Raw genomic sequence first — 72,089 nt, forward strand, 5'->3', positions numbered from 1 at the left:
TTGCGTATTCATTATCTTCTAGGCAGAGCACGTTATACAAAATGCCAGGGTGGATGAATCAAATGCTGGAATTAAGGCTGCCAGGAGAAACATCAACAATCTCAAATAGTCAGATGATATCACTTTGATAACAGAAAGTGAACAATTAAGAAATTTCATGATGAAAGTGATTGAGGAGCATATAAAAGTTAGATTAAAAAAACCAAAAATGAAAGAAAAACTAAGATTGTGGCAACTGGTTCTATAACTTCTCAGCAAATAGAAGGAGAAGAACTGGAAGCAAGGCATGACATTAAAAAAAACTTTCTTCTTGGAAAGAAAGTTTTGGAAAATCTGGACAACATACTAAAAAGTAAAGACATCATGTTACCTACAAAGATCCGTATTTTCAAAGTTTTATTTTTTTTCAGCAGAAATTTAAGATTATGAGAGTCAGGCTAAGGAAAATTGAATGCTACAGAATTAACCTTTTCAAATATTGGTTCTGGAGAAGACTTTTTAGAGTCTTTTGGACAAAACAGAAATAAAATAAGTCAATATTTAATACATTAATTCAGACTATTCACTGGAAGGTCAAATTCTGAAGCTGAAGCTTAAATACTTTGACCACTTAATGAGAAAATGGAATTCATTGGAAAAGCCCCTGATTTTTAAAAGATTGAAGGCAAAAGGAAAAGGAGGTGGTAGAATATGAGATTGATAGATAGTGTCATGGAGGCAATGAATATAAATTTGGACAGACTTCAAGAGACAGTGTAGGATAGAAGGTGCTGGCATGCTATGGTCTATAGGATCACAAAGGGTCAGAGGTGAATGAATGACTGAGCAAAAATTTCTTTTAAGATGTAGGTAATATACTTTACTTGTCTTTCAGAATCATGTTTGACCATTGTGTTAATAAGTTCTTAAGTATTTCAAAATTATTCATTTTTATCTGGTGTTGTTATAATACAAATTGTTCTACTTCTTTTCATTTCATTACATATCAGATCATTTAAATCTTCTAAGGTTTCTCTGAACTTAATAATTTCTTTAAGCAGAACAGTATTCTGTTATATTAATATACCAGTCCTTTCCCATTTGATTGTGATCTCTGATTTTCCAGTTCTCTGCCACTGTAAAAAATATCTACTATAAATATGATTATTATATGTGACATATTTTTATCACTTTCAGGTGTAGGATTATAATTACATCATGATGTTTATGTATCTGTCTTATATTCAGCTAAATCCCTTAACACACATGAGTTTCTATCATTGTCTCCACTTTTTTTTTAACCTGAGTGCAGGACTTTACATCTGTCCCTTTTAATCTTGATTTTATTAGATTAGCTCTGGACTGTGCAGATTCTGTTAAACAGCATACAAACAATTCCTATTACCTTCCTGTCAAATTTCTCCAAGCTAATTTTTATGAAATTATTAAAACTACCTGTATGCCAGGGTCAAAATGAGAAATACAGGTAGTTAAATTCATATTATGTGTGAAAATATGCATACATATATGTATGTCTGTAAGTATAATATTCACACACAGAAATAGACACACATTGTCTGAAGAGGTTTAGATTCAGACTTATCAGGCTCATAGAGTGTTTTACTTACATTGTCAGTAATACTGGACTATTCTAATTGGATTTAGGCTATTTTCTACCTGCAGGACTTTCAGAGGCAATATGGAAGTCAAGGGTTTTATGAGCATTTTTTGATTAAGGTCTCTCACTTTGGCTTTATAAGCACACATATCAAAGGTTCAAGAATTATCAGTAAACAAAAGGTGCTAAATAGACATTTGTTAAAGGAATAGAAGAGAGAACAACTTATATATGAGTGGACATTAATAGAAACAAAATAATATGGAAATAAAGTCTGCCATCTCCAGGGTAGAAGGGAAATATGATAATATGTCCCTAGGTATGGGATAAAGCAAGGCAAAGTTCAATTTTAAAATAGCTAAAAACACCTGAGAAATCTGAATACACAGAATAATTTTTTTGATTACTTCTCATTGTTGCTTGTTCTTCAGTTTACTAGAGACTATTCCTAAAATTTCGTATATCAGCATGTCTTTTATTTTCCCGGATTGGCCATTAAGGAGTTGAGCTTGCATGTTATAGTAATGGATTGAGTCCTTTTATGATCTTGCCTACCAAGCTTTTGTAAATGTGCAATTTGTTTTTATAATGTCTTTCTTTAGTAAACAGTTCCTCTGTAAATCGATCCACCCAGCATTTTCTTTCTCTTATTTGAGGATCTGTAGGAGGGAAAGCTCCTAATCAGGAAGTTATGTTAATTTTGCAATTAAAACATCCTCCCTTTATAAGCAGAGAAGAAAAACAAGTATGGGTAGGAGCCAGTACACAAGTATGAAGAATTGGTAATCATGAGGAAGTGGCAATAGCAATGGATGAACTCATTACATACTAAAATATCATTTCAGACCATTCTAAAGAATCATTTACTTTGTTTTTGGGGTTTGAAACTGATCTATATTTATTGCTTCCTTCAGTTTTCTGTATTATTTTCTTCCCTTTAAGGTTCTGTGGATCAAAACCAAATCCAGTGAGTAAACTAGGAAAAAGTGTTACCCACTCTGTTAAAATCACTTTGAGAAAGGAATGATTCCCAAGTTCATCATTAACCAACCACTTAGGAGGTACAAGAATATACCTTCAATTCAAAATAAGTCTCTAAAAATTACTAGATTTCATTTTCCAGGACCAGAATACTAGGAGCAAGACCCTCAGAAATGAGTATACTAATTTTTGTTCTTACTATTTTTATGGTAAAATGGAGAGCTTTTGCAGTGACTCTATGTAATTTTGTTCAGGGCTTTATGTTAGTGTATTTTTCTTATTAGGAGATTTCTGTGGGCAGCAGCCAACACATAAAATTACATATGAGGAAGTCTGTGATTACGCATATGCATCTTATTGTCTTAATTAGAGACAAATTTTTATATTTCACATGTTCCAAAATGTGGACCAGTGCTGATGCTGAGACAAAGACCTAATAGAAACTTAAATGTCCTTAAGATAGTTCTCTAATCTGTCTGTCCTTTCTTTCTTTCCTTCCTTTTTTTTCTTTCATTAATTCACTCATTCCTTTTCTTTCAATTAAATAGGTGCAGTCCTTGATTCTGAGACTATGAACTTAAATCAAGCATCTAGTCATAATGAGCATAAGTGGAAGGGAAAGAAATTTATGATATGTCAATAATGGTCCATGTATAATGATATTTTTAAGGGGAGGTCTAATTTTATAGATAATTTCCTTCAATAACATGTATATTGAATCTGTTTCATTGCATGGTTTTCTGAATGAGTCCAATTCTTATTTTATAAGGCATCTGGCAATAGATCTCACAATGCAGAAGATGGATTTTCATTTGTGGGACATTTTTACCTCTCTGAATCATAAACTCTACCCAGAAAACTTTGAAAAATTACTCTTTGGTGTGATTCAGTATTCTTTTTTTTTTATAAATTTTTTTTAAATGCTTTATTAACTTCTGATTTACATCGTTTGTTTCCACCAGATTTTGAGTTACAAATTTTCTCCCCGTTTTTCCCCCACCCATCCCCCCAAAACAGCAGTCCCACAGGATATCCCCACCTCTGATCTGCTCTCTCCCATATTTTCTCCCATACCCGTTTCAACTTTTCCAGTAGGGCATGGTGGATCTCTATATTTCCCAATTACATGTAAAACAATATTGATAATAGTATATATATATTTAAACATTTGATTTTAAAACTTTGAATTCCAGATTCATTCCCTTCCTCCCTTATCACCCACCCTTACTGGGAAGATAAGCAGTTCAGTATAGGTTGTACATGTGTGGCTAATGCAAAACAATAACATAGCAGATATATTGTAAAAGACTGACTATATTTCCCTCCTTCCTATCCCACATCCCACTTGTTCTATTCTCTACTTTGATCCTGTCCCTTTTCAAAAGTGGGTGCTTCCAACTTCCCTCCCCCCCAGCCTGCCCTCCCTTCCATCATCCCCCCTCACATCCTCTCCCCCCCTATTCTCCTGGAAGGTGAGATACCCTATTTAGTGTGTATCTCCCTCCCTCCTCAAGCCAGATTCAATAGGAATAGGGTTGACCCATTCCCTTTTGCCTTCCTATTCTTCCCCTCCATTGTAACCATTTTCCCTTGCCTCTTCTGTATGAGATAGTTGCCCCACTCTGCCTCTCCCCATCTCCTCTCATTATATCCCTCTCACCTCTTAATTTCACCTTTTAAGTATCATCCCTTCCTGTTAAATTGGTCCCATGCCCTCTATCTATGTATACCTGTAAACATATATACACACATTCACATATGTATTCATGTGCCTGCATACCCTCATATAAAGACATATATATATGTAATATATATATATATATATTTCTAATCCCTTCAACTACTGAGAAAAGTTTCATAGGTTACAATTATTGTTTTTCCATGTAGGAATGTTAATAGTTCAACTTTGGCCAGGTGGCTCAGCGAACAAGAACACTGGCTCCAGTGCCGGGATGACCCGGATCAAATCCGGGCCCAGACACTCAGCACCACACCCAGAGACAACAACTGGCCATGCAACCCCGAACAAGCCACTCAACCCCGATTGCTTCAAAAAAAAAAATAGTTCAACTTTGATAAGTTCCTTATGATTTCTTGTTTATATATGTTTACCTTCTCATGCTTCTCTTGCTTCTTGTATCTGAATGTCAAATTTTCTGTTAAGCTCTGGTTTTTTCAGCAAGAATGCTTGAAAGTCCTGTATTCCACTGAATGACCATATTTTCCCCTGAAACAAGATACTCAGTTTTGCTGGGTAGGTGACTCTTGGTTTTAATCCCAGCTCCCTTGACTCCCAGAATATCACATTCCAGGCCCTTCGATCCCTCAGTGTAGAAGCTGCCAGATCCTGGGTTATCCTGATTGTGTTTCCACAATATTCAAATTGTTTCTTCCTGGCAGCTTGTAATATTCTCTCCTTAATCTGGGAATTCTGGAACCTGGCTATAATATTCCTAGGAGTTTTCTTTTTGGGATCTTTTTCAGGAGGTGATCGGTGGATTCTTTCAACCTCTATTTTGCCCTCTCCTTCTAAAACATCAGGGCAGTTTTCTTTGAGAACTTCCTGGAGGATGCCTTCCAGGCTCTTACTTTGGTCATGGCTCTCAGGCAGTCCAATAATTTTTAAATTATCTCTCCTGGATCTATTTTCCAAGTCAGTGGTTTTTCCCATGAGATATTTCACATTGCCTTCTATTCTTTCATTTGTTTGGATCTGTTTAACAGCATCTTGATTCTCATAAAGTCATTAGCTTCCATTTGCTCCAATCTAATTCTGAAGCAATGATTCTCCTCAATGAGCTTTTGAGATTCTTTTTCCATCTGGCAAATTCGACTTTTTAAGGCATTATTCTCCTCATTGCCTTTCTGAGCCTCCTTTACCATTTGAGTCAGTCTGTTTTTTAAGGTATTATTTTCTTCAGTCAGGCTGTTGACTCTCATTTCATAATTTTCTTGCATTGTTCTCATTTCTCTTCCCAATTTTTCCTCCATTTCTCTTATCTGCTTCTTAAGGTCCTCTATGGTCTGTAACCAGCTTGTATTTTCCTTTGAAGCTTTTGGTGCAGGATTTCTGACTTCACTGATTTCCTCCTGTTCCATGCCTTGCTCCTTCTTATCCCCAAAATAGGAGTGTAATGTTGGAATCTTCTGTCTGCTTTGTTTCCTTTGCCTGCTCATTTTGCCACTCAATGATTTCACTTTTGGGCTTTTTGCCACAGTAGGACTCTGCCACCAGACAGGGGAGTTTTCATCCCAAACGCTGGGGTTTTCTCAGCTGTGGGAGGTATTAGATAGGTGCCCTCTCTGAGGTCTCCACATGCACTGGCAAGCTGGACACACACTCCAGGACCTCCACCCTAGACTGCAATCCAGATCCAAGCAGGTTAAAGCAAGAGCGATGACCCCTCAGACTGGTGCTTGGTCCCCTTACACTCTGCAGGCCAGGAGCTGAAGCCGCCAAGTGGAGTTGGCAGGCTGTGCCAGCGTCTCAGAGGTTTCTCGCCCCAGGGGTAAAAGCTACGCACTCCCACTTACTGGATCCCAAAGTCCAGAATGCACTGGCCTCTCACCTTGTCCTTCGCATCTATGTGTTGATAAATCTGGAAACGGCCACAGCTGCTGCTGATCTGGAGTCCCTCTGGCCGGGGGCTGGTCAGGCCCGCCCTGGGGCTAAAGCCTCGGAGTGGGGCTGGGCTCGGTTCCCAGAGCACTGTGCTGGCCGATTCCTGCCGGCCTGCCAGGCTGTCCTCAGTGGGAGGTTAGCTTCTCTGTGTCATTTTGTGGGTTCTGCAGCTCCAAAGTTTGTTTAGAGTCCCCTTTTTACATGGATTGGGGAGGGTGGAAGCCGGAGCTGCCGTGATTCAATATTCTGATGCCAAATTCATTTTTCTATTTGTACCATGCATGAAACTTCCAAAGGGAAGTTTTATAGAATTACCCAAAGGGAAAAAAAAACTGTATTTAGGACAGAGTTCTTAATAAATAAAACCATCATCCAATGAATAACTCCAGTAACGACACACAGTCTAAACTAAAATGTTGGGTGGCAAAGATGGGAAGGGTTTACTTGTCATTCTTCTGTACTTCCTCAGAAGCTCCTATTTGTCAAATATATATTGCCTCCAGATTTTCTTGACAGTTATCAGCACTGGGCAGCCAATGACATTCAGACAGAGATAGGATATACTCACCTTAAACAAATATTTCCCTGTTATGAAGACCTATTTGTCCATTGTGGAAGGGGACATCTAAAGCATGTTCTCTCTCTGACAAGACAAACTTCTCCATGAATCACAACTCCAGTGGGAATTTTTTTTTTTTTGCTTTTTGGAGGGCAATGGGGGTTAAGTAATTTGCCCAAGTTCACATGGCTAGTTGTGCGTGTGTGTGTGTGTGTGTGTGCGTGTGTGTGTTTCTGTGTTAAGTGTCTGAGGCCAGAACAGAACTCAGGTTCTGCTGCATCCGAGGCCAGCACTGTACTCACTGTGCCACCTAGCCGCCCCAATACAGTGGATTTTAAAAGCCTCTTTTTTTTTTAAATGTAGTTATTTCCCGTTTGCACAAAGGTCTCAAAAATATGTCCATGAAGTCAAAGCTACTATCAGTTTCTGTCTGAAGTAGATTGTAACTACCAATATGAAGTTAAGCTATGGCAGATACAAAGCTTAATGTCCTCAGTCCCTCAAACAGCCAGTCATGGTGTTTCCCACAAAATGAGCCCTGATTTTTTTTCTTTTCAGGACATAATAAAACATCCAGATACTTCTTAATCATCTCTCATGAATTCCAAGGAGTCTCCCTAAGGGTCCTTTTCCTTTTTTCTCCCATGGACAGCTTTGGCAGTCTGATGAAGCCTATGTAGAGATGAACCCCTTCTCAGAATAAGTTTTGTAAATTCATACAATAAAATATAGTTGATTAAAAAGGAAATCAATCAAACTAAAATATGCTTCTTTAAATATTGCTTTTAAAAGTCTCATGGATGCAAGTTTCTGAACCTCTGTTCTAAGTCATGTAAACAGGATTATTCAAGTCACTTTTGCCACACTGAAACTTAGAGAAAGGGATTCAGACAAACTGATTCTTCCTCTCCCTTCATTTGTCATTCCCTCAGAAGATTTGAGGTTTATTGCCTGTGTGGAGGTGAGGGGATGCACATTCCCTACACATAAGCTGTGTACCTCTACTCTACATGCATATTCATACATACTCATACTTATTAAAGTAACGATATTGGCATTAGGAAGACTGAGTTGAAATCCTGCCTCAAACACTTAGTAGTTGTTTAAGCTTTAGGCAAGTTACCTGTCCTCTGTCTACCTCAGTTTCATGATCTGTAAAATGGATATAATATTAGAACCTATCTATAAGGATTGTGATGGGGATAAAGTAAAATAATATGAAGAACTTTACAAACCTTTAAGTGTTGAAATTGGTTATTAACATTAAGTCAAAATGCATTCATAAATTGAAATATACTCAAAAATAGCAAAGACATTCTATTATCTTTTTAATATGGATTTGATATGGCGCCATTTCAATATTCACTGTCTTTCATACAGTTCATTATTTAGTTGCCAGCAATTATCTTAATTTTGTTGTGTCCTTCACAGTGATCTTCAGTGATTTCAAAGGTCGAGTCAAATGATTTTTTAGGTATTCCTTCATTAGTATAAGGAGGATTTCAACTGTTAAAGATATTTCTAAAATATTTTATTTTGAAACCATGAAACCAAAGGGTTGGCAAATTAATATTATGAAATGTGCAAAAATGCTAACAGTATGTTTGCTTTTTTTCACTTGTGTGCATTTTCCTGAAACAGAAGATACTTAATAAATCCTACTCAGCAAGATGAAATTTTATCGTTATGGAAAACTCTAAGTATCAAAAGTTCTTCCACTGATGCAGATTAGTAACTCATCTGTGACTTTGAAAGAGAGAAATGTGTAGGATTTGATAGTCAGATAGTTAATATTTGTTAACCATAGGCTTTGATTCCAAGGTTTCCTGATTCCAAATGTGTAGACTTGCTAAGTCCACAGACTAAAGCTTAGATTCTTCATAAGATTTTGGATCCTAAAATATTTGGCTACAAATATTCCCTTTGCTCTAATGATACTTCTAGTTCCCAGAGGAAAGGGCATGGATATATGACCAATTATTTATGACATTTCCATTGTAACTTAAGACTATAATTTGATAATGATAGGTTCCTGGTGGGGGAAAATGCTTTAAAATGTCAAATGCCTGTACCTTTGGTTTTACATTAATTGTTCCATGTCTAATTCATATAATGCTCACCATGGTACTTTATTGTAATTTCAAATCATCTTAATATCCTTAACTCCTTACAGGACAGTTTGGATTCACATAAGAACAAAGAAGAGAAAATAAGTATGGTTGGACCTTTTCAATGAAAGAACTAGAATTGGAGTCAGAATTTAATAATTTAATATCTGGCCCTACAATTTACAGTTATTTGACCTTACAAAGTCACCCAACATGATATACAGTTTCCTCTCTATGACATATGAATAATCCATCCTTATCAAGAGTCATACTTATGCTTCTGACCTCACAGGTATTCTTGAGTTATCGAGTGAAATAATGCATGTAAATCTTTTATGTTAAGTGTCTACATACACATGTAAAATAATTCTTAATATTGTAATGGGTTTCATATATATGAACATATATAATAAATATTCTCACTTTTAAATCATAGATTTAGATATTTTTTTATTGATATATTTTAGCTACTTCATTAAATCCTCCTTACCACCCATCTAGGTTCCATAAATTACTTTGGGGAATAGTGAGTTTCCTTCCAAAATAATTTCAACATTGTTAGTTGTGCTTTTTCAGTTTTGTCTTAGGTTTTATAGAAGCTTTCTCTCGTCTCAGGGAGAAAACTCAGGGATGTATTAGTGGCCCTAATTGTTAAAAATCCTCATTTCTCAAGAGCTTTATTTCTATCTTCTGCTAATTTAGCATTACTTTTAAATGCTTGTCCTATTCAGAATGAAGTTTAGATTAGTCAATAAACTTAGGGGCCTCCTTGACCCTACTTGAACTCCTTTCCTATGGAAGTGAGATAACTGGAAAAATGATCTCATTGATGTGTACACAATTTTTTAATAGTATTGTATTTTTCCCCAGTTACTCTGTCAGTATTTCTTCCAACTGTGATAACTTCACAACTCTTCTTTATGAGAACATGGTAGAATGGGAAAAGGGTTGGCTTTAGAATCAAGGAACTTAGGTGATTGTTTTTGATTGTGTGACCTTGGAGGAGTCACTCCTATTCCCTATACCTGTTCCTTCAGCAATAAAATGAAAGCTTTGGGGAATTCCAGGTTATATAATCAAAAAGTTAGATTTTTCTCTGATCCCCACTCTCTTTCAAACCTCTCCAAAACAAAAATTATCCAACAAGGACTTTTAACAGCCTCAGGGCAGCTAGGTGGTGAAGTGAATAGAGCACTGGCCCTGGAGTCAGAAGGACCTGAGTTAAAATCTGTCATCAGACACTTAACACTTACTAGTCATGTGATATTAGGCAAATAATTTAACCCCAATGGCCCTTCCTACCTCCTCCAAAAAGCAAAATAAAATAAAGTAAATTAAAAAAAAAAACTTTGGCTTTCTCCATGGTCCAGTACACACAGAATACAAAGGAAGGGAAAGCTAAAAGCAAATAGAATATGAAATAATGCCTCTTGATCTTGAGCTCACTCAGCACTCCTCTTAAACTTCATACAGAAAGTGAAGCTGTTCTAGAAAACCCAAGGACATGACACAGGCTTACAGTAAAATTCACTCCTCCCTTTGGTACTGCCTTTATCCTTCCAGTGCCATGGAGAAAGCCATGGTTTCCCAGCTGTGAAAGTTTACTTGGCTCTCAATACACATTAGGACCATAACCCGTTAGTCAAAAGCCTGCCCAATTTTGCAACCAGAAAGCACCAGTTTTGCAAAACTCTGAACCAGGAAAACAGGATCTGAACTGTTGCTGCTGGACTAGAGATTTGAGGAAGAAAGGGAGTGAGATATTAGCCTAAGACACTCAGTGTGTGTGTGTGTGTGTGTGTGTGTGTGTGTGAGTATGTGTGTGTGTTTGGTGAGGTGGGAGTTGAGGGGGGCACAGAGATGTGGACAGTGCTAGACCAAGCCTGAGATAAAGAGCACAACATCCAACTGGGTCCAGTTCTGACTTCTCAAACATCTATTGAGGAAGAGAACTAAGATGGTGAACCATGAGTTGCTCAGTGTGAGAGTAGGCTAACTTGCTTTATGCTCCAAAGCCCCAAGAAAAGCATAGTCAGTGGGAGAGGGAATCAGAAAGCGAATGATAGGAAAAAAATAATGTGTGGGAGGTAGACTGAAATTACCAAAGATTTCAGGAAGAAGAAAGATCAAAATCCTTAGACATAAGTACATAAATCAAAAAGAAAAATCAAAACAGTAGGAAAACTGAACTCCAAATTTATGAATAAATAAATGAATTTAGATATCTATTAATAAATACTGAAAAATTAAAGAAACTGATTTTACACTTCATGACATAGAAGACCGTATAGAATTTGAGAAGAACTTGGAACTAGAACACACTGTTCCTGAGTGGTTTAAAAGAGAAATAAGAATTATGAGAACAGAATTTGTCTTTTACTGCAAATACAATGAGCAGAACAGAAAATTTAAATCACCAATGGCAAGCTTCACCAATTAAATAAAACAGCAATAGCTTGGCAATACAAATACACAGAAGTGAAGGACAATCTTGTAGAGAGCAAAAACAATAACATGAAAAGAAAATGTGTGCTTTGTGAAAAGAAAATATGCTCACAACAAATGAAAACCTACTTACCTCAATACAGGATGTGTAGAAACAACCAAAGGATCAGAGGTCTCCCAGAACACCAAAACAAAACAAATCAAAACAAACAAAAAAAAATAGCCAAGAAAAATCAACAGAACTAACTTAAAATCATAAAGAAGGAAACAATGGGAGAGCATTTTTCATGGCTTCAAAAAAAAAATAAAATTCAGAAATTTTCTCAAAAATAAAACAAGGTTGCAAACTCCAAAACATACTTTGATTAAATCTAACAAATCAATTCAGAAACAAATTCTGCAACCAATCAGTAGAAAAACTTCAAATTCAAAGAAAGAACCTTCAAAAAAATGGAGGCTTTGGGGTGACCAGTTAGCACAGCGAGTAAGAGCACCGGCACCGGCCCCAGTGTAGGGATGACCTGTGGATCGAATCTGGGCTCAGACACTTAGCACCCAGCCAGAAAAATCTGGCCATGTAACCTTGAGTAAGTTACTTAACCCCAATTGCTAAAAAAATAATAATAAAAAAGAAGGCTTTGGATGCCCTTTGAGATACTTTTCAACAGTATTATTCTGCAAGTCTCCCATAAATACTCCATAGATGCGAAATGAAAGAAGTACATATCCAAGAATTTATGAAGCAGAAAGCAGCAAGAATTAAGCAGGTAAAAAGGCATGTGAATTTACTGGTTTGAGTGACAATTTTAATATGAATTCATTTTCTACTAGTAGTAGTTATGTGTTCTTGTATTTTAAGCTATGTTACAGTGTCTAATCTTGGCTAAATGAAACCAGATTGAACAGTTATCACATTGTTGGTTACTTTTCCATTAGTTGAGTGCTGGATTTCATGTCATACACTTGTATACTATTATTTATTTTCTTTGATTTTATAATTCTCTTATTTTAAAGAAGGGGAAATAGACCAAGAAAACATGCAGAAATCATCCTCTTAGAGAGCATACTTTATCTATTTATAGAAATATTATCATGGCTGTTGATTGTTGGCAGAGAAGTCAAGTTGTTAAAGGATTATTCAGTTCTGCGTTGAAATAGAATCTGTTGTAACAGGCTGGAAATAAAATAGTCAAAATGAAAAACAAAATTAATAAATGGCAAACTATTGCTAAAAGTAGCCTAATTAAACCTCGGTAAATAAGAAATAACACTTAGAGAGACTTGATAACTAAAAGGATTATTATTGATTTCTTTTTAGTATAGCAAGACTTCTTCAAGTTAAAAGAATATTGAGAAGACCACAGATGCTAACTGTTTCTTTGAAGAAAAAAAAATATTTTCCTGGACTTGACAATACTAAAACTGGATAATTGAGGTGCTCAGATCTTACAAGTTTAACTTTAAGGCTATACCAAAAACTTCATAATACATCTGAACCTATAATATCTGAGCATCTTAATCAAACTGTAAATATATATTTCCAAAAATGTTTGGGGGATATTGTTTCAGTGTGGCTGGAAATATTGTTCTCTTTGATGGAATGAGGAACTCTGATGAATATATTGATATTGTGAGATGCACAATTTTGCTAAAATCACTGCAACAAAAATTCTCAGAAGGAAATTGACTACTTCAATACAAACTTGCACCATGTTATGAGTGATTAAGAATTTGCCAAAAAGATGTAAATACACATTCTTCAAAGGCATGAGAATTTGTGTAATTCAAAGTGCATAAAAAATCTATGGACAGAAATTAAAATTAGACTTCAAAGAAATAAAATTTTTCTTTTATGCTCAATGTTCAATATGAGTATTATTTATAATGAACAGTTAAAGAATATACACAAATACATATACATATATACATGCACACATATACATATATATCTGTGTGTATGTGTATACACACATCTATCTATCTATCAATCTATCTATCTTTTCTTAATTCAAGGCTACATAAAATGATTGTACCTAAAGGATGATACCTTGCATGTTAAAATAATTTTAAGAATGTGGGAAGTTATAATGTTTCTAGTATAGAGAAATACATTTAATTATTTTCCTTTTCCCAGTAATACAAACATTGGCTTCCACTGATTTTACTATAACCTCAGGAAGACAATAGAAAATATAGGCTTGAAATTGAAAGCCTAATGATTAGAAATAATAACATTTAGTTAAGTTAAATACCACCTCACCACTACCCACATTAACTACAGTTGTGTGCAAATTTACTGGAACAAAACAATATATTTAAATTTAGAAATAAAACAGTATATTCAAATATGCTATTTCTATCTTTCCAGGGTCAGAGAATATGAACATCTCCCTGAAGCAATGGCATTTGATGATTCAGCAAAGCTCTATGAATACAAACAAGAAGACAATGGAAACACTAGAGCTTGCATCAAAATTAATTCTTTTTTCCTTTGGTTTCAAGAGTTAGAAGGGCCCTCCATACCATATAACTTAGCTACCTTTTAAAAATAAGGAATCCAGCATTCAGAAAGGTAAATTACTAATGATTGCTAATCAGGATAATTTCAGGAACTCTGACTTAAACTGAACTGGTCCTAGATTGTGAAACAAATGGAAGATAAGCTCCAAAGGTACTACTAAGCTGGAAAGATTTCAAGTATGAACCTTGTAAAAACAAAAACAAACACACAACAACAACAACAATGTGTTCTGTCCAATATCTAGTGCAGCTTTTCTATGGAAAGATTAAGAACCTGAAAGCAGGTAAAGGTTTTTATTTTAGCCATAAAAGAGATAAAAATATGAAATTTCTCTTAAATAACAAAATGTATCCCAATTGTTCTTGCCTAAATGGAAGATAATAAATAGATAAGAAAATAGTATGAATAGAAGGGCCAAGATAATAAGTTATATGTGTATGTGTACACACACACACACACACATATATATACACCCACACCCACACATATACATATAAACACATATAAAAATGCACACATATATATACACATAACGTACCTGTTACACATACATATGTACTATCTCTCTTTTGTATATATAATATACATATGCACATTATATATATAGTGGCAAATAGCTTTCTTATGGTTTTAGGATAAAATTTATATATCACAGGTAAACTTTTGTTAAAGATATTTATTCTGTATCTTTATGGGTAAATACAAAAGAGACTCTCACTTCACTACTCAGCATTAGCTAACTTTTAAATACCAATTTCAGTAATTGTATCTATGAATTTATCAATATGTATAATATATTATTTAACTCACACATAAGTTACAATTCCTCCATACATTCTAATTTTGTACGATTTTTACTTTTGTTTTTCTTTAAATGCTACTTGGATGATCTACCCAACCTGCTACAAATATTAATATTTTCATTGTATTGATTTAAGTAACAATGAATCATTCAGTATATCTCTCATTCTTCTGGCTTGATAAGTTGGTACCTTTCTTCTGGTTCTAAATATATTCTATAAGACTGTTCATGCCACTTCTCAGAAATAAATCACTATTGGCAAGATAGTAGAGGTTGCTTATATACAGTATGAGTTTTACATTACATATTGGGTTAGTTACTTATAATTTTATTTTTCTCAATATTGGGGTTTAAGAGACAGTCAGAACATTGGGATCATTAAAATTGAATAACTGCAGCTTCCGTAATGTGATTCAGCTTGATGTTCTCCTCTTACACACTCCAGTGCCAGCTCATTGTCCATCTGCAATGCTTATCCAAGACATGCATAATAATGGATAAATTGATGGGCTGCCCATGCAGCTGCATGTCATAATCTCAGCAATATGTATTTTTCATTTAGTATATTTTTCTAATTTCAAAGGATAATCCTACACTGTCCACATTACCACAAATATCATCATGAAGGTGTTATGATGTTAAGAAACTCATTGCAAGTAGTACAATATTATCTTTGAATTTGAATTAAAAAAAAACTTGACCATGAAGTTCTTTGACCCATAGGAAAATGATCTTTCATGATATTGATAAATTGTCTAACATACAACTCAAAAAACACTATCTTTTGATTTTAATTCTTTGCAGAATTTTAAAAAATCTTTTCTTTAAAGAAAAGCCTGTTATGTAAGCTTAGATTATATTGCCATGTGGGAGGGGCACCTTATCTTAGGAGAGTGTTACTTATAGGTCAACTTTCTTCACTTGGCATTCAAAAGCTTACATTGTACTGTGACCAGTGCAGTTGATGGGCTAGTGAGTGGTGAGAATAACAAAAAACGGGTGTAATCAATAGTCTGTTTATTACAGGACCATTTCATAGAGAGCTAAAGGTGCAAGGAGCTCATAGCATTTTTATGCCTCGCAAGAGAATGTAAACACCCCAAAAGAATGCAGACAATGTAAAAAGATCCTTCATGAAAGGAATGCAGATAATGTAGAAGGAGCCTCCCTTAATCCTGTTTACTATTTACCCTTGCTTAAGGTTAGTTACTTATTAGGGTATTATTCTAGGACCATATCCTGAGGCATAATCAAAAAAGATTACACTCCCTCTTGCTTATCTGCCCAGTAACCTTTGCAGGTTACTTTGTACAGGACAGGGCAATATACATTAGCAAGGTCAAGGGACCAAAACATTCCCTTCATAATGCATCCTCCTGCTTGTCTACCCTGTATCTTATGTGATAATAGTATAGGGAAGGGGTACATTTCATTAGAGAAGCTGAGAAACTTATGAAAGTACCATACATCATCTCTTGTCCTCAAATAATCTTTTAAAAGTTTTCTCCATTATTCTTCTCAGGTGTATTCTATTCTTTTCATAATCCACACACCTTATTTTTCCTCTGTCATGTCCTGTTTTCCCACCTTTGTTACTCAAATCATTGTCTTTCCCTTGAGGCTCAACTTTTTTCTAATGTCTTGGCCTTTTTCAACAGATGAAGTAGAAATAATGCATAACATGAAGGCCACTGGTATTTTCTAGCAGTGCGATCATGGACAAGCCACTCTAGGCTAATTCATTTGTAAAAAGGGTTACTAATATGTATTAAATTTAGAGGGCTGTCAGGATCAGACTAGATGATATCTATAAAGTGACTTGAAGATATAAAAGCACTAAATAAATGTTTCTTTTATTAAATGTCCCTCTTCCTGAATCCTTCATTCATCCAAAGCAGTGCTTACTCATTCCTCTTTTCTCTGAGATTTCAGAATTCTTTGTACCTCTCTTTTGGCATGTTACCACCATATATATATATGTGTGTGTGTGTGTGTGTGTGTGTGTGTATGCATGTATATATATATGTGTGTGTGTGTGTGCATGTATATATGTGTGTGTGTGTAAAACCATTTAAAAATGTTTTTTTCAATTGAATGCAAATATAATTTTCTTTCTTTTTTCTCCCTTTTTACAATTAATTTGTTTGTTTATTTTTAATTTACAAGATTCAATTCCACAATTCCTTGAGTTTCAAATTTTGTCCCCCTTCCTCCCCTCCAACCCCCCCCATGGTGGCATACAATAAAGTGTAGGATCTGCAAATACTTTCATATTAGACATTAGTCAGTTTATAAAGACAGATTGTATGAGATGGAATGAAAAATGGTATGGAGGAAATAAAACCAAACACAAAAAAGAAAAAGATCAGTTAGTTTGCTTCAATCTGGATTCAAACTCAGTTCTTTCTAGTTCTTTCTCTGGATTTAGACATCTCTCTCCATCATGAGTCTTTTGGAATTGATATATCACTACATTGCTGATAAGGGTCCAGTATATCAAAGTTGGTCATCACACATACGTTGTATCTGTAATTGTGTACAAATTTCTCCTGGTTCTACTCTTCTCACTCAGCATCAGTTCATTAAGCCTCTCCAGGTAAATATGAAGTCCATCTGCTCCTCCTTCATTATAGCATAATAGTATTCCATTACATGCATATACCACAACTTATTCAGCCATTCCCCAATTGATAGGCAGTCCCTTAATTTCCAATTCTTTGCCACCACAAAAAGAGCTTCTATAAACATGTTTGTATATATGGGTCTTCCTCCCACTTCTGTTATCTCACTGGGACATAAGCCTAGAAGTGGTATTGCTGGGTTAAAAGGGAATGAAATTATTATTAGCCCTCTGGGAATAATTACAGATTGCTCTCCAGAAAGGTTGGATGAGTTCACAACTCCATCAGCAATGTATTAGTGTTTCAATTTGCCCACATTCTCTCCAGCGTTGTAATTTTCCTGTTTTGTCATCTTAGCCAATTTTACTGGTGAGATGTGGTACCTCAGAGTTGTTTTGATTTGCATTTTTCTAATCAATAGTGATTTAGAATATTTCTTCATATGCTTGTAGATTTCTTTAATTTCTTTCTCTGAAAACTGCCTGTTCATATCCTTTGACCATTTATCAATTGGGGAATGACATATATTCTTATAGATTTGACTCAATTTTCTGTATATTTTAGAAATGAGTCCTTTATCAGAGACATAGGTTTTCAAAATTCTTTACCCATTTTCCCACCTCCCTCTTGATCTTTGTTGCTTTGGCTTGGATTGTACAGAAATTTTTCAATTTAATGTAATCAAAGTAACCCATTTTGCATTTTATAATGCTCTCTAATTATGGTTTGGTCATAAAGTCTTTCTCTTTCCACAAATCGGAAAGGTGAACTATTCCTTACTTTCCCAGATTGCATACAGTACCAACCTTTATACCTAGCTCATGGACCCATTTATACTTGATTTTGGTATATGGTGTTACATAATGGTCTATGCCCAGTTTCTGCCATACTATATTGCAGTTTTCCCAGCAGTTTTTGTCAAATATTGAGTTCTTATACCCAAAACTGGGGTCTTTGTGTTTATCATACAATAGATTACTATAATCATTACCTAATCTATTCCATTTTTCCACTACTATGTTCCTCAGGCAGTGGCAAGAAGTTTTGATGATTGCTGCTTTATAATACAGATTAAAGTCTGGTTTAGCTAATCCATGTTCCCTAGTATTTCTTTTCATTAATTCCCTTGATATTCTGTACCTTTTGTTCTTCCAAACGAATTTTATTACTATATTTCGAGCTCTATAAAGTAGGTTTTTTTTTGTAAATTGATTGGTATGGCATTAAATAAATAATTTAATTTGGATAAAATTGTCATTTTTATTACATTACCTCAACCCATCAATTAGCAAGTGATATTTTTTTCCAATTAGTTAGATCTGACTTTATTTGTGTGAAAAATATTATGTAGTTGTGATCATATAGGCCCTGGGTTTGATTTGGCAGGTAAGTTCCCAAACATTTTATAATGTCTACAGTAACTTTAAATGGGATTTCTCTTTCTATCTCTTGCTGTTGAATTTCATAGGAAATATACAGGAATGCTGAGGATTTATGTACTTTTATTTTATATCCTGCAACTTTGTCAAATTTATTTATTATGTCAAGTAGTTTTTTACTTGATTCTCTAGGATTCTTTAAGTATATCATCATATCATCAGCAAAGAGTAATAGCTTGGTCTTTTCTTTCCCTAATTGCTTTGATTTCTTTTTCTTCTCTAACTGCTACTGCTAGGATTTCTACTACGAGATTGAATAAGATGAGTGATGGTACACACCCTTGTTTCACCCTTGATCTTATTGTAAATGCTTCTAGCTTATCCCTATTACATAAAATACTTGCTGATTGTTTTAAATATATGCTCCCTATTATTTTAAGGAAGGCTCCATTTATTCCTACACTTTCTAGTGTTTTTAATAAGAATGGAAGTTGTATTTTGTAAAAAGCTTTTCTGCATCTATTGAAATAATCATGTGGTTTCTACTAGTTTATTGTTGATATGATCAATTACAATGATGGTTTTCCTAATATTAAACCATCCTTGCATTCCTGGATTAAATCCTACCAGATCGAAATGCATTATTCTTGAGATAAGTTGTTGTAGTCTTTTAGCTAATATTTTATTTACAATTTTTGCATTCATATTCATGAGGGAAATTGTTCTATAATTTTCTTTCTCTTTTATCTCTTCCTGATTTAGATATCAGTACCATATTTGTGTCATAAAAATAATTAATAGGAGTCCTATATCACTAATTTTTCCAGATAACTTGTAGTTTATTGCAGTCAATTGGTTTTTAAATGTTTGATAGAATTCACTAGTAAATCCATCTGACCCTGGGGATTTTTTTCCTAGGGAGTTCACTGATGGCTTGTTTGTTTTCTTTTACTGAGATAGGCCTAAATTAATTTACTTCCTCTTCAGTTAATCTGGGAAACTTATATTTTAGTAAATATTTATCCATTTCAGTAAGATTGTCAAATTTCTGTTCATACAATTAGGAAAAATATTTCCGGTTTTTTGTTTTGATTTCCTCTTTGATGGAGGTAGATTCACCCTTTTCTTTTTTGATACTCATAATTTGGTTTTCTTCTTACTTTTTTATCATATTGACTAAATAACTCTATTTTATTCTTTATTCAAAAAACAGATTTTTGTTTTATTTATTAATTCTATAGTTTTCTTAATTTCAATTTTATTGATCTCTCCTTTGGTTTTCAATATTTCACATTTAGTATTTATTTGGGGATGTTCAATTTGTTCTTTTTCTAGGTTTTTCAATTGCATGCCCAATTCATTGAACTCCCTTTTCTTTAATTTACTCCTGTATGCACTCAGGGACATAAAACTTACCCTAAGAACTAACTTTAATGCATCCCACAAATTTTGGTATGTTGTCTCATTTGATCCACTCATTCTTTAGGATTAAATTGTTTAATTTTGAAGTAGTTTTTAGTCTATCTTTCCATCACCCTTTCTTGCATATAATTTTATTGCATCATTATCTGAGTAGGATACATTTACTATTTCTACCTTTCTGCACTGAATTTTGAGGTTTTATGACCTGGAACATGGTTGATTTTTGAATATATGCCATAAACTGCTGAGAGGAAAGTATATTCCTATTTATCCCTGTTCAGTTTTCTCCAGAGATCTATCATATCTACCCTATCTAACATTCTATTTGCCTCATTAACTTCTTTTTATTTATTGTGAGGTTAGACTTATCAAGTTCAGAGAGGGGGAGATTAAGTTCCCCCACTAGTAAAGTTTTGCTATTTGTTTGTCTGATTACCTTAACTTTGCCTCTAGGATATTGGACACTATGCCACTTGATGCATATATGTTAAGTAATGATATTACTTCATTCTTGATGGTGCCTTTTAGTAGGTTATAATTTCCTTTCTTATCTCTTTTAATTACATCTATTTTTGCTCTTGCTTTATCTGAGATAAGGATTGTTACCCCTGCTTTTTTTTTTTACTTTAGTTGAGTCATATTATATTCTACTCCAGCCTTTTACCTTTAACCTGTGGATATCCCTTTGTAGCAAATGTGTTTCTGGTTGACAGCATATTGTAGCGTTATGGTTTTAATCCATTCTGCTATCAGCCTCTGTTTTATGGGAGATTTCATCCCATTCACATTCACATTAATGAGGACTATCTGTCTCTTCCCCTTTATCCTATTCACTCCCATGCTTATGTTTTTGTTTCTTCCTTCATCCTTCCCCTCCTTACGGTTTTCCTTTTGGCCACCACCTCCCTCAGTGTTCCCTCCCAGTGACACCCCCTTCTTTACCTATCCTCTCCCCTTACTACTATTTCTCTCCCCTCTGATCCCCCCTTTTTATTCTCCCCTTACCCTCCTACAGACTATAGGACACAATAGATTTTTTATACTTATCAGAGTATGTTATTCCCCCTTTGAACCCAAAGTAATGAGAGTAAATTTCATACATTGCTCCTCTCCCTCCCTCCTTTCAATGAGTTCTCATGTTTTTTCACATTACAATCTTAAACTTAATTGATAATGTTGATCCCTCTTTGAACCATAACCATTGAGAATAATGCTCAAATGATGCTCCTCTTCCTCTTTCCTTTCCCTCTACTATAGTGTGTTTTTATGCCTCTTTGTATGGTATAATTTACATTTTTCTGCCTCATCCTTTCCTTTTATCCCATTACAATCCTTTTGACCCCCTTAATAATGTTTTTTTTAAATCATCAGATTAGTAAATTTATACCCACAACCTCTATATTTATGTATAAACCATGTTAAAGGGCATGTTATTCATATACATTTTGATATCCACAGCTATCTGTTTCTCATACAGGAAAGTAAATATTTGGTCTTATTGCATCAAAAGTTATATGGATGTGTGCGTAAATGTGCAAGTGTTCATGTGTGTATGTGTTAGTGTGCTTTTTCCTTGTTTACCTTTTTATGTCTTTCTTGAGTCTTGTAATTGGAGATCAAATTTTCCATTGGGCTCTGGCTTTTTCTTTAGGAAATCCTGGAAGTCCCTTTTTTCATTAAATGACCATCTCCTTGCATGAAAGATTATGCTTGATTTTGCCGGGTAGTTAATCCTTGGTTGCAGTCTCAGCTCTTTTGCCCTATGAAATATCAAAATGCAATCCCTCCTATCTGTTAATGTAGATGCTGCTACATCATGTGTGATCCTCACTGTAGTTAAATGATATTTGAATTGTTTCTTTTTAGCTGCTTGCAGAATTTTCTCCTTAATCTTGTAATTGTGGAATTTGTCTACTATTTTTCTTGGAGTTTTCAAATTGGTATCTCTTTCAGGAGGACTCTGTAAATTCTTTACATAACTGTTTTATCTTCTGATTCCAGGACTTCAGGACAGTTTTCTTTGACAATCTCTTGGAGGATGTTGTCCAGGCTGCTTTTTATCGTCATGGCTTTCTGGTAGACCAATAATTCTTAAGTTATCTCTCCTGGATCTGTTCTCTAGGTCAGTTGTTTTTCCAGTGAGATATTTTATACTTTCTTCAAATTTTTCAGTCTTCATGTTTTATTTGTTTGACTCTTGGTGCATCATAGGGCCTTGACCTTCAATTTGACTGATACTAATTTTTAGTAAATTATTCCCTTTGGTTAGTTTTTGAAAGTCCTTTTATAGGGAGGTATTTTCTCCAATTAGCTCACTAATTTTACTTTTTAAAAATTTGTTTTCTTCAGTGAGACTTTTTTCCAATTTGGTCACTTTAGAGTTAAATTTCTCTTCTCCCTCTGTGATTTGGCCTTTAAAATCTTTCTTGAGCTCCTCCAAGAATGTTTTATGGCCTGGAGACAAGTTTATATTTGCTTCAGTGGTCTCAGGTTTGAGAATAGAGTCCATGTTGTCCTCTGATTTTGTTGTTTTTGACCGTTTTAATAGGCTCGAATCAATTTCCTTACCTTCCCCTTCTCCTTCTTAGCTTCCTTCCTTCCCATTGTAATTTCCTGTTTCCTAATTTCTTAGGCTGGGAGCTAGGTGCCTTGTTGTTGGCTTTGTGTACTGTAGCCTTTGGATGTCTAGACTCAGGCCAAGGTCAGGACTCTCAATGTTTCCCATGAGTTATGCTGATGCTCAAAGAATACTCTGTGGAGGAGAGATGGTCTGGCCACTTCAGATTTCTGCCTCAATGCCCCTGGGCTACATCTCAGGCAGGCTTTTGCTGGACAGGTGAGGTGGGGCTTGTTGGGACCCCTCCCCCTCTTCTCTTCAGACTCCTTGCTGCCTTAGTTACACTCCTCTGTGACTCCCAAGTCTGAGGCTATTTCCACTATCTCAGGATTTCACTCTGGGTGGGACACTTATCTCTAGGTTTTCTATGTCAGGGAGGGGGTATCAGAGCAGCCAGAGTTTACTTTTGCATCCTAGCCCCTGGAAAAATAGGCAGGTAATTTCAAAACTTACACCCTGGTGGCTGTTAGTTCCAGGAGAAGCTCCTATCTCTGCTTGGGTCCCTGAGCCCTCTCTTACCTGGATCCAATGGATCCTATCTTCCCAAGGTGAGATGCTGGCAAGATGACTGCGAATTGCCCTTGGGATGGGTGAGTCTACTTGCTAGGGCACATTCTCTCTCTGCTGTAGTATGCTCTCTACTCCAAGCTGCTGCAGCCCCCACCACGTGCTGTGTGCTTCTCATGCCTGCAGCCACATGGGAACTCTCCTGGGCAGGATTCTGCCGCGCTCTGTCTCCCAGTGGATTTTGACACTCCAAAATCTGTTCAGATTCACTTTTTAAAGTTTAGTGATGGCATTCATGGAGGAGCTTAGAAAAGTCAGTGCTTCTGTTCTGCAATATTGGCTCCACACCCCAGAAAAAAACCAAGAACAATTTTCAACATTCATTTTTGTAAGATTTTTATTTCTGAATATTTTCTCCTCACTCCTTTCATTCTCCTCTCCCCAAGCTACCAAGCAATCTGATACAGGTTATACATGTAAATTAGGTTAAACATATTTCCACATTAATCATGTTGTTAAAGAGAATCAGAAGAAAAGGGAAAAACTGAGGAAAAACAAAAAAAAACTATTGAAAATAGCACACTTATATCTGCATTCAGATTCTATAGTTCTTTATCTGGATATGAATAACATTTTCCATTGTGAGTCTTTTTGGACTGAGATCATTTTATTGCTGAGAAGAGCTGAGTCTATCAAAACTGATCATCACACAATTTTGCTGTAACTGTTTACAAAGTTCTCCTGGTTCTGCTCACTTCATTAAGAATAAGTTTATGAAAGTCTTTCCAGGTTTTTCTGAAGTCTGTTTTCTCATATTTCCCTATAGCATAATAGTATTCCATTACATTTATATACTACAGCTTCTTCAGGCACTGCTCAATATATGGGCAGCCCTTCAATTTCAAATTTTTCGATGCCACACAAAAAGTTGCTATGAATATTTTTGTATATGTGGATCCTTTCCCCTTTTTTTGTTATCTCTTAGGGATATAGAACTAGGAATGGTATTGCTGGCTCAAAGGGTATGCAAATTTTTATACCCCATTGGGCATAGTTCCAAATTGCTCCCCAGAATGGTTGAATGGTTCACAACTCCACCAACAATACATTAGTGTTCCAATTCCCCCACCTTTTCTCCAACATTTACAATTTTCCTTTTCTACTATATTAGCAAATCTGATAGGTCTCAGAAAATGTCTCAGAATTTTTTAATATGCAATTCTATAATCAATAAAAATTAAGAGCATTTTTTCATATGGCAATAGCTAACCTTAATTTCTTACTCTGAAAATAGCCTGTTCATATCCTTTGACTATTTGTCAATTGGGTAATGGTTTATATTTTTTTTATAGAAATAATGATTTTATAACAAAAGAGGTTCTTTGCAGATCAGATTATATAGGAAATATTTCCCCTATTTGATTGGCTATGTAAGCATTTCAAAGAAGAAGGAGGAAGAAGAGAACAAGCATTTATTAAGTACCTGGCACTGTGCTAAGTATTTTATAAATATTTTCTCATTTGGTCCTCACAATATGCCTGGAAGGAAGTTTCTATTATTATATTCATTTTTTAAATGCTTTATTAACTTCTGATTTACATCATTCATTTCTGCCAGATTTTTAGTGACAAATTTTCTCCCTTTTTTTCCCCTACCCAGAGACCCAAAATAGCAATCCCACAGTATATTCCCTCCTCCAATCTTCTGTCTCCCATTTTTTCTCCAATACCCCTTTCAACTTTTCCAGTGGATATCTATGCCTTAGTGCCTGTATATCTTATTACCCAATTACATGTAAGATGGTATTAATAATATATATATATATATATATATGCATACACACACTATATATATTTGATTTTAAAACTTTCAATTCCAGATTCATTCCATTCCTTCCTTGTCACCCACACTTACTGGGAAGATAAGCAGTTCAGTATATGTTGCACATGAGTGGCTAATGCAAAACAATTACATAGTAGATATATTGTAAAGACTGACTATATTTCCCTCCCTCCTATCCCACCTCCCACTTGTTCTATTCTCTAATTTGATCCCGTTCCTTTTCAAAAGTGGGTGCTTACTACTTCCCTCCCACCCAGCCTGCCCTCCCTTCCATGTTCCCCCCTCTCATCCCCTTCCCCCCCCTATTCTACTGGACAGTGAGATACCAGATTTAGTGTGTATTTCACTACCTCCTCAAGACAAATTCAATGGGAATAAGGTTGACCCATTCCCTTTTGCCTTCCTATTCTTCCTCTCCATTGTAACCGTTTTCCCTTGCCTATTTTGTATGAGATAGTTTACCCCAATCTGTCTCTCCCCAAATCCTCTCATTATATGCCTCTCACCTCTTAATTTTACATTTTAAGTATTATCCCTTCCTGTTAAATTGGCCCCGTGCCTTCAATCTATGTATACCTGTAAACATATATACACACATTCACATATGTATTCATATGCCCATATACCCTCATATATATTTCTAATCCCTTCACCTACTGAGAAAAGTTTCATAAGTTACAATTATTGTTTTTTGATCTAGGAATGTTAATAGTTCAACTTTGCTAAGTTTCTTATGATTTCTTTTCCCTGTTTACCTTCTCATGCTTCTCTTGCTTCTTGTATCTGAATGTCAAATTTTCTATTCAACTCTGGTTTTTTCAGCAAGAATGCTTGAAAGTCCTCTATTCCACTGAATGACGATATTTTCCCCTGAAACATGATACTTAGTTTTCCTGTGTAGGTGACTCTTGGTTTTAATCCCAGCTCCTTTGACCTCCAGAATATGATATTCCAAACCCTTTGATCCCTCAGTGTAGAAGCTGCAAGATCCTGTGTTATCCTGATTGTGTTTCCACAATATTCAAATTGTTTCTTCCTGGCTGCTTGTAATATTCTCTCCTTAATCTGGGAATTCCAGAACATGGCTATAATATTCCTAGGACTTTTCTTTTTGGAAATTTTTCAGGAGGTGATAGGTGGATTCTTTCAACCTCTATTTTAACCTCTGGTACTAAAACATCAGGGAAGTTTTCTTTGAGAACTTCCTGGAGGATGATTTCTATGTTCTTAGTTTGGTCATGGCTTTCAGGTAGTCCAATAATTCTTAAATTATCTCTCCTGGATCTATTTTCCAGGTCAGTGTTTTTTTTTTTTTCCCCATGAGACATTTCACATTTCCTTCTATTCTTTCATTTGTTTGTAACTTTTTAACAGCATCTTGATTTCTCATAAAATCATTAGCTTGGGGCGGCCAGGTAGCACAGCGAGGAAGAGCACCGGCTCCAGTATTGAGAAGACCTGGAGATCGAATCCCGGGCTCAGACACTTAGCACCCACCCAGAAACACCTGGCTGTGTAACCTTGAGCAAGTTACTTAACCTCAATTGCTTAGGGGCGGCCAGGTGGCTCAGCGAGTAAGAGCACCGGCTCCAGTGTTGGGATGACCTGGAGATCGAATCCCGGGCTCAGACACTCAGCACCACATCCAGAAATAACTGGCCGTGTAACCTTGAGCAAGTTACTTAACAATGATTGCTTAAAAAAAAAAATAAAGTCATTAGCTTCCATTTGCTCCAATCTAATTCTGAAGCAATAATTCTTCTCATTGAGCTTTTGAGATTCTTTTTCCATCTGGCAAATTTGTGTTTTTAAGACATTCTTCTCATTGCATTTTTGAGCCTCCTTTGCCATTTCAGTCAGTCTGTTTTTTAAAGTATTATTTTCCTCAGTCAGGCTGTTGACTCTCATTTCATAATTTTCTTTCATTGTTCTCATTTCTCTTCCTGATTTTTCCTCCACTTCTCTTATCTGCTTCTTAAGGTCCTCCATGGCCTGTAACCAGCTTGTATTTTCTTTTGAAGCTTTTGGTGCAGTAGTTCTGACTTCACTGTTTTCCTCATGTTCGATGCTTTGCTCCTTTTTGTCCCCAAAATAGGAGTGTAATGTTGGAATTTTCTGTCTGCTTTGCTTCCTTTGCCTGCTCAATTACTTGACTTTTGGGCTTTTGGCCACAGTAGGACTCTGTCACCAGACAGGGGAGCTTTCATCCCAAATGCTGGGGTTTTCTCAGCTGCCAGAAATATTAGATGGGTGCCCTCTCTGAGGTCTCCACAAGCTCTAGCAAGCTGGACACACACCCTAGCACCTCCACCCTAGACTGCAATGCAGATCCAAGCAGGTTAAAGCAAAAGCAATTACCCCTTAGACTGTTGCTTGGTCCCCCTACACTCTTTGGGCCATCATCTGAAGCTGCCATGTGGCACTGGCTGGCTATACTAGTGTCTCAGTGGCTTCTCACCCCTAGGTGACCACTTACTGGGTCCCCAAATCCAGACTGCCCTGACCTCTCATTTTGTCCTTTGCATGTATGCGTTGATAAATCTGGAAACAGCCACAGCTGCTACTGATCTGGAGTCCCTCTGTCAGGTGGCTGGTCAGGCCTGCCCTGGGGCCAAAGCCTCAGCGTGGTGCTGAGCTCGGCTCCCAGAGTGCTGCACTGGATTCCTGCCGGCCTTCCAGCCTGTCCTCAGTGAGAGGTTAGCGTCTCTGTGTCATTTTGTGGGTTCTGTAGCTCCAAAGCTTTTTTGAGTCCCCTTTTTACATGGATTGTGGAAGGTGGAAGCTGGAGCCGTGGGGAAGTTGCACTTCTATTCCACCATCTTGGCTCCATCCTCAATGCTTTATATTCTTATAAATTCATCTCAGTTCTTTATATATTTTAGAAACGAGGACTTTGTCAGACACTGATTTTCAAAATTGTTTCAAAGCTTTCTTTTTTATCTTGGTTTCATTGATTTTGTTTGTGCAAAACCTTTTAAATTTAATGATCCATTTTGCATTTCATAATATTCTTGATCACTTTTGCATGATAAATTCTCCTCTTCTCCACAGATCTAACAGGCAAATTGTTTCTTACCCTCCTAATTTGTTTATGTCATGACAATTGATATGTAAATCATTTTGACCTTTTTTTTTTAGCAATTGGGGTGTATATATATATATATATATATATATATATATACATACACACACTCACACACACACACATATATATATATATATAACTTGCTCAAGGTTACACAGCCAGTTATTTTTGGGTGTGGTGCTAAGTATCTGAGCCCAGATTCGATCCCAGGCCATCCCGACTCCGGGCCCGGTGCTCTTACTCACTGTGCTACCTGGCCACCCCCATTTTGACCTTTTCTTGGTATTTGCTGTAAGGTATTGGTCTATGCCTAATTTCTGCTATTATACTTTCCAGTTTTCCCAGCAATTTTTGGCAAATAATGAATTTTTATCTCAGATGTCTTTGGGTTTATCAAAACATAGGTTACTATAATCATTAACTATTGAGTCTTCTCTAGCTAACTTGTTCCATTAACCAACCACTCCATTTCTTAGCCAGTACCAAAGACTTTTTATGATTTCTGCTTCATTTTTGTTCTTTTCTTTTCAATTTGTTTATTAATTTTTAATTTTCAACATTCATTTCAACAAGATTTTGTGTTACATGGTTTTTCCCCATCTTTCCCCTACCTTCCATACCAAGATAACAAGCCTATATTATACCTCTTCCCCCAATCTGATTTACCTTATAACTTCCCCCATTCCCTCCTAATTTTCTCGGAGGGCAAGATGGATTTCTCTACCCCAGTAGCTGTATAGCTTATTTCCAATTTGTATGTAAAAAAAACAACAACAACATTTTTTTCTACATTAAAAAAATTGATTTTCAGATTCATTCCCTCCTGCTCTCCTCACCCACTCCCACAGGGAAGAGAAGCTATTCAATATAAGTTGTAAATGTATAGTTACACAAAACATTACTGTAATATTTATATTGTGAAAGAGTACCTGTAGAAGCCCTCCATTTATCCTATTTTCTCCTTGGACCCTGCCCCTTTTCAAATGTGTTTTCTTCTAACTACCTCTCCCACAGTCTGCCCTCCCTTCTATCATACCCTATCTTATCCCCTTCCCCCCTACTTTTCTGTGGGGAATGATACCCAATTGAGTGTATATGATATTCCCTTCTTAAGCCAAATTCAATGAGAGTAAGGTTCACCCACTCCCTTTCACTTTTCTGATCTTCCCCTCCATTGTAATACTTAACTTTTGCATTTTTCATATGAGATAATTTACCCTCTTCTATCTCTCCCTTTCTCCTTCTCCCAATATATTCTTTGTTCTCCTCTTAATTTTCTTTTTAGATATATGTATATATACATATATGTATAATATTTATATATATATACATATATTTACATATTCCCTTCAACTATCCTCATACTGAGAAAAGTCTCATTACCTACAATTATAATTTTTGCATATAAGAATGTAAATTGTTCAAATTTTAAAAAGTTGCTTTATGATTTCTTTTTTTGTGGTTGCTTTCTCATGCTTCTCTTGCTTTTTATTTTTGAAAATCAAATTTTCTGTTCAGCTCTGGATTTTTCATTAAGAATGCTTGAAAATCCTCTATTTCATTGATTTTCCATATTTTTACTTGACGTTTTATACTCAGTTTCGGTGGGTAGGTAATTCTTGGTTTTAATCCTAGCTTTTTTTTTTTTTAAGCAATCAGGGTTAAGTAACTTGCTCAAGGTTACACAGCCAGTTATTTCTGGGTGGGGTGCTGAGTGTCTGAGCCCGGATTAAATCTCCAGGTCATCCCAACACTGCAGTCAGTGCTCTTACTTGCTGAGCCACCTGGCCGCCCCTAAGCAATTGGGGTTAAGTAACTTGCTCAAGGTTACACGGCCAGGTGTTTCTGGGTGGGCGCTAAGTGTCTGAGCCCAAGATTCGATCTCCAGGTCAATCCTGACCCTGGAGCCAGTGCTCTTACTCGCTGTGCTACCTGGCCGCCCCATCCTAGCTTTTTTAACCTCCAGAATGTCATATTCCAAGTGCTTTGATCTCTTAATGTAGAAGCTGCTACATCTTGTGTTATCCTGATTGTCCTTCCACAATACTGAAACTTTGTCTTCCTGGCTGCTGGTAATATGTTCCTTTTGACATGGAAATGCTGGAATTTGGCTAAAATTTTCCTAGCAGTTTACTTTTTGGGACATTTTGCAGAGGTGATTCAAGAATTCTTTCAATTTCTATTGTGTCCTATGGTCCTGGAATATCTGGGAAATTTTCCTTGAGAATTTATTGAAGCATGTTTTCTAGGCTCTTTTTTGATCATGACTTTCAAGTAATCCAATAATTTTTAAGTGCTATCTCCTCGATCTATTTTCCAGGTCAGTGGTTTTTCCAATGAGATATTTCACATTGCCTTTTTTTTTTCATTTGCTCATCTGTTTTATGGTATCTTTATTTTAAAACATCATTGGTTTCCATTTGTTCTAACCTAAATTTTGAAGAAATTATACTCTTCAGTGAGTTTTCAAAATTCCTTTTCCATTTCTCAAATTCGGCATTCTTCTCCTCACTGGCTTTTTGGGCCTCTTTTGCCATTTGATTTAGTGTATTTTTTTCTTCTTTTTTATCTTTATTAATTGTTTTTTGATTTATTTTAGTTTACAAGATTTAGTTCCACAATCCCTTGACTTTCAAATTTTCTCTCACCCCCGCATTGGTGGCATGCAATTAAGTTTAGGATCTGAAAATTCTTTCCCATTAGACATTAGTCAGGTTGAAAAGAAGGATTTTAATCAACAGAAGGAACAATGGGAAAGAGGAATTAAAGCAAACAACAAAAAGAAAGAGAGCAGGTAGTTTGCTTCAATCTGCAATCAAATTCTGTTCTTTCGTTTTCTTTCTAGGAATGCAGATATCTCCTTCCATCAAGAGTCTTTTGTAGTTGTCTTATAACCTTCATTTTTGAGAAGAGTCCAGTCTATCAAATTTGGTTGTCACACACATACTGTGTCTGTATTTGTGTACAGTTTTCTCCTGGTTCTGCTATTCTCACTCTACATCAGTTTGTATAAGTCTCTCCAGGTACGTATGAAATCTGTCTGCTTCTCATTTCTTATAGTACAAAAGTATTCCATTACATTCATATAATAACTTGTTTAGCCATTTGCCAACTGATGGGCACCCCCTTAATTTCCATTTCTTTGCCACCAGAAAAAGAGTTGAAATTAACATTTTTCTACATGTGAGTCTTTCTCCCACTTCTATGATCTATTTGGGATACAACCCTAAAATTGTTATGCAATTATTTAAAGGCCTGTATGCATAAGTCCAGATTGCTCTACAGAAGAGTTTAATCAGGTCACAACTCCACCAACAATGCATTAGTATTCCAATTGTTCCACATCCTCTCCAGCATTTGTCATTTCCCTGTTTTGTTATCTTAGCCAATCTGACTGGTGAGATGTGGCAACTGGGAATTGGTTTGATTTGCATTTCTCTAATCAATAGATTTAGAGAATTTTTTTTTCATATGCTTTATAGATATCCTCAATTTCTACCTCTGAAAATTGCTTCTTCATATTCTTTTACTTTAGCAATCGGGGAATAACTTGTATTCTAAAAGATTTTACTCAGTTCTTCATATATTATATAAATGACAACTTTATCAGTGACACTGGTTGTAAAAATTCTTTCACAATTGTCTACTTCCCTCTGAATCTTGGTAATATTGGCTGTTTTTACAGAAACTTTTGAATTTAATGTAATCAAGAGAATCAATTTTGGACTTTATAATGCTTTCTATTTCTAATATGGTCATAAAGTCTTCCCTTCTCCATAAATGTGACAGGACAACTATTACTTGCTTTCCCAGATTGCTTAAACTATCAACCTTTATACCTGGATGGTACACCCAATTTGACTTGATTTTGGTATATGGTGTTAGATAATGGTCTATGTCCAGTTTCTCCCACACTATATTCTACTTTTCCCAGCACTTTTTATCAAATAGTGAGTTCTTATCCCCAGAACTAGGGTCTTTAGGTTTATGAAACATTATATTACTATGGTCATTGACTGCTGAGTCTTGTGTACTTGGTCTGTTTCATTGGTGCATTACTCTATTCCTCAGGCAGTAACAGGTAGTTTTGATGACTCCTGCTTTATAATGCAGATTAAAATCTAGTAGGGTTAGTCCACCTTCCCTAGCATTTCTTTTCATTTGATATTCTGGACTTTTTGTTATTTCAAATGAATTTTGTTACTATGTTTTTCTAGCTCTATAAAGCAATTTTTGTTTGATTGATTTGTAGGCACTAAATATGTTATTTAATTTATACAAAATTGCTATTTTTATTATATTAGCTCAACCCAGCCACAAGAAATTGATGTTTTTCCAATTAGTTAGATCTGGCTTTATTTGTGTGAAAAGCTTTGTAGTTGTGTTCATATACATCATGAGTCTGCTTGACAAGTAGATTCCCAAATATTTTATAATGGCTACAGTAACTTTAAATGGGATTTCTGAATGCCAAGTACTGATGTGTTTTTATTTCATATCCTGCAACTTTACCAGGTTTATATAATGTCCCAAGTAGACTTTTTAATTGATTTTCTAGGAATCTCTAAGCATATTATCATATCATCTTCAAAGAGAGATAATTTAGTCTCTTCCTTGCCTAATTTGTTTCATTTAATTTCTTGTCCTTCTCTAATTGCTACTGCTAACATTTCTAATAGCAAGATTGAATTAAAGGAGTGACAGTGGACATCCTTGTTTCAGCTGTGATCTTATTGGAAATGCTTGGAGTTTATACCAGTTACATATAATACTTGCGGATGGCTTTAAATAGATACTATTTATTATTATAAAGAAAACTCCATTTATTCCTATACTTTCTTGCATTTATTAGGAATGTATATATATATATATATATATATATATATATATTTGTTTGTTTGTTTGTCAAAAGCCTTTTCTGCATGTGTCAAGAAAATCACATGGTTTCTGGTAGTTTTGTTGTTGATGTGATCAATTATACTGATGATGTTCTTAATATTGAACCATCCTTGCATTCCTGGAATAAATCCTACCTGATTAAATTGTATTATTGTTATGATAAATTGATGTAGTCTTTTGGCTAATGTTTTTTTAGAAATGTTTGCATCTATATTCATGAGGGATATTGGTCTATAATTTTCTTTCACCATTTCATCTCTTCCTGTTTTAGGTACCAGTATGAAATTTGTGTCATAAAAATAATTTCAAAGGTCTCCTTCTTCACCAATTTTTCCAAATAGTTTGTAGAGAATTAGTACCAATTTTTCTTTAAATACTTGATAGAATTCGCTAGTAAAACCATCTGGCCTTCGTGATTTTTCCTAGGTAGTTTGGTGATGGCTGTTCCATTTCTTTTTCTGAGATGAGCTTAAGTAGCTTACTTCCTCTTCAGTTAGTCGGGGAAACTTATATTTTTGTAAATATTCATCTGCTTCACTAAGATTGTCAAATTTATGTGCATATAATTGGGCAACATTTTTCCTAATTATTCTTTTCATTTCCTCTTCATTGGAGGTAGATTCACCCTTTTCATCATTGGTACTCATAATTTGGTTTTCTTTTTTTATCATATTAACTAAGTCTATCAATTTAATTTTTTTGCATAAAACCATCTCTGAGTTTTATTTATTAATTCAAGAGTTTCTTTGATTTCAATTTTATTAATCTCTCCTTTGGTTTTCATTATTTCTAATTTAGTAGTTAACTGGGGATTTTCAAATTTTTCTTTTTCTAGATTTTTCAATTGCATGCCCAATCATTGACCTCAGTTTTCTCTAATTTATTCATGTATGTATTCAGCGATATGAAACTACCCCAAAGACCTGCCTTTGCCACCTCCCACAAGTTTTGTTATGTTGTGTCATTATTGTCATTTTCTTGAATGAAGTTACTGATTGTTTAAATTTCCTCTTTTACCCACTCATACTTTAAAATAAAATTATTTCATTTCTATTAAGGTTTCAGTCTATCTTTCCATCACCTTTTGTTGCATATGATTTTTATTGCATCATGATCTGAGAATGATGCATTTAATATTTCTCCCTTTCTGCATTGAATTGTAAGGTTTTACAGACCTAGTGCATGATCGAATTTTATGTATGTGCCATGTACTTCTGAGAAGATATAATCTTTTTTTTTTATCCCAATTCAGTTCTCTCCAGTGACCTCTCATATCTAGTATCTCTAAAATTATTTTTTTGTCCTTAACTTCTTTCTTGTTTATTTTGAGGTTATATTAATCAAGTTCAGAGAGGGGGAGATTGAGTTCCTCCACTAGTATAGTTTTGCCATCTATTACTCTAACTCCCTTGACTTCGTCTAGGAATTTGAATGCTATACTGCTTGGTACATATATGTTAAGTAATGATATTGCTTCATTCTTGATGGCAACTTTTATCAAAATATGGTTTCCTTCCTTATCTCTCTTAATGAAATATATTTTTCTTTTGCTTTATCTAAGAAAAGGATTACTATTTTTGGTCTTTTTTTTTTTTTTACTTTAGCTGAAGCATAATATATTCTACTTCAGACTTTTACCTTTACCCGGTGTATACACCCTTGTTTCAAATGTGTCTCTTGTAGACAGCATATTGTAGGATTGTGGTTTTTAATCCATTCTGTTCTCCAACTCCATTTTATGGGGGAGATCATCCTGTTCCCATTCACATTTGTGATTACTATCTGTGTCTTTGCCTCCATGTTATCCCCTTCCCTTTTATGTTTTTGTTTCTTGCTTCTCCCTTTCCCTCCTTAAGAATTTTCCTTTTGACCACAGCCACACTCATCAATCCCTCACTTTCTCCTCTTTTACCTTCCCTTATTCCTTTTTCCCTCCCTTTTTACACTCCCCTCCCTTAGTCCTCCCACTGCCTGTAGGGCACAATGGATATCTATACATAATGGAGTATGTTATTCCCTCCTTGAACCCAAACTGATGAGCATACATTTCATATAGAGCTCCTCTACCTTCTTCCTTTCCCTTTATTATGATGAGCTCTTGTGTATTTTCACATTAGAATACTAAAATTAACTGATAATATTGATCCGTCTTTGAACCAGCACCAATGAGAATAAAGTTCCTACAAAGTTCATCTCCCTCTCTCCTTCCCCTCCTTCCCTCCACTGAATAAGTAAATAATTTAGGTAAAATACTCATTTATATTATATTATTTTTGCCTACCTAAGAGCAACTGATATTTTTCCAATTTTGTAGGTCTGACTTTATTCTTGTGAAAATTATTTTGTGTTCCCAGATTCATCTTCACAGGCACACTATCAAATATTTTATATTGTCTGCAGTAATTTTAAATGAAATTTCTCTATCTCTTGTTGCTGAGCTTCATTACTAATATATATATTATATGTATGTATATTATATATATATGTTGATAATTTGTGTGGATTTATTTTACATTCTGCAACTTTGCTAAAGATATTTATTATTTCAAATACTTTTAAAGTTGATTCTCTAGAATTCTCTAATTATACCATCATATCATATGCAAATAGTGATGACTTTGCTCTTCTTTACCTATTCTAATTCCTTCAATTTCATTTTTCTCATTGTTGAACTAGTAGTTTTAATACAGTAATGAATAACAGTGGTGAAAGAAGATATCCTTATTTCACCCTGATCTTATCAAAAAAGATTCAAGCTTATCCCCATTACATAAAATGTGCAGTGATGGTTTAAATATATGATACTTATTACTTTAATGAAGACTACATTTATTCCTTTCTTTTTTGCATTTTTGTAGAGCAATTGGGGTTAAATGACATGCCCAAGGTCACATGGCTAGATTTAAGTGTCTGAGGTGGGATTTGAACTCAGGTTCTCCTGACTCCAGGGCTGGTGCTAACTCTGTTTATTCCTATGCTCTCTAGAGTTTTAATTGGGATGGGGGCTGTAGTTTGTCAAAATCTTTATCTGTATCTTTTGAGATAATTATTTCTGCTGGATCCATTTTCTAGGCCAGTTGTTTTACCAATGAGATAGTGTACATTTTCTTCAAACATTTTTCCGTATATCAATTTTTTTTGACTGATTCTTGATGTCTCATAGAGTAATTAGCTTCCACTACCCAAATCTAAATTTTTAAGAAGTATTTTGTTCAGTTACCTTTTATACCTCTTTTTTGAGCTTTAGGTCAATTTTACTTTTAAAGGAATTGTTTCTTCAATGAACTTTCTTTTCCATTTGGTCAGGTTTTTTTTTTTTTTAAGGAATTGTTTTCTTCAGTCAGTTTTTGTCTCTCTATTTCCAAACTGTAGACTCCATCTTCCATACCTCTCATTTATTTACTTAATTATTCTTCTACCACTTTTATTTGATTTTTAATATCCTTCATAAGCTCCTCTAAGAAGGCTTTTTGCACTTCAGAACAGCTTATTTTCCCCTTTGAGGTTTCAGAGGTAGGTATATTACCAATGTGTTGTTTGTTTCTGAATATGTTTTCGATCTTCCCTGTTACCACAATAATTTTTGTGTGGTCAAGGGTTTTGGCTTTTGTTTCTTGCTTATTTTTTGTTGATTTTGTGGCTTTTAAATTTGAGCTCTCCTCTTGGGACACAGTGGACACTGTTCCAAGTTTCTTGTGCTAAGGGCACTGGGATCTCTGATCCTGGTAGTTAATTCACTGCCCTGGGATGATCTAACCTAGTTATACCTGTTGCTGACTATTTTCTAGGGATAACAACTTGAACTCCTGTGGTCGGTCTGGAGTCCTGACATTTGGTCTTCTGTGCCACTGATCTGGCTGAGCCTGGATGGAGGTGTGTCAGTTGCTGAGCTATGCTGTGACTAAAAGCCTCCTGCTAGTTGTATGGATATTGTCTGTGCTGGCCTGTTCTCCCCTTTTACATAAGTGAGACAAACCTTTCCTGAAATCCTTCTTCCTTATCTTAAGAAGGAAAATTGTTTCACAGCACCTTTTTGCATGTTCTGCTGCTCCAAAATCTATTTAGAGGATTGATTTAATGTTTCTGAGGGAAACTAGAGGGAGCTTCAGCAATTTCCTGCCTTCTTTCCACCATCTTCCCTCCACTTCCTGCGGAATTGAATTTAAATGAGTTAGTTTGAATTAGAATTTCTTTGGGGAAAGTCATTTTTTTGACAGAAATTTACTGTGATGAAATCTCATGACTGTTGGTAGTACCATAATAACACTAGATACAGATAATCACATTTGTGCTAGTATTCTGATTAAATCTTACCTGTCCAGCAGAGTCTGGTGATGTTACCTCCTGAAGTAAGGTACATATGCTGAATCACTCATCTCATTTTAGTATTGGGACTGTGATTATTATAATTATTTACTTTTATCATCTTCTAGAAAGTTGGTGGAATGAAAAAATAAGCACCTCTGCACCTGATAATGTATTTCAATGTAGTTCAGAGGGCAGCTATGATCTTAGGGAAGATCCTGAGAAGACATTTTCTGCTGAAATTCCTCCCGTACCTTTAAAGCAATTGAGAAAAAAGTTTGAAGGGGGTTACTGATAAGAGATACTGTATTACATACTCCTTTTGAAATTATAAATTATTTCACTTTGGAGATTTACATTGACATGAATTTTATTTTTTGTCTTTTTGGAGGGGGGGAAGCAGGGCAAATAGCATTAAGTGACTTGCCCCAGGTCACACAGTTAGTAAATGTTAAGTTTCTGAGGCCAGATTTGAACTCAGGTCCTCCTGATTTCAGAGGCAGTGCTCTTTTCCCTGTGCCTCATAGCTGCCCCAATGAATTTGTAATATAAGAAAGTATTGCCTTATATCTTTATTCACAAGAATCCATGTTCTACCCAAACTATAATGCTTTTTCACATAGGTCACAATGTAAGACTCTTCATGGAGCAAAACTAAGGGCGCTTTTAATTTTTATTTATTTATTTATTTAAATAAAGCAATTGGGGTTAAGTAACTTGCTCAAGGATACACGACCAGTTATTTCTGGGTGTGGTGCTGAGTATCCAAGCCTGGCTTTGATCCAGGTCATCCCGACACTGGAGCCCGTGCTCTTACTCACTGAGCCACCTGGCCACCCCTAAGCAACTGGGGTTAAGTAACTTACTCAAGATTACACAGCCAGGTGTTTCTGGGTGGGTGCTAATGTGTCTGAGCCCGGGATTCGATCTCCAGGTCTTCTCAACACTTCAGCCGGTGCTCTTACTCGCTGTGCTACCTGGCCACCCCTAGCTTTTTATTTTTTAAGATAAGTTATTTAACTGTGAGGAGATGTGATTGAGAATATGAGTTATGAAAATGAAATAAGTATTTCCTAGGCTCAATATTTCCTCGACCTCTTAGTAGATTTTTAATAATGGAAAAGAGTCACAAAACTCTGGTCTCACAGACTTCCCAGCTTTGTGACCTCAAGCAAATAATTTAACCACTGTTGGCCTCAATTTCCTGCAACTATGTCATCTAAACTCAGAGTTGTTAGAAGGATAAAAAAAGGTAATATCTATAAAGTGCTATCCAGACCTCAAAGTTCAATAAAATAGATTTTTTTATTATTGTTGCTATTCTTAACCTTTCTAAGAATAACTTTCCTCAGCTGTAAAATGTAGAGTTGTTGAGAAGGAGGAATTTTCCAAATTACAAAATGTTACAAAGTGTTGAGAGGCAGTTTGAGTAGTAAGCAGTGAATTAGACTCATAATTGACAAGACCTGAGTGTAAGTACTGTCCCAGAAATATACTGGCTAAGAGATCATGGTCACTCAGTGCCCAAGCAATATTTTAATACAGGATTGTTAACTTACATGAGTGTGTGTGTGTGTGTGTGTGTGCATGCTCACATGCATGTGATGGACCTATTTAACATTCGGGTAAAGCCAAAGAATCCCTTCTCCTAATAATGTTTTAAGTTAATTAGATTGATTAATTGATTAAATTATTATTATTATTTATATAATTATTATATAATATATATTATATATGTATATTAAAGAATCCCTTCTCCTAATAATGTTTTAAGTTATTTAGATTGATTGTAAAGAGAACCAATTACATTGAAAAAAAACTATTCTTTTTTTTAAGTTTATAAATTCCATGTAAAAAATATTATTCTAAGACAAGTTCAAGATGCATTGGCAATCTAGAACAGTGAAACGAATTTCCTCACTGAGCATTCCCTACACTGGTAAAATTATAGGTTCAAAAAAGTGTTATACAAAACCACGTCATTGTGTAGTAGTCCCATGCTGCTTGTCTCTAGTTCGTATATTATTTAACAAGGAATTTTAAAAGTAGTGTGATGATTTCTGTTAGACTTCAGACAAGTGGCTGCCTGTGATTTTAGAAGTCCAATAGCTAGGCATGAGCTCTGAATGTTTTTTAGATAGTTATTATACAGAATGACCTGCCTATCAGGTCAGTGAAAATAAGGAAAGCTTGACTGGTTCTAACCTAGAAAGGTATAAAATATGTCAAATGTATGTCTCTCAAGTGTGTGATAAAAATGAATCTTCACTGCTGCTGGCAATATTGTTTCTGACCTCGGAACATTACTGAAGAGAGGCTCATTGAATGCTTTCATTTTCACATAAACTGCTGATTATGAGGCTCAGACATGCCAGATGGCAGCAGCAATGATAAATGGTGTTGATGCTTTAGGTGAAATGAGCTAGTAAAGTCATATTATATTCAGCTGAGGTTTTTAAACATATAATATAATTAAAACTGTTATTCTTTAGCAAAATTTTACAACTACTTTCTTTAACAATGTGTCAGATGGAAAGACTGATATATATGCTCATCCCAGTTGAGGTTATTTATTTTTCCTTGTGTATTTGGGAGCAGAGACCACAACTTATTTTGCTTTGTGTCCCCTCCTGCTAAGCATTTACCTTACATGTAAGTGGGATTCAATAATAAATAATGGATGAAACTAAATGAATAAATGCATTAGAAATAAATAGTGGCAAATGAATATAAAGTCATATGAGGGAAGGGATTATCAGCATCTGTATTTTATATCTGTAGTCATATCTGTAGTTTATAAAAAAAAAAAAACAATGACCCTTGTAAAAGAAGCATTGTAATATTATCTTGAAAGACATAGAAAGTCAGAAATGCAGATGGGCCACACAACTACTCAAAATGAAAGATTACAAATGGACAGACTGAATAGTATGTTGTTAGACACAGAATGCCAATAGAACTAAGAGAAGGGCTTCTTAAGTTTGGGTCCATGGACTATATTTTCACATTTTGATAACTAAATTTTATAACTCATTTCTTTGTAACCATATACATTTTATTTTAAACATTTAAAAATATTTTCTGAGAAGGGGTCTATAGACTTCACCATATAGGAAAAGGAGTCCATGCCAGAGAAAAGTTTAGGAACACCTGAGTGAGAGGAACACCATTCAAATCCATAAGCGGCATTTGAGCACCTACAATGTGCCAGACAATATGTTAAGCATGGGAAATACAAAGATCCCAAAATAGTTCATGCCCATAAGCATCTTACACTCAACTGGAAGAAATTAGTGTGCACACAGATAAATGAAAATATATACAAATTAAAGAAGAAGTAATTTGGGGGCACTTAGGGGAGATATTAACAATTGGTGATTTAGAAAAACTCTCAGATAGGAAGTGATGGTACTTTGGATAACTTTTGTCAGGAGCTAGAGATAACAAGAGTCAGAGTAGAATGGGGAGAATATCCTAGACATGAAAACAATCTATCCAAAAAAATGAGGGAGGAGATGGAATTTCAAGTATGAAGACTAGAAAGCAGACCAACTTTTGAGGAGTAATAGGAAATCAGTCTATGAAAATAAACTGGGACTAGAATTTGAAATGTATTAAATGCCAAAAGGAGAATATATATTTTATCTTAGTGTCAGTAGGAAGACAAAGAAACTTCTCAACAGGGGAAATAATTTCAGTTTGGGAGCTCTATTGCTCAGGGGAGAGCCTGGAGGGTTGTCTCTATAGGAGTGCAGGAAATGAGATTAATGCACACAATTATGAGGATATGATAGACTAGGCTTTGAAACTGATTGGATATTCAAAGGGGTGAGAGATAACAATCAGTGATGTCTGTGAAGTAGCAAACCTCAGTTACTGGAAACAGCATGGGGTAAAGGATAAAATAGGGAAATTAAGGAGAGGTTTGTGTTTCAAGAGAAAGACACTAAGTAATTTTGGACATATTGAGTCTTAAAAGCTATGGGACACTCAGTTGCACTGCATTTGAATGCATGCATGGATTGTAATATGCGTTGATGGAGATGATAGCTGCTAAAGTATTGAATTCAGTGATGGATGGCTAACTGAAAGCCAGCATGATTCTGGACCCAGATTGTTTGAATTCACACATGCTTGAGAGGCAGTTTAGACATGTATCAGAGGCTAACTTTGAAGGAGGTTGTTATAAGCAGGTTGGGTATACACCCAAAAGGAATACTCAAATTAGGAAGACAGATATCTACTATGGTTATGTCTGAAACTTTTCTATGTAAATTGGAAAATGGAGAAAGAAGGTCTTAAAATCTCATTCAATGGTCTGTTTTTCATGATAGGTATTGCAGCTATTTTTCTCCCAGTTTTAATCCTATTTGTGTTTATTCTAGCCAAATAAACTTTCTTTTATTTATAGATCATTCTCTTCAGACAATATCTACAAGACTCAATGACAGGTTGGGATGTTTTTTATGATGTGTACATGCACACATACAATTAAGGGTTTTAAAACATATAAAATAATTAAAATTTCTGCAGAACAGTTTAGCATACACTTATGAAATACTCATATCATAAAGACTTTTCTGAGTTGCACTGTTGCTTGCAACACAAGCTCCCCCTTAGATATTTCTCTTGCCCACACTCTTTTCCGGGCTAAAATGAATTGGGGTAAAAAAAAAAAAACAACTAAATTTTTCATAACAAGCAGAAGACATTTATAACCAAAACTCAGAGAAAATGTGTAAGAATATTTATTTTGACACATAATAGTAGATAAAACATTGGAATTGGACCAGGAAGACCTGGAATCAAATGTTGACTCTGATTTCAGGTGACTGTGTGACCTTGATCAAGTCACTTAACTTCAGTGACTCTCACTTTCCTCATCTGTAAAATGAAGGCATTTGTCTAGATGCTCTTTAGAGTTCCTTTCAGCACTCAATTTATGATTCAGTGGTCCTAAGCATTCTGGTTAAATTTCAAGTGTATTCCATGAAGGAACTCACAGTGTTCATATTCCCTTACTAATTTTTCACCTGACCTATATGATAGAGACATAGATTTCCTTGGTATGCCTGTGAAAGTTCCTATGAATCCAGGAGGTATTATTTCTTCCCAAAAAGTGAAATAAGAAATAATGATCAATTTATTTGTCAAACTCATCATTCAAGAAAAGGATTATTTCTTCAAGTTCCACCAGAGAAGAAATATGATTTTCTTTACTCTTTATTCCCCTCTCAAGAGAATCATGCCTCTTGCTAAGTACTGAGGTTCTAAATATGGAATATGTTTTCATTTTGGGATGATTAAAATAAAGACAATGAATTTCCAGTGGTCTGAGGAACTACCCTTCCTAGGCACTTGAGAAAACCACAGCAAGTCTGTAAGTGTACACTCCTTTCAGATAATTAGACTGGTGGAACTGTGCTTGTGAATTTAATGAAGTTAATATGATGTTATGTAGGATGTAATTTATATAAGTCTAAACCTTTATTTTAGAAGAAAAAAAGAAAAAGATTCTTTAAGGATTCAGAGGCATAATTTTGGTATCAATGCTTTACACAATGAAATGTGTATTTCAGCCTATTGGGAACAATTATTGCCATTCAGCCAGAGTTAATAGCTTGTACTAGCAAAACATGTTTTTCCCCTTTTACAATAATTATAATTAGCATTTAATCCATATTATGTTAAAGTACACACCAAAAGAGAACACAGAACTTTGATCCTGCTTTTGTCAATAATAAGAAATCCTGAGGAAGAGACCAAAAAATGAATGTTAAACTTAAATATCAAAAGACTCATGTTTAAGAATAAAAAAGATTGACATTTCCTTAAGAGTGAAGTTTTATTCTCTGCTAACCTGATTGTAACTGGGCCACTGTGAATTTCTAGAGGTGATGAATCAGGTTTATTTCCAGGATTTATTCCCCAGGTTGCAGATTTCACTATATAACTGTCCAAAGGATTTCAAACCATGTGAGAGAACAAGGCAGTGTAACTCAATTTTAATTGAGATATCTAAAACCACCTTGGAAGGGAGGAATCAAAAGTGTAGAGAAAAGGAAGGGATTACCCTGAGTTCACTCAAATTCTTCTCCAAAAATTTTTAAACAATACTTCAAAAAAAGGTTCTAGAGAGGCAGAACCTATAAAATGATAGTGAGAAACAATTTTTCAGCCCAAGACAACTTAGAAGGTCAGCTGGAGGGGTAGCTAGATGGCATAGTGAATAGAGCACCAGCCCTGGAGTCAGGAGGACCTGAGTTAAAATCTGACCTCTGACACTTAACACTTACTATCTATGTGACAAGCCATGGGCAAGCCATTTATCCACAATTTCTCTACCCTCCAAAAAAATCAGCTGGAAAGGTCTGAGGTGCCAGGGTTTGAAGTATAGTCCAACATAGGTCCTTCCTGGGAGCAGTCCTTGCCCCAGTAAACCTGTAGCAGACCTGGAAGGCAACTTTGCCATTGACTGTAAGGGCAGTTTCTGGACTTCTCAGTCCACAGATAACAAGGAAGTCAGAAGGACATTGCTAGGTAAAAGGGTGCATGACTTTATATAGTCATTTGGCATAGTTCCAAATTGATCTACATAATAGGTGAATCAGCTTACAACTCCATCAACAGCAAATTAGTGTCCCCATTTTCCCATATTCCATCCAGAATTTGTTATTTTACTTTTATGTCATATTAGCCAATCTGATTGTTATGGAGTAATACCTCAGAATTGTTTAAAATAGCTTTTCTTTAATCCGCAGTGATTTAGGGCATTTTATGCGATTATACATAGCTTTGATTATTTAATCTGAAAACTACCTGTTCATATCCTTCAACCTTTTATCAGTTGAGAAGTGCCTCTTATTTTTATAATTTGACTCAGTTCTCTATAAGTTTGAGATATAAAACCTACTTTTAAAAAAAATTGTGATTACTGTGTTTGTCTTTCCTGTCTATTTTTTCTCCAAATGTATCCTACTCTCTCTCCTTTTACCCTGTCCATACTCAAAAGTCTTTTGCTTCAGACTACTCTCTGACTACTGGAGTCCTAACAGAACTGCCCTCAGCCCCAATATCCAAACTTCACTACAGGCCCACTGTATCTACCAAACGGCCCCTAACCCCCGCCAAAACCCCCGCCAATGTCCTAAGTTATGCCTCACTGTTCACTAGAACAACAAGTGTGTTCCTGAACTCTTAGTTCCCAAAGGAAAATACAGGCACACCCATGTGATAGAAACTTATCATGCCTTCCCCCCCTCCCCTGGCAGACCCTTTCCCACAAGAACAGGTGTGTAATCACAATTCCATCATCCATTTAGTCGAAGACTGGAGCACAATACCTGACTATCCATCTTGACCAGACAAGGTCACAATAGCTAGCATATCTGAAAACAGCACCACCAGGATGTAGAGGAGGATACTTGACCACCTTATCATAGAAAGGGCCGACCCCATGTTAGCGCATGTGCAGTGATAGTAAAAGGCTGACCTGGAGTGAACCTATGACATAAAGTGTATTATAATATCATTACCATAATAGATATGCCCCCTAATTGTATGTATTATGGGTAACCACATGTGCAGTTAAATTAAGGACAACACCCATCCTCCGTTACCTAATCCCTCAACATACCCCTCCTATCAATCATGTTCCCATAATTGTATGAAAATCTTGATTGTGTAATAAGCATCATATTCTCTCTAAAATTTTGTGTCTTGCCTTACAGAGGGGCTATTTTTCTCAAAAGGACTTAGCCACCTGCTAGAGCGTGAAAAATCAGAACTTTAATAATTCTTTCCAACTGGCTTGGAATCAGCCTGAATCTTCGTAATTCTTTAGACATGGCCTGCCAAAACCCTACTAAAACTTCATCACCATCTTTCCCAATTTTTCCTGACTTCTATCAGCCCTGCCTTTCTCTTATCCCTTTCTCTTCCTACTTTAGAGATTTTTATTTCCAACTGACTATTTATGTTCTTCCCCCTTTGAGCCTATTCCTCTGAGAGTAAGGTTCATGTGCTCTACCCTCTCCAGATCTTCCTCCCCATTGTAAAAGCTTTTTTGTGCCTCTTTTATATGAGGTAATTTGCCCCATCATATCTCTCTGTTTCACCATAGTAATTTTCTATGGTCAGGATATTTTTGTCATTGCTGTTGTTGTTCTTACTCATTTTTCTAGTATACTTTTTGACTTTTAACTTTATGCTAAGGTAGATCTCTCCTTCCAAAATGTAGAAATAACTATCCTAAACTTCGGGTATTTTGTGCAGCTATTTTCAGAGATCTTCTAGAGACCTATAAGTTTTCAGTTCTTCCAAGGTGGCATTATCTAATGGGGAGTGTGTTTACTACTCTCCTGACCTATGTTCTTGACTGTGAGTAACCATAGGCAGTATTTCTAGCTGTGGAACTATGACTCAAGTCCCTACTTCTCTGTGGCTACAAAGTATGGTGTGCTAATGCTCCTCTTTGCCTTGTGACTGAGACACAGGAATGTGACTCAGATATGAAGATGGATAATACAACGGAATCCTGCCCCCGATGCCAAAAAATGGACCTATAACAAGCTGTCTGATGCCCTTTGTGTTTCTGGGTTGAGAAGTGCAGAAGCTGCCACTATAGCGAATGACTCAGTCACACACAAGTTCTGCTGCTGTTTTACATGAACACAGCTTGCACCCAGGTGGGACCTGTGTGACTGTGCTTCCTTTTCACCCTGCTATCACAGAATTTTCTTGTTGACCTTCTAAGTTGTCTTAGACCAGCCCAGAAATGCCACTACTAGGTCTATACCCCCAAGAATTAAAAAAAGGAAACTGACCTATAACTACACAAATATTTATGGTAGCTCTTTTCATGATTATAAAGATTTGCAAATTGATGGAATGATGCAAATGTGAGGCTTTTTTGTGAATTTTTTCTATTGATGTAAATTTGATCAAACAAATGCAATAAATACACACACACATAATGGGACACAACATTTCAAGAATTAAGGAGGATAATGTAAAACTTCATTAATTTAACCTGACCTTCAATATCACCATTCTCTTAGAGGCAACTAGGTCACACAGTGGCTAGTATACTAGACCTACTGTCAGTAAGACCTAAATTCAAATTCAATCTCAGATATTTGCTATCTGTGTGACCTTAAAAATGTCCCTTAACTTTTGTCTTCTTCAGTTTCATCTTCTGTAAAATGAAGGAATAATGCTGTGAGGATAAAATGAGAAATACGTGTAAGACACTTAGCAAGTATCTGTACATAGTAGGTAGTTAAAAATGTTTCTTTCCTTGTTATTGGGCTCAAAAATTTTTATTAAGGGTAGAAGCACAACCTTCCCTCATCTCCAACTTCCATCTTCCCCAATCCATGTAAAAATGTGACAAAGAAACTTTGGAGATGCAGAACCAACAAAATGACACAGAGAAGCTAACCTCCCTCTGAGAACAGCCCAGCAGGCAAGAAGGAATCCAGCAAAGCACTCTGGGAGCCTAGCCCAGCCCCACTCCTAGGTTTTAGCCCAAGGACAGGCCTGACCAGCCAGAGGTACTCCAAATAAGCAGCAGCTGTGGCCCTTTGCAGGTTTATCAACACATAGATGCGAAGGACAAAGTGAGAGGTCAGTGCAGTCTGGAATTTGGAACCAGTAAGTGGGAGTGCTTGGCTTTTACCCCCAGGGCGAGAAGCCTCTGAGAGGCCAGCACAGCCAATGCCATGTCGCAGCTTCAGCTCCCGCCTGCAGTGTAGGGGGACCAGGCACCAGTCTGGGAGGTAATATCTCTCACTTTAACCTGCTTGGATCTGGATTGCAGTCTAGGGTGGAGGTCCTGGGGAGTGTGTCCAGCTTGCCAGAGCATGTGGAGACCTCAGAAGGCACCCATCTAATATCTTCAGCAGCTGAGAAAACCCCAGCATTTGGGATGAAAGCTACCCTGTCTGGTGGCAGAGTCCTAGTGTGGCAAAAAGCACGAAAGTCAAGGAATTGAGTGGCAAAATGATCAGGCAAAGGAAACAAAGCAGACAGAAGATTCCAACATTACATTCCTCTTTTGGGGACAAAAACAAGCAAAGAATGGAACAGGAGGAAAACAGTGAAGTCAGAACTCCTGCACCAAAAGCTTCAAAGGAAAATACAAACTGGTTACAGGCCATAGAGGACCTTAAGAAGTAGATAAGAGAAGTGGAGGAAAAATTTGGAAGAGAAATGAGAACAATGAAAGAAAATTATGAAATGAGCCGGAATGAGGAAAACAGCCGGAATGAGGAAAATAATACCTTAAAAAACAGACTGACTTAAATGGCAAAGGAGGCTCAAAAAGGCAATGAGGAGAAGAATGCCTTAAAAAGCCGAATTTGCCAGATGGAAAAAGAATCTCAAAAGCTGAATGAGGAGAATCATGGCTTCAGAATTAGATTGGAGCAAATGGAAGCTAATGACTTTATGAGAAATCAAGATGCTGTTAAACAGATCCAAACAAATGAAAGAATGGAAGGCAATGTGAAATATTTCATGGGAAAAACGACTGAACTGGAAAATATATCCAGGAGAGATAATCCAAAAATTATTGGACTACCTTAAAGCCATGACCAAAGTAAGACCCTGGAATTCATCCTCCAGGAAGTTCTCAAAGAAAACTTCCCTGATGTTTTAGTACCAGAGGTTAAAATAGAGGTTGAAAGAATCCACCCATCACCTCCTGAAAAACATACCAAAAAAGAAAACCCCTAGGAATATAATAGCCAGGTTCCAGAATTCTGTGATAGTAATGGCATTTAAAGATTCCCCTGTATTGGCTTGGTTTTTCAAATTGATTGCGTTAAAACCCAGAGCTTGTTAATCCCACCTGTGGGATGGACTTGTTGAAGTGAAAAGAAAGTCCTGAACTGGGAGGAGCTGGTGATGTAGATTTGGAGAGACACAATAGAGAGGCAGAAGAACTTTTTGGAAGCAGCACCTCGTGGAGGCAGAGAGAGAGAGACTGAGAAGGATTGCTGGGGGACACTTTGAATTGCCCTGGCCTTTTGAGACCTGCCCCCGGAGCTGCCAAGGACTGAGGAGACATGGCTGTTTTGCTGGTACTTTCTGTGTCTGTTTTGATGTTGTTTTGCCAGATTTGTCCACTGGTGAAAGACAGTCCTTTTGTTGAAGAAGTCTTGGAACCTGGCTGTTGGCTAAGAGCTCCTGAGACTGTCCTGCAGACAGAGAGTGAATACTGTCCACTGGGGAAGGACTGTGCTGTTGTTTCAGGGGTCTGGGAACCTTTCTGTTGGTTCAGAAGCCCTGAAGAAGGATTTTCTTGTTGTATGTTTACAGAAATCCTGGGAGAGGGTTTTGCTAATGTTTTCAGGGGTTCTAGGACTGTTCTACAGACAGAGGATGAATTAATGAAGAGACTGGCAATGTATTTTGTGGCCTTGCTAAGCCTTGTCTCCCCAGGAACTAAGATTGCTGAGAACTTGCCTAGTGTCAAGATGAAGAAAAGACCTCCATTTGGGTATTAAGTGCTGTGCTTAAACTTGATGTAACTCTGGGGTAGATTCAATTGTGATCCAGGGGTGGGGAACTTTTGACCTTTTTGTGTTCTATGGTTGAACAAATGAATGTACTTTACTTAGATTGGAAACTAATCTCCATTTGAGAAGAGGGGCTTTGTGGTGGACTAAATGAAGGTACAGCCTAGGGGTGGAGTAGTATTTAGAACAGGGACTTTGTAATTGATTGAATGATTGGAAGGTCCTGGGGTGGGGTAGTACTTGGAGATTATTTAATCACCCTTAGTAAATGCTGTATTTTGAATGATGTCATGTTTTGACCTTCTCTGTTCTTGGTTTATCACTGAATAAAATGGAGAGCACCTATGCTGGTATTCTGAACTTTGGGAAGTTGCCTTTCCTTGGCATTATATTACAAATTCCCAGATTAAGGAAAGAATATTACAAGCAGCCAGGAAAAAACAATTTGAATATTGTGGAAACACAATCAGGATAACACAGGATATTGCAGCTTCTACACTGAGGGATCGAAGGCCTTGGAATATGATATTTCGGAGGTCAAAGGAGCTGGGATTAAAACAAAGAGTCACCTACCCAGCAAAACTGAGTATTATTTTTCAGGGGAAAATATGGTCATTGAGTGGAATAGAGGATTTTCAAGCATTCTTGCTGAAAATACAAGAGTTGAATAGAAAATTTGACATTCATATAAAAGAAGCAAGAGAAGCATGAGAAGGTAGAGGGAAAAGAAATCATAATAAACTTATCAAAGTTGAACTGTTACCATTCCTACCTGGAAAAAACAATAATTTTAACTCATGAAACTTTTCTCTATAGTTGAACGGATTAGAAATATATGCATATATGTATATATGAGGGTATATTGGCATATGAATATATATATGAATGTGTATATATATATATATATATATATATTTACAGGTATACATAGATAGAGGGCATAGGATCAATTTAACAGGAAAGGATGATACTTAAAAGGTGAAATTAAGAGGTGAGAGGAATATAATGAGAGGAGATGGGGAGAGAAAGAATGGGGTAAACTATCTCATACATAAGAAGCAAGGGAAAATGGTTACAATTGAGGGGAAGAATAGGAAGGCAAAAGAGAATGGGTCAACCTTATTCCCATTGAATCTGGCTTGAAGAGGGAGTGAAATACACACTAAATAGGGTACCTCACCCTCCAGGATAGTAGGGGGGGGGAAGGGGATGAGATAGGGGATGATGGAAGGGCGGGCAGGTTGGAGGGTAGAGAAATTGGAAGCAGCCACTTTTGAAAAATGATGGGATCAAAGTAGAGAATAGAACAAGTGGGAGTTGGGATAGGAGGGAGGAAAATATAGTCCGTCTTTTACAATATATCTACTATGTTATTATTTTGCATTAGCCACACATGTACAACCTGTACTGAACTGCTTATCTTCCCAGTAATGGGTGACAAGGAAGGAAGGGAATGAATCTGGAATTGAAAGTTTTAAAACCATATATTCAAATATATATTTGTATATAAAACAATAATAATTTTTATTTAGAGTAGGGGTTCCTAAAAGTTTTTTTTGTGTCCTGGTCCCTTTTCCAAATCTGATGAGATCTAGGGACTCCTTTTTAGAATATTATTAAATTAATTAAATAAAATATATAATGTTACAAAGGTAATCAATTACAATAAAACATAATTATCAGCATGTTAAAAAAAAAAGTTCATAAATCCCAGGTCAAGCACCCCAGTTTTGGAGCTCTTCTCTATACTATTCCTTCAAAAAGAAATGTTTCTCAAATTAATGATTAAAATTTAAGAGTTTTTTTTTCCTATAAAATAGACCAGGAATTACAAGCACTCTACTTTAAAAGGTTTAGAAAAGTATAAATTGCTTACTTACCTCCTGGGTGGGAGTTCATTTGGTTTTGTTTGGATGAAATGAATAAACATTTAGCTTTCTTAGAGTTCACAAAACTATAGATTTAGACCAGTAAGTTCATCCCCCTTATTTTTCAGAAGAGAAAACTGAGAACTGGAGACATGAAGTGAGTTACTGAAGGTCACATAAATATTAAACATCACATTTGGATCTAGGTCCCCTCAATCCAGATTTGCTGCTACTTTCACTGTACCAAGTTGGCAATAAGTTCATATAATCACATAATTTTGATGATCTTTTGCAGTAAACTGAGCTGCCTAATAGTTCCCTGACTCAGCAAAACTTTCATTCTTTTAAAAAAAAGCTTCACTATTATCTCATTTCCTGGAACCCAGAAGACTAATATTGCTGACATTTTAAATTCCAATTCTTTGGGAAAAATAGACCTTGCAAATCTTCTAGTTATATTAATTAAATGGAAAGCTGACTTCTCCATAGAGGAGAGAGTGGCTGTAGAGTTAAAAAAGCATTAGCTGTCAATTATTCACTTTTTTTTCTAAAAGCTCAAGTAACATAATGCATTGTGATCTGCAGCAGTAATTGAGAACCACCAGATGGCACTCTTACAGGGCTAGATGGATGATCCTAAACTTGGAACCTAGGATGTTTTACTGTATGAACTGCTGCAACATTTTTGCAACCTGAAAGGTTCTGGTTTGGGTAATCCTTCCAGATTATTAAAGAGGAGGAAGTAGTTTTGCTAAATTTTTGCTCCTTGATTCTATGCTGTTTCATTTCTTTCAAATTGCTAATGAAACAATACAATAAATACAGTGATGACATTCTTTCATCACTGGTCACAATGATAAAATATTATGTATGTATTCAAATTTGTAAATATAACATATTGCATGTGTCCCATTTCATCAAAGCCATCAATCATCCCATTATGCAATTGGGATAGAAAGACATAAATAAAACAATTCCAGTTCTCAAGAAACTTTCAAAAAAGATTTGGGAGAGGGAAACATTTTTAAATTTTAATAAATTTCTTATTCCAATTACAAAAATAAAATAAGTTTTCAGGAAAAAGAGTGAAAAGTATGAAACTACTAAACCTCTTTTCTGATTTCATATTTACCTCTAAAATCATGATTCCTTTAAAAAAATGTTTTAAATAGTCAATGACATTTGAGAAATGTTATAGAATATTAGAAAAAAACAGTAAAGAAATATGAAACTCAAGTTCTAGTATCAATTTTGCCCCTAAGCAGGTATTTAAACCAAGACATGCCACTTTTGTGGACCTCAAATTTCCTCTTCAGAAAAATGAGAAAGCTTGACTGGATGTTCTGTATGATATCTTTCAGAACTGTGACTTTCATCCTTAATTTCTTGTTTAAAGCCTTTTGCTCTTAGTAATTTTGTGGCTTGGAGATAGTGAATTATAATATTTCAAAGTAATATGTAAAATATGAATTTTCCTATAGACTGAGATATTCCTTACATGATTTTTACAGCAGTTATAAATCTCAGAATAATAGAGTTCATAATGAAATTTTTGAAAAACTCAACTTTGCAAGGCTACTTTTCAATGCTTTCTATTGCCAAATAAAATCTTATTAAGACAGTAATTTTTAAAAAGGACACAGATTTCTCAAATTCTTCTATCTAATTTTATCTGACAGGAACTAGCAAGAAGAATAACCAAAGTACCTACATTTTCCTCAAAAATAATGATGCTCTGCAAATAACATTCTATATATCCATATTAGAATACCATAGCTTTAATTGTACAAAAAAATTGTCCTTTGCCATCATGTTAACTTCGATCTCTAAGCACCACTACAAAAAGACAAAAATTGTAAGACGTAAAACAAACAAACAAAAAAGTATTGAGGGCCATTTAGGGTTAGAGAAAAAATAAGATAAGATGTTTGCTTACACATGTATATTTGGGAGGTGAGCTTATTCTCCTACAAAGTAAATGCATGATTGCAAGGTGGGCATTATTTTCCTCCTGTGGAATTCCCAAATTTATACTTTTATTGGTGGCAATTGCAAGTCCAGAATTCTGTGTTAGTAGGAAAAATTGACAAAATAGATGATTATTTGGATAATTCAGGAAAAGTATTCTTTCAACTATTGAAAGATCCCAGTAATTGTGGCTTCATGCAACCATGTAACCAAAAGACCAAGTCATTGCTAAAATAAAGAGGAACCAAAAACTTAAAAAAAAAAGCTAGGAACTTAAAATAATAATTACCTATTATCATGTATAAAATATAAACTCTTACACTTGAAATTTAAGATTTTCAAAAGTTTGGCCATAATCTACTCTTTTAACTTTCCTATGATCCAGGCCAAGTATACTACTAATGACTGCCACCGCCCCAACTTCCTTGCATGATGTTTCAAGGAAGAATACACCCCTTCATTTCTCTCTTTCAGAATTTTAATCTGCTTTTAAAAAGGTTTATGTTTATTTTTAGTTTACAACATTCATTTCCACAAAGGTCCTATCAGGAATTCCAAAGACCAGGATGGCAGAGTGAACCTCACCTGCTCCAAACCACTCTTCTGACCCTGAAAACATAGTAACTCTTGCCCTTGGGGAAAAACCTCTACAGTAAAGGATTGGGATCACTAGAGGAAGGGCATGGCTAGGGCCCTGCCTCAAAATGGGTAGAAAGCAGACTACAAAGACAAGGACTATGGAGTCCTACTATCCTCAGAGGGAGGAAACAAACTCAGAGGGAGACAATGTGGACTCCACAGCCACAGCTGGAACTTCAACAGGGAATGGGTCCCAAGCACACAAAACTCTCCTAGATGAGATCAAAAGGAACTTTGAAAACCAAATGATAGAGATAGAAGACAAAATCAATAATTCTCTCAAAACCAAAATAGCAGAATTAGAAAAACAATATAATAAATAAAATATCGCTCTAAAAAGAAAAATGTATGATATGGAAAAGGAGCTCCAGAAATTAACCAAGGAAAATGATTTGCTATAAACTAGAATCTACCAAATTGAAAAAAAAATAACTCTATGAGGAACCAAGAATTAGTCAAACAAAACAAAAAGAATGAAAAATTAGAAAAACAGGTAAAATACCTCAAAGAAAAAATGACTGACCTGGAAAATAGATCCAGGAGAGATATTCTGAGCACCATAGGCCTACCAAAAAAATCATGATGAAAAAATGAGTCTGGACACATTCTTCAAGAGCTCATTAAGGAAAACTGCCTGAGATACTAGAACTTGAGGGTAAAATAGAAATTGAGAGAATCCCCCCCTCTGAACTTGATAAATCCAAACTCTAAATAAACAAGAAAAAAGTTAAGGAGGTGAACTGAATTTTAGAGAGGATAGGTATGATAGATCTCTGGAGAAAATTGAATGGGGATAAAAAGAAATATACTTTCTTCTCAGTGGTTCATTGCACATACGCAGAAATTGACTACATTCTAGGGCATAAAAACTTCACAATTCTCTGCAGTAAGGCAGAAATATTAAATGCATCCTTCTCAGATGATGATGCAATAAAAATTATATGCAATAAAGGGCCATGGAAAGACAGACTGAAAACTAATTGGAAATTAAACAATTTAATCCTAAAGAATGAGTGGGTCAAACAAGAAATTATAGAAACAATAAGTAATTTCATTCAAGAGAATGATAATAAAGAGAGAACATACCAAAATTTGTTGGATACCTTAAAGGCAGTTCTTAGAGGAAGTTTTATATCCTTGAGTTCATACATGATTAAATTAGAGAAAAGGGAGGTCAACGAATTGGGCATAAAATTGAAAAACCTAGAAAAAGAACAATTCAAAATCCTCAATTAAATACTAAATTAGAAATATTGAAAACCAAAGGAGAGATAAATAAAATTGAAATTAAGAAAACTATTGAATTAAAAAATAAAACTAAGAGCTGGTTTTATGAAAAAAAAATTCATAGACCTTTAGTCATTATGATAAAGAAAAAAGAAATAGGAAAACCAAATTATCAAAATGAAGTGTGAATCTACCTCCAATGAAGAGGAAATCAAAACAACAATTAGTAATTATTTTTACCAATTGTATGCACATAAATTTGACAATCTTAGGGAAATGGATGAATATTTGCAAAAATATTCGTGGCCCAGATTAACTGAAGAGGAAGTAAATTACTTAAATAACCCCATCTCAAAAAAGAAATTGAAGAAGCAATCAGTCAACTCCATAGGAAAAAATCTCCAGGGCCAAATGGATTTACTAGTGAATTCTATCAAACCTTTAAAGAACAATTGATTCCAACATTCTACAAAGTATTTGGGAAAACTAGTGAAGAAGGATTCCTATCAAATTCTTTTTTATGACACAAATGTGGTACTGATACTTAAATCAGGAAGAAATAAAACAGAGAAAGAAAATTATAAACCAATCTCCTCATGAATATAGATGCAAAAATTCTCAATAAAATACTAGCAAAAAGACTACAGCAACTTATAGCAATGATATTGCACTTGGATCAGGTTTAATATTAGGAAAACCATCAGTATAATTGATAATATCAAGAGCAAAACTAGAAGATGCCACATGATCATATCAATAGATGCAGAAAAGGCTTTTGACAAAATACAACATCCATACCTATCAAAAACAGTAGAAAGTATAGGAATAAATGGAGCCTTCCTTAAAATAAGAGGTAGCATCTCTTTAAAGCTATCAGCAAGTATTATATGTCATGGCAAGAAACTAGAAGCATTGCCCATAAGATCAGGGGAGAAACAAGGGTGTCCACTATCACCCCTCTTATTGAATCTGGCCCTAGAAATGTTAGCAGTTGCAATTAGAGAAGAAAAGGAAATCAAAGGAATCAAATCTGGCAGATAATATGCTATCACTATTTGCAGATGATAGGAAGATATGCTTAGAGAATCCTAGATAATCAAATAAAAAACTACTTGAGACAATGAAAAATTTGGCAAAGTTGCAGGATATAAAATAAACCCACATAAATCCTTGGAATTCTTATATATTGCCAATGAAATTCAACAGCAAGAGATAGAAAGAGAAAACCCATTTAAAGTTAATGTAGACATTATAAAATATTTGGGAATCTCCCTGCCAAAACAAACCCAGGAACTATATGACCACAACTATGAAACACTTTTCACAAAAATAAAGTCAGATCTAACTAATTGGAAAAATATTAATTGCTCATGTCTGGGTCGAGCTAATATAATAAAAATGCCGATTTTATCTAAATTAAATAATATATTTATTGCTATACCAATTAATTTACCAAAGAACTACTTTATAGAGCTAGAAATTATAGTCAAAAATTCATTTGGAAGGATAAATGGTCCAGAATATCAAGGGAATTAATGAAAAGAAATGCTAGGGAAGGTGGACTAGCTATACCATATTTCAGTCTTTATGTAAAGCAGAAGTCATCAAAACTACTTGGTACTGGCTGAGGAATAAAGGAGTGAGTGGATCAATGGAATAGATAAGGCACATGAGATTCAGAAGACAATGACTATAGTAATAAATTGTTTGATAAACCACAAGACCCTGGTGTTTGGGATAAGGACTCATTATTTGACAAAAAAACTGCTGGGAAAACTGGAATATAGTATGGCAGAAGCTGAACATAGAGCATTATCTAACACCATGTAACAAAATGAAGTCGAAATGGATGTATGATTTAGGTATAAAGGTTGATACAGTAAGCAGTCTCGTAAAACAAGGAATAGTTTACCTGTCAGACTTGTGAAGAGGGAACAACTTTATGACTAAACAAAAATTAGAGAACATTATAAAATGTAAAATGGATAATTTTGACTACATGAAATTGAAAACTTCTGTACAAACAAAGCCAATGTAACCAAGATTAAGAGGGAGGTGGGAAATTGGGAAAGAATCTTTACAACCTATGTCTCTGACAAAGGACTCATTTCTAAAATATACAGACAATTGAGTCACATTTATAAGAATACATCATTCCCCAACTGATAAATGCTCAAAGGATATGGAAAGGCAATTTTCAGAGTAAGAAATTAAAGATATCTATAAGCACATGAAGAAATTCTCTTAATCACTATTGATCAGAGAAATGCAAATCCAAACAATTCTGAGGTACCACATCTCACCAGTCAGATTGGCTAAGATGACAAAACAGGAAAATGACAAATGCTGGAGAGGATGTGGGTAAATTGGAAGACTAATACATTTCTGGTGGAATTGTTAAGGTGATCCAGCCTATCTGGAGAGCAATCTGGAATTATGCCCAAAGGGCTATAAATACTTTCATATCCTTTGACCCAGCAATACCACTCCTAGGGTTATATCCCAAAGAGATCATAGAAGTGGGAGGAAGACCCATATGTACAAAAATGTTTATAGCAACTCATTTTGTGGTGGCAAAGTGTTGGAAATTAAGGGGGTTCCCATCAATTGGGGAATGGCTGAACAAGTTGTGGTATAGGCATGTGTATCAGCAATGCCATATTCACAATGCCTATAGAGATTACAAATATGCTGATATAATTATCCATTAGAAAATACGTCATGTTTGCCATATGAGGAAATAAACTAGAAAATTTATTAAGATACCAAAAGACTGAGTCCCAAAACCAGAAAGTGAAAGCCATCAGAGTAGTTATGACATTGGCACAGGTAGATAAAGTAGAAAGCACCCACATTTTCAAGCCTTTAAAACAGAACAGGCTACCTCAGGCAAAGGTCCTCCTCTCCCCACGCACAGCAACCACCCAGCGTCCTGGAAGCGCGCTCCCAGCAGCTCCGGCCCCTGGCAGTCCTCAGCAGGAGTCCTTAGCAGAAAGTCCTTAGCAGTTCTAACTCAAAAAAGAGCTTCGCGCTGCCACTGCCTCTGCTGCTGCCGCCGTCACCACCACCGCCAGCCACCGAAGGAACGCTAGCTTGGCTTCCGCTTCCTCTTGCTCCGCCCCTTCCTGCTACGTCAGCAAGTCCAACGGGGCATGGAAGATCTTTAAATCCCATAACCCTTACAGCATGTTATGGAATACTATTGTGCTATAACAAATGAGGAGCAGACCATCTTCATATTTCCCTAGAAAGGCTTATACAAAGTGATGCTGAGTGAGAAGAGTAGAACCAGGAGAAATTTGTACACAATTAAACATACAATGTATGTGTGATGACCAACTTTGATAGACTGGGCTCTTCTCAACAGAGCAGTGATATAAGTCAATCCCAAAAGAAGTCATGATGGAGAGAAATATGTGCACCCAGGGAAAGAACTAGAAAGAACTGAATTTATATGCAGGCCTAAGCAAACACCTGATCTTTTTCCTTCTCTTGTTTGGTTTTCTGTCCTTTTTACCACTTTTCATTCCATCAGATACAATCCGTCTTTATAACCTGACTAATGTATAATGTGAAAGTATTTATAGATCCTATACTTGACTATATGGCGCCATGGGGGGGTATTAAGGAGGGGGACAAAATGTGAAACCCAAAGAATTGTGGAATTGAATCCTGTAACCTGAAAGGAAACAATCAATTAATTAAAAAATAAATTTTAAAATATGTGTGCTTCTAACCACACTCCCCCAATCTGTCCCCCTTCTACCATCCCCCCTCTTATCCTGTTACCCCCTACTTTCCTATAAGGTAAGATACCCAATTTATTATCTCTTTCCTCTTTTATATGAGATAATTTAGCCTCTTCTGTCTCTCCCTATCTCCTCTCATTATATTTCTCTCTCACCTCTTAATTTTATGTTTTAGATATACCTTACTATTCAATTGATCCTGTGCCCTCTGTCTAGGTATAACTGTACACATACATAAACAAATCACATATTTATTCATATGCACATATACCCTCCTATATAGAAATGTATTCCTTTCACCTATCCTCATCCTGGGAAAATTTTCATAAGTTTCCATTTAAGTATGTAAATACTTCAACTTTGATAAGTTCCTTGTGATTTCTTTTCCCTGTTTACCTTTTCATGCTTCTTTGCTTCTTGTATTTTAATGTCAAATTTTCTATTCAACTCTGGTTTTTTCATCAAAAATTATTAAAAGGCCTCTATTTCATTGAATTACTATATTTTTCTCTGAAACATTTTACTCACTTTTGCTGGGTATGTGAATATTTGTTTTAACCCTAGCTCCTTGAAACTCCAGAATATGACATATCAATCCCTTAATATAGAAGCTATAGATCTTGTGCTATCCTGATTGTTTTTCCACAATTTTCAAATTGTTTCTTCTTGACTAGTTGTAATATTTTCTCCTTGTTCTAGGAACTCCAAAACCTGGCTGTAATATTTCTAGGAGTTTTCTTTTGGGATCTATTTCAAGAGGTTTTTGGCAGATTCTTTAAATTTCTATTTTGCCCCCTAGTTCTAAAATACCAGGGAAATTTTCCTTAAGAATTTCTTGAAGATTGAGTTCTAGCTTCTTTTATTTTGATCATGGTTATCAGGTAGTACAATAATGTTTAAATTATTTCTCCTGGTTCTATTTTCCAGGTTAGTGGTTTTTCCAATGATATATTTACATTGACTTCTATTTTTTGTTTGTTTAAATTTTGTTTCTTTAATAGCACCTTGATTTCTCATAAAGTCATTAGCTTCCATTTGCTCCAATTTAATTCAGAAGGAATTATTCTTTTCAATGAGCTTTTGAAATTTTCTTTTTTCATCTGGCAAATTCAGCATTCTAAGGCATTCTTCTCCTCACTGGCTTTTTGGGCCTCTTTTGCCATTTCAGTTAGTCTATTTTTAAGGTGTTAGTTTCTTCAGTAAGGCTGTTGATTCTCTTTTTATGATTTTCTTGCATTATTGCCATTTCTCTTCCCAATTTTTCATCCACTTCTCTTACTTAGTTTTCAAAATCCTTCTTGAGTGCCTCTATGGCCTGTAAACAGTTCATATTTTTCTTGGAAGCTTTTGTTGTAGGAGTTCTGACTTCATTGTCTTCCTCCTGTTTCATTCTTTGATGCTTTTTGTCCCCAAAAATGGAATCTAAGCTTTGAATGTTGTGCTTGCTTTGCTTCTTTTGCTTGCTCATGTTGCCACTCAATTACTTGACTTTTGAGCTTTTTTTACAGGAGAATTCTGCATCCAGAGAGGAGAGCTTTGTCCCAGAATGCTGGGGTTTTCACAGCTGCCAGATCTATTAGTTGGGTGCCCTTTCTTAAGCCTCCACACCCTCTGGCACCTTGTCACACACCCCAGCACCTCCACCCAAGACAATGATCCAGATCTAAGCAGATTAAAGCAAGTGCTATTACTCCTCAGACTGGTTGCTTGGTCCCACTACAATCTGCAGGCCAAGACCTCTGAAGCAGTCACATCGAGGTGGCTGCATGGTGCCTCTGCAGCTTCTTGCCTTCTCCCTTGAGGAGGCAGAGTCTCTACCACACTCTTGGTCACACTGTTCACACAAAATACACAGTGACTTCTCACTTTGTCTTTGGCATTTATAGATTGACAAGGCTGGAAACCACCATAGCTCTGGTGATCCCCTCTCCCCAAATCACTCTAGCTGCTGCTGTTTGTGGCTGTCCTGGGACAAAAATCATGGGCTCATGTGGGGCTGGTCTCTGCTCCCCGCATGCTGCAACGAACCCTTCCTGCAGGACTTCTGGACTGCTAGGCTGCCTTCAGCAGGAGATATAATTCTCTCTGTCACTTTGTGTCTTCTGTATCTCTAAATTTTGTTTAGCATCATTATTTATAGCTCTTTGAGGTTGTTATTGGGGGAACTCATGGAGTTTTCCTGTTTCTGTGCTGCCATTTTCACTCCACCCCATTTGAATCTGCTTTTGAGCATTGGCTCTGGTGGCCCCTTCTTTGTGGAGTATTCAATGATTCTCATCCATCACCTTTACAATTTTTCAATTGCTAATGGTTTCCTCTTCCTTATAAAATTTGTATGTATTTAATTTTCTCCATACATATAGGTTTTCTCCTTTCCCACCCTTAACAGAATATAAATTCTTTGAGGGCAGCAATTTTTCTTTATAGACCCACAGTCTAATATTGGGCTTTGAAAATCATAGGTATTTATAAGTGTTCTGGGACAGAAGTACTCAGGGCATAGAATGCCAGAAACACAGAAAGAATCATCTTCATGAGTTCAAACCAAGCCTCAGACACTAGCTTTATGACTCTGAGCAAGGCACTAAACCCTCTTTGTCCCAGCTTCCTTGTATGCAGAATGAACTGGATAAGGAACTGGCAAAACCAGTAAATTTCTCAATAAAATGCTAAATGGGGTCACAGAGAATCAGAAACAACTGAACTGGTAAATGTTTTGTTATTTTTAATTAAATTTATGACAAATATAATAACATAAATCTCCCTTGGTAATTCATTATTTCTAGGTTTAATTGAGATCCACTCACAATATTTGTCATGTGTATATTTCCTTTGCTATAAGAAACCTTTTTAAAGTTTCAATGTCCATGTTAGTATATAACTGCTTTTTTAATCTGGAGCTATTATTTAATTATTGTGGAGAATACTTTTGAATAAACCTCCTACTTCAATGCAGTTAGGAAATTATTCCGTGATATAGATTCTAAGAGCAACACTGAGAGACTAAATGAATTGCCCTGAAATCTCACAGGTATAAATGTGTCAGAGACTGAACTTGTACCCAAGGTTTTTCTTTTCTTTTCTATTCTGTTTCTGAATCTAAGGAAGGAGGTATATTCAGTATACCACAGAGAGGGAAAAAAGTGAGGAGGGGAGAGAGGGACAGAGAGAAAGACAGAGACAGAGAGAGACAGAGAGAGAGACAGAGAGAGAAATAGAGAGAGAAACAGAGAGAGACAGAGATAGAGATGGCCAGGGAGAAATGGAGAGAGAAAAAGAGAAAGACTGAGAATACACACACACACACACACACACACACACACAGAGAGAGACAAACACATATAGGTATTTACTGAAGATGTAAATATGGATTGGTGTTTTGGTGTTTCAGTGTGATAGAACACACATATAAAGGTAGCTAGAGTCTGTTTTTATCTCACTGATTTTTTTTAACCCGCTGATGGTGACATGTTCATGGTGGGTGACTTTATTTCTTCTATATTCATTTTTTTCACCCACTAGACAAGTCCATATTAATGAATTATTTTAAAAGTAGACATCAAAGTTTCCATAGAATATTATCCTCAGGAAATGGATTATACTCAAGGATATGTACCAATTGTGGCATATATATGCACCAATATGTACCAAATCTTAGAGTTTATATTCACTGAAACTCCTAAATACTATCACTGTTTCCAAGTAAAGGAAAAACAGACCATCAATCTGATGATTTAGACACAAATCTTGCTTTAGTCAAGTTGCATTGACTTTTATTGTTATTATTGTTATGTTTATAAATTATTATTATAAAGATTGAGAAAGTCATTTCCATATTATTTAGTATCTCAGTTTTCATTTTAATTTTTTACTCACTGATTTAAAGCCAGAAAAAACTTAATTTGATCTTTATCTCTTCAGTTATTTTTCTGGTCAACTTGGTTAAGTCACCTCATCTCTGCAACTTAGATATTTTTAGTGTGAAAAAATGAAGATAAATAATACTTAAATTATTTACTTAAAGGGTTATTGTAAGGTTAATGAATTATAAGCTGCATAGCTCTTCCTTTAAGGATGAAGATGATGATGATTATGAAAATAATGATAATAATAATTATGTTGACTTTACACATATCCTACACTCAAAGGAATCTAGGTGACTTGGTGTTCTAAAAATGTACTTCTCATTTTCTTGCAGCTACACTTTCCTTCCATCTTTAATAGCCTCTTCTGGTACCTCTTCTTGTCTAATATTTTAATATTATTAAAGACCCAAATCAATGACTATCAACTTCATTAAACTTTCCCTGATTTTCCTGGTCAGAAATGATCTGTGCTATTTCTGAACACCTGCAGTTGTTTTGTTTCTTTTTCATTTTATAATTTGTTCTCTAGTTAGTTTTATGCATTTCTTACCTCTGCTACAAGACTAAGATGATTCTATTTAAGCCTTTTTTGTACTCTCAGGAGGACTCAGGAATGTGCCTCACATGTAATGGGTTCATAATTCTGTTAAACATGTCACTATTATGAAAATAAACACATTACATGAGTGAAATACAGGGGATAATATATGCAATAAAGTTATTTGGTTTTGTGATATAAAAATAAATGTAATAGGATTTCAAGAAAGTCAAAAATGAAGATGAGAATAAATTTCTTAAATGTTTTTTTTATAAATATTTCAATCAAGGACTTGCTCTTTTATTTATAAGGAATAAATATTTTTGATAATTAATAAAAATTCAACCATGAAGTATAATCAGGAGATCTACAACTATATGAGCAAAGAGAAATCTTACTTAATATTCATGTATCAGAAATAATTAAGGAACCACACAGAGAAAATTCAGAATTGTTTTCCCCATGTGTCTGCATCACTATTAACTGTATATGGTTATTGGAAATAAATGTACACATTGACACTAAAGCTACTTGACAATATATTTGCCATCCAGTACATTCTGAAACAGTATTGTGAGTGACTGGTTTGAACTGATTAGTAACAAATATTATCACTGGTGCGTAATCAGTTTCACTCATTGATAATTATTAGAACATTTAGAAACCCCTTGGTGCATATTCATGAACTTTGCTAAGATATGTTAAAATTAGTTTCTAAAGTCTTGGAACAATATCAAGTTTGAAAAACATTATACAGACAATGATGTCAGTGTCTATAAAAAGATGTGACATTTATTTCCAGTAAAATAATGCTAAATACACTTGGCAAGTCCACTATAAGTGGGTTAGTGTGGGCAGAGGATCAAATCTGACATTCTATTATTTTCCATCATGTAGAAGAAGTATCTTGCATTATATAATAAGAATCATAAAATCTTAGAGTCAGAGATGACCTTAGCTAGTCATCCTGGCCAACTTTGTCATTTTAGAGACAAAGAAATTGAACCCTTAATGGTTAAATGGCTTGTTTTAAGTCACACACTGAATTAGTTACAGACTAGGTCTTTTGATTCTTATTACATATTTCTTTTAGCTGTTTCACAATGCTATGGATTGCAATTTTACATCCCTAGATTGTTTTGATTCACTTAGATTGTTAGAAGAATGAGTCTGTTGCATTTAGTTATTAGTATAAATTTTTAGTAGTACTATGGGTAACTACCTCAATTTGAAATGAATGTAATTAAAAAATTCATATAATGAATGATTTTAAAATAAAAAAAATCCAAGTTCCTTTGAAGTATCTCATTTTGCCTAGTATACACTGTGCTTTTATTGCTGCTTTTCTTTTTCTACTTATTGCTCCTTTTGTCCATTTAATAAATTTCAAATATATTAACAACCCTTCTCACTACTGCTATCTGGGACTTCCTGTTTTGACTGCTTATCTGGTGTGACATAATGTTTATAATCAGTAAGAGACTAAAATTGTCACTAAATTTAGGTTTAGATTATATGTTGCTTATTAAAAAGGTTTGTAATTGTATCCTTAATTGTATTAGATGGTAGTGGTAGAACATTTTCCCTGCTTTTCACATATATGCACCCTACTCCCCACCACATACACACTACCTTCTGCCAGTAAGGATTGCTCTTTATGGGATAAGGGATTGAGATAGCAGCAATTCTATCATAGATGTAGGGTTGTTGTTCAGTCACATTTCTGTCATGTTCTACTTTTTGTGACCCCATCTTTTGGATTTTCTAGGCAATGACAAAAAAGTAGTTCACTATTTCCTTCTCCAGGTCACTTTACAGATGAGAATACCAAAGCAAATGAGGTTACTTGCCCAGGGTCACATATCTAGTAATTGTCTAAGGGCAGATTTGAATTCAGGAAAATATATGAGTCTTCTCAACTTTAGGTACAACATTCTATCCATTGTGCCACCAAGTTGCCCAGACATATGATAAAAATACCTTAATCCAGAAATGCAGTACATGAAGATTTACATGGATTAAACTGAAAATATGCCTTTTTGAAAATTATTAGTGAGGGCAAACTCTTCTTACACTGTACTAAAAACTGGTAGAGCAATTAGGACACATAGACATTGCCTCATTTTGGTAAGTAGAAGGAAATAGAAAATGCATGAATAACAATATGCTCTTGTATTAATGGATATCATGGACTTCTAAAGTTTCTCCTTGGAAATTTTTCTGTATTTCTTGCCCAATGGCTTTTGTGGAGTAAATATTAGAAGATTCCCTTTCATTTGTGTTCTCTCTTCCACTCAACTGACAAGTAAATAGCAGCCTCTTAGTTTTGTTTACATGATTTTCTCCTTAGAGTAGCAGAGACCTAGTTTCCTAGCCCTCTTTCTCTCCAGTCCTCTCCTCTCCTCTCCTGTCATCACCTGTCCTCTCCTCTCTTCTTCTCTTCTCTTATCCTCTTCCCTCTTTCTTTTTCTCATAATCAGAGAATTGACTACCAAAAAATCATGTTTTTCCACAGTTACTCAATAAACCACCTCAAAGGCTCATAGATCTAGAGGTACAAAGGATATCAGAGGATTGGGAAAATTTCTGAAGGGCTTTAAAATTTAAATATAATAATTTATTTTTGTTCCTAGAGGCCATAGAAAGTCATTGAATCTCATGAGGTGGGGGAACAACATGATCTGATGTGTGTTTACAGAAAACTAGTTCTCTAGAAATAAGGAAATTAGAATGGCATGGGAGATTCTTGAGGAAGGGAGAGCAATTATGAGGCAATAAATCAATGAAGAAGAGAAGAGACTGTGAATTAATATGATTGTGAGTATAGAAGAAGATGTCAAGGACACTGGAGTTGAAAAATTACAACATCCAACAGTTGATTAGACATATGACATAAGGAATAGAGCAGAGCAGAGGGTAATGTTAAGGTTTAAAATGAGTAAATGACATCCAAATGGAAATTGAAAGAAACACCAATTGACACTAGGCTTCAACTTTGATTGGAGTGAATCCAGATCTCATAGATATCTGGAAAGAGATATTAAGAAGCTAAAGAATGATCCTAAATATGAGGTCAAGAGCAAAAAAGTAATAATTATTGAGCAAGGAATCCCTGGGAGGAATAATAATAGTCCTGGGTAGCAAGAAAAATGGGATAGATTAATGTTCAAAAAGTTGGAGCAAGAGACACTATGCAGAAGTTTATAGTGAACATTATCTAAATCTGTGGGTAAAAAAACAAAAAGATGAGGACTGAGAAAAGATAATCAGGTTTAATAATTAAATGAAACCATGTCCAATTAGGGAGAATATTTTCAATTCATTAGTAAGGTTGGTAATTTGCTTACAAAAAAGTGAAAGAATAGTAGAAAAAGGTGGAGTAGTGAAAATGGAATCAAAAATATTTTCATGGAGTTTGTACCTTCCCAATTTAAATGATAATTCTTGCTAATTGGATGGCTATTTAGTCTATGTGTGCCATTGTAGGGTACCTGTGAAAGAGGAAATGTCTGACAAGTTTTTCTACTCACCCAACTCTCCCATTCCTGAATGAAACCAGGATAAACTGAGGAATCTATCTTTCCCTCTTTGAGATGATGTGTGTGAGACATGACTCCTGTTGATTAAGGGCTTCTTCTTAGCTTCCCCATAGAGTCTGGCCAAGTAAAGACACATTTGTATAGATATGTACTTACATGCATGCATACATACCTACATATATACATGTTGTTTTCAGGGATAGGGACAGGATTTTACAGAGGGGAAAGAATTATGGAGAATCACAAAAGCCACTTGCTTCAGTATCAATGGCCACCTGATCACCTGTCTTTTTTTACTAAAGGTTTTGAGACCATAAGCATCCCACAGGGAAAGGGACATCATAGTACCCCAGAGACCTGAATGCAGCCTTGAAGATGGGATTACACAAACTTTCTAAACTTCCACCTTTCCTGTGTCCCAGAGCGCAACATGTGCAAAACAAGTTGGTTTAATTGGGAGCTATTTACCATCCCCATTTCCATGCACCCTCCAAGCTTCCTTTAGTAATATGCACCAGAAGCATCTTAGCTACATCTTCATAAGGAATATGTTTATTTATTATTCTGACTTACTTAGGTAATGGAAGAGGAGCAGAACATGGAATGTTGGCTAAGCTTAAAAGGTTGACTTTCAACCCTAAAGATGTTGGACAGTAATCACATCACCCAATAGATAGTCTTCAGCATCATTCATACCACTGCTCTCCTGCTCTTACATGTTGTCATACACTCGGGTTCAGTTCATACCCTACCCCTATCTTTTATACTTTGGGGGCTCATTGATTTCATACACTTGGTAAGACATCCACACTTTGACATGATCCTGCTAACTTCACTCTAGTTACAGCTATACTTTCAATTTTAGATTTCTGTGATTCTGAGGATTCATGATTATGTCTACAATAAAAAGAGATGTCAGAATAATGCTATAATACAGGAAAATATCCATAAATGCAAATCATGCAAATGAGAAAATATTAACTCATAAAGAAGTGTTGTTATCATCAGAATATTAAGAACAAATATATTTTTCAATGGTATATATTAATAATTGAGTTTTCACATTGAAAATATACATGTAATATTTTTACATGTTTTAAATTTTCTACTTTTCATAAAATATTGACCTGAATAAAACTCACTAACTGTAACCTACCTTCTCAAGTTATTGGAAATAAGCTATATATTGCTCAAACTTAGGTAGCCAATCATCCTAAATGTAATCCTGGTTTGTGTTTCTGAAGTGATACATTAAAAAATCAGTCCTACTTTTAGCCTCATCATGATATGGAGGGACTCCTGAGTTATGAAGGAAATGACTTTGTAGCCTAAACTTTTGCAGAAAATGTCAAAACTAGAAAAACTTCAGTTATCAATTCAGCAATAAACTATATTCTTGGTGATGACTATCCTAGGTAAGAATGGAAAGGCTCATCAATAAATGGTAATTAAGTGCTAATTTCTTTGACTAAAGCTATCTGTGAATAAGTTACAGTAGAAATGAAGCCTAAAATCATATTTTATCCTCTTGGAGGATCCTCATTTATGTTTTCAGACACATCGATGTGCCTAACACTGTTTAATGGCTATGATGGTGTTAAGTTGGGTAAAGACTCTATCATTAGATGTGGGAAGCCATGCATATTGTCAAGCTGCTTCCTGGGAAGATGTAAAACAGGCTGTGGGGAAAAAAAATGATTCAGTAGTTGAATAAATAGTGCCCTTAAAATGCAAATCTTGGAATTAAAAGTTACCATAAGTACCAGTAATTTTTTTGTGCTTGAGATAACAGAAAATTCAATAGACAACAATTGATCTTGGGACTGTGACAAAGAATACATTTGTGCTTGAGATGATTTTTTATTTGCTAGTTTTGCTAGTTAATTATCACTTTTCCAAACAGTTTTTCTGCATATGAAGCATTCTGGAACATTTATTTGCTTTTTAACAAACACTGAGTGAGGAAGAAAATAATAGTTCTCAACTTCTTGCTGCCCTGTAAATGCCTGTTGTAATATTTACAAAAGGCTGTAAATTCAATGAGGTTTTTTTTATGCTTACGTCCTTTTGAAAAGATCTCAGTTACTTGGTGTTTACTTGGTGTTTATGCCAGTCTTTCGAGCAGTGACCCTTATTTATTGAAATTTCCAACTGAATACTTGCCAAATTGATTCTGATCTCTACTATTCCTCTGTCTACCCAGTCATTTACTGCAACATTCTGAAATTTACATCAATTTTTTTTATTATGAAATATATTTAAAAGCATATTTGTGACTTAGCAAACCCAAGTTTATTAGGAACCATTTTAACAATGATATGCTATTAAGAACAAAGTTTTTTTTCTTTTTATATATTTTATCTATTCATCAAACCGTGACCATGGGCAGTGCCACCCTGAGTGCATGTAGCCTTTTCTCCTCCCCTTCTCATTTTATATGATTATTTGCTCTGTAATTTTTAGGGAAATTACTATCATTTTTTCAATCAATTGACATGACTCACATAGCAAAAATGCTGTCTAATATGCCTCACATTTTTGGAAATGATAGTTTAAAACAGCTTTTACCAATAACCCAGTATAAAAGTTCTGAAATTCTAATACCTGTTTTCATGCTATTTATTTTAGAATTGAATGGAGGCAATTTGAAGTTTTTGAGAGGATGCATGATCATGCATTTTATGAAACATCAAACTTTTAGAACGGGAAATAACTATATAACTTGAGGGGAAAAAGAGAATAGGTTGTATCATATTTGGGAAGTTGTGAATTTTTTTTTTGTAATGATCCTAAGCTTTTTCCTGAAGCCAAGATTAATCTCTTTGAACAACACCATTGTTCTAGTGATGCTGTTTTACTGTAGCAGGTATTAAAACTGTTTGAAAAATCTGAGTGTTACATGAATCCATTTGTCAATAATGATTATTTCAAAAATTTCACCATATCTTAAATAAGACGATCAATATGAGGGATTACATTAGAGATACACATGACTGGAAAATATGATAGGAATTCACATGAAGAAAGCAAGTTATACCTTATATAGCAATTGAATACTCCATACGATATCTTAGATTAATGTTATTTTAGGACGCTTACATTTCTTTGCATAAACTTTCCAATACTATCTATGATTTTGTTATGTTTCTCAAATTTTAATATGTGAATTGAAACCACAGAGATACTTTAATTTTCATTTGTTGTGTTATTGTTTTGGATAAAGTTTTGTATGACTATTATTTGATTATTTAAATTCAATTTTAATTTATTTTTGCTTCTGAATATTTTCCATTCTGTATCAATTGAGAGGGCAAGGAAAACAAAATCCATACTAATATCCACAGTCAAGCAAAACAATTTTTCCAATTAATCGTGTCCAAGAAAGAAGAAAAGAAAGAAAAAAGGAAAGGAGGAGAAATATTACATGGATATAATCTCCTTATTGATATTTTACTGAAAATATTTAATCAATATTCAGTAAGAAAGTTTTTCTGCAATTTTCTTGGTTTTAACTCTTCCCAATTTATATATCAAGAATAGTGTTGCTTCAAAAAAGGAATTTGATAGGATCATACACACACATATGCACATATATACAGATACCCACATAAACATGTACATGTACATACACATACACACATATTTCTTTCCAAATAGTGTTTGGAGATGTTTAGTAGAATTGAATAGTAGAATTTATTTCTAAATTACTTTGGTCCTATGTTGCTTTTTTTCAAATTTGAAATTAATTTATTGTTTATTCAATTTCTCTCATAATGAATAAGTTATTTCATTTCTTCTTTTGTTAATAGGGAATATATATGGAAATATGCATCCATTTAATTTAGAGTGTTTGTTTTCTGGCATGTAGTTGGGTTAAGGAGTTCCTAATAATCAATTTTATTTCTTCATTGACTGCACATGCAATTAAAAAAATATTCATAATGGTAATTTGTCATTTTTCAAAAATCAAATGAGCTAAATGAACTAAACTTATCTATTTAAATATATTTTATTCTTTAATTTAGTGGGATATTTTTAAACTTTTATTCTTGTTTGTCTTTCCTTAGATTTTCAGGAATACTGTTTTGCCATTTTATTTGTAGTTTTAAATTTCTTATATTTAGCTGTATAACAAATTCTACATGATCAAAAAGAATGAACCACCAGCTCTACTTTCATCTGGGATATTATATTCTGCTCCTGGAAGAAGGACAACTCATATCTTTTTTTTCACAGCTTGTTTCATGCTTAATGAAGAGTTATGAAGAATGATTTAATCATATCTTTCCACGTGGTTTGGAGACCAGAATTGGACAGCAAGCTTCCAGATGGCACCAGATCTGGTTACCAGGGCTTTTATAGGAAACTTTGGAATATTTTTCTGACTCAGTACTTTTTATCTTTGTTCCTTGACTTGGCCCTCTTTCCTCAGCATGACATTTATATGCCTAGCTAAATCCTGTTTCAGTTAATCATAGGCCTAAATTGTCATGGTTGAGAAAAAAAAAGGTAATAGTTGATACATTGAGTTTTCCAATCAGAATTCAGTCTGGCGCATCCTCTACATGTATGTTAAGCAGGTATACAGGGAGACTTAGATTGTAATGCTTTCTCTCACTCCATTAATTTTACTTACTTTCAATGGTTTGAAATTTAAAAAAACAAAAGTTTGTTCATATAATTTTATGACTTGTTTTTTTAGGAAATTTGAAGAATGATTGTTGAACTTTTTTTCCTCAATATCTTTTACATTTATAAGCTTTTAACCATGATATTTAATATAGATACTCCCCTTCCCATAATCACACACACTTAATAATGACTTATGTTCTATTGGCTTTGATGATGCTTTTGAAATATCTATTAAATTTTGCACAGTGATTTATTTTTCTCTAATAATCAACTCTCATTTGGGTAATGATGCCTCTAGTCATAGCTAGGAAATGCACCGCCCTCAAGAATTATGTATTTTTTTTATGGATATAACTGTTTTTATTCAAGCATGTATTAATTCAGAGCTTTCTCTGATATGTGGTGTAGGGTGGGTGTAAAAGCATGATGGTTGCCTATAAATCCAAGCCCTAGCAGCTTTCCGGAAGAGGACTGATGCTGTGAATAGTTTTAAAGTTCTGATAACATAGTATATTGAAGTCCCTATATATTCATTCCCTATATATTCAGCAGTAAATTAAAGCAAAACTTTCACAGAAATGAAAGTATAGCATTCACAATCTTATAACATTACAAATTATCATTAACGTGGCCACACAGATTTCACCAAAAGATATCATTCAGTAAGTACATAACCCAATCATCCTTAAGGAGCAAGCCTCCTTAAGGGACACAAAGTAAAATGGTCAAAGTTCTCTACCCATAGGTCACATTGTCTTAATCTTTCAGTCAAAAATTCTTCTTTCTTCTTGATTGGAGATTAGTTTCCAATTATCCTTAACTCAATCATGCTTAGGAGGTACAATGTATAGTGTACAAAGTTCTGGCAACACCTAGGCCACAGTTAATCATGATCTTCTCAGTCAGCATCAATTATCAAAGGAGGAGTCTCTTCATCTGGACTCAAGGCTGCCTCCCAAATTCCATGGTTCCTCTTCCATTACTCCAGTTATTGAATAAATATACCCAACTGTCACTTGGATCCATAGGTAGGCAGCTCTCAGCTCAGTGTCTCAGCAACTCATTCAGTTTCTCATCCAGTTCCCATTCCATTCTGAAGCTCAGTATCCAGTTCAGCTCAAGTCCTTCACAGTTTCTGTTTCTGGGAAGAAAAAACTTAACAGAAACAAAACAACATTCTTACACATTGCCAGCACCACCATTAAATCACTATCTGTCTGTGAAATCA

The 72,089-nt window shown here is 35.2% G+C and overlaps 1 long non-coding RNA gene across 1 annotated transcript; it reads right to left on the reverse strand.

The window, feature by feature from the left end:
• Positions 1–12,280: 12,280 nt before the first annotated feature.
• Positions 12,281–50,998, reverse strand: LOC138170501 (uncharacterized). Its single transcript, XR_011170639.1, has 3 exons — positions 50,716–50,998; positions 37,323–37,567; positions 12,281–12,486 (listed from the first exon to the last, which is right to left on the reverse strand). It is a non-coding gene; the product is annotated as an uncharacterized lncRNA (long non-coding RNA).
• Positions 50,999–72,089: the final 21,091 nt, after the last annotated feature.

The sequence above is a fragment of the Petaurus breviceps genome, unplaced genomic scaffold (genome assembly GCF_028583685.1).
Source record: "Petaurus breviceps papuanus isolate PSGF00001 unplaced genomic scaffold, PetGlider_PUasm1.0 126, whole genome shotgun sequence".
In the NCBI taxonomy this organism is placed as follows: domain Eukaryota; kingdom Metazoa; phylum Chordata; class Mammalia; order Diprotodontia; family Petauridae; genus Petaurus; species Petaurus breviceps.